The following is a 72,089-nucleotide window of genomic DNA, read 5'->3' as shown; positions in this document are numbered from 1 at the left end:
CACCTCTCGCTGCTCCCGCGCGGGTAATTATTTCTGCCTCCCCTCCCCTCCCCCCCCTCTCCCCACACCACTTACTTGCATCGCAGCGCCGACCTTTGTGTTCTGGTGTGAGTTTCTCAAACGAAGTGAATGCTGAGACTGCAGTTAGATAACGAATCGAATATTTTCAAAATAACGATGTTTTCTTGAAAATGAAATTATTTTGCATTGGTTTTGATATTCCGAGAAGGAATTTTGCTGGTGGAGCCAATGCATACACAGTTTTCTTGAACACATTTATTAGAAATTACTATTTGAATGGTACAATTCAAAGCATGGTGCTGTGCAAATTCGAACATGGCACTCTTGTGTCCCAATCATATGTTATTCGACACTTTCATTGAGTTACCATGGCTGTACACGCCTGGTTGGTTAGGAAGGAGTTGAAGTTTGTGGTATGTAACACATATGACAAGACCTCATTTTCTGTAACGCTGATACGTGTTGAGTGTGCTGTTCACTTATGTTTTGTACTTTTTTGAAGCAGATGTCTGAAGATGGGTGTAATCCCGAAACGCGTTCCATGTTCTAATAAAAGAGTCAATTGAGCATCTCATGACTTTATTGCGATTGTACAGCATTGGTTGCCAATTATGGCACTCTTCACCAAAAACACTTGATTCTCTTCTTTTTTTCTCGTTGGCTTCCTTTTTGCTGCATCACACTCGGCATTTTCGTGTCGACGCCTGCCTGTTAGCAGAAGATCGAAAGTGTTTCGGAAAATGTCGTCCCACCAAACGTGTTAGGGATGATATCTGACAAGCACGTCCAGATTTTCTATGCTGAGATGAGGATGAACTGAAATCTACAACGTATTTTTCTAGCAAACATTCTGTGAAATTAATTTGAAAGTTAAGACTCTCGAGTTTTCCACCAAGTTTCTTGTCAACAGGTACGAATTCAGAGCTGCTACATCTGTGAAATGGTGACATCGTTGTAGACAATATTTTCCTTTCCTTGTAGCCAAATAACTGGTCACGTGTTGGGCAGCTAAGTTAATGCCACCCACACTGTCATTGAACGCTTTCCAATGAATAGCAGTGTGATACAGCAACCATTGGTAAAAACATGAAAACTGGATTTTTTATTTTATTTGTCCTCCAATGACGCCTTATATAAGGCATTTTCAGTTTGGTCTAAATCTTTCATACAAATGACACAATCTCGATATAGCAAAACTACACTAGCAAGAAAAAGTAAAGGAAATTACTGGCAAAATATACGAGGTGTGATAATAAAGTAATGAGACTGATTTTCTTTGCAAGAAGTGGCAACCGGGCAGGCTTGCGTAGGTGCAATATCTTTGACCTTGGTCTATAAACTGCTTCTAGTCCAAGCAGCACATCGATGTAACTGGTCAGTTGCGAGTTGTGCTGTAATAAGTTGACACGTGTTTGTGTCTCTCGTCACGGAAATGGAACCGCATAATATTGGGCAGCGGTATGCTATTTCTTTTTGCGATAAATTGGATGAAAATGCGACAACTTACGGTAAGCTTCAGAAGGCTTTTGTAGAGGAGGTTATGTCACGAGCTCAAGTTTTTAGTTGGCATAAAATGTTTAGTGAAGGCAGAACGAATGTTGAAGATGATGACCGCAGTGTACGACCATCAACCTCATGGACGGATATCAACTTGGCCAGGGTCTGTGAACTCGTACTATCTGATGAAAGATTATCTGTGAAAATGATTGCAGAAGAACTGAACATCAATCGAGAAACGGTTCGTCTAATAATAACTGAAGATCTTGGTATGAGAAAGATTTGTGCAAAAATGGTCCCCAACAATCTCACACCACAACAGCGAGAAACACGGAAAAATGTGTCAGCCGATCTGTTAGAGCAAACGATCCAGAGACAAAACGCCAAAGTTCGCAATGGTGCACACAGGGATCATCCAGACCAAAAAATGCTCGCATGTCAAAGTCAAAAGTGACATGCATGCTTGTGTGCTTCTATGTTTCCAAGGGAATTGTTCATAAAGAGTGGGTGCCTCTGGGCAAACAGTTAATCAGTATTACTATAATGAAATTTTTGAAAGACTTCGTAAAAGTGTGTCCGTGCCAACATTGCTGATAATTACATTCTGCATCACGATAATGCGCCATCCCATACTGCTCTGTCAGTACAGCAGTTTTTAACCTCACTACCACAGCCACCTTATACACCAGATATCGCTCCTTGCGACTTCTTTTTCTAAGTGTAAAAACGTCGGTCAAAGGACACCATTTTCAAACAATACAAGATGTCCAAAATGCTGTGACGAGGGTCTTGGAGGATATTACAGAAGATGTTTTCCATAAATGCTGCCATTAGTGGCAGAAGCGCTGGAAAAAGGGTGTGCAATCAGAAGGGAACTACTTTGAAGGAGACAACACTAAACTTGACTTAAACGGTAATAAACGTTTTTTCACATCAGTCTAATTTATTTACTGTCGCACCTCGTAGTGTTAAGCACATAGGATTCCGAAAATAAGAAATATCCCAGCAGTCAACCGCCATGGTCAGAGTTTCAAAAATCGTTGTACGCTGCCCTATAAGGAAAGAGTAAAATATATCGGAATATGAGCGATAAAATGTTCAGAAGCCAGTGAAGACTCTGATGGACTAAAATCCCCAAGCACGCTAAATTAAAATTTGAATATGTATAGAAAATATAACTTACTGAGTAGAAGCTATTAAATACAAGGCAAATAGAGCCTAAACTACACGAAAGCCCCCACGGGGCTCCCTTGTCTCCCTTGTCAAGCTCTTTTACAAAGGCCTCGCGCGATATCGATATAAAACACATCACCTCGAGAATAGCCAACAAGTATTCAGAAGAAAATAACCGGCTTCGTCTCACAAGGAGTAAGTATAACTGCATAAGTAGGCAGCAAGTTACTTTGTCAGCCAGCAAAACGGGATCAAGCCTACATAGAGATACCACAGAGTAAGTTCCTCGTGCTCCCGGCTATGCACATCCTACGGGGCATAGAAACATACAAGTAGTATGCGGGTAGCATACGCAGTCCTCAGCAGATGGCGCTAGTAGATTTGCTGCAGGTCGCCACCGTAATCACTGGAAAGGGTGTAGTCTTACTTCTCTCGCCATAGCTTTTCCATCGATATCCCTCTATAACACGTCTTAATAATACATTTATCGAGTTTTGCCTCCTTCAGAGCTGTTGGACTTTCTTTCTTGTTAATCATAACCGTTCCAATGCAGCGAGTCCTTTTAGGAACGAGAAAATCGAACAGCTGAAGACTGCTTTTAGTGCATCAGACTCTTTAGTGCTGGGATGTTTGTTACATGCGGCATTCTATATGCGTAACACTGTATTTAGACAGTAATTTGTTTACTTTTTCTTGATAGTTATGTTTTGTTAAATTGAAGTCGTGCTATTTATATGAAAGGTTATAACTTTTTCTCGTAGACCAACCTGTACATGCCTTATATAAGGCGAAACGCGTCATTGGAGGATAAATAAAATTTAAAAAAATCCATTTTGCTACCAAGACTGTGGGTAAATACTGTATATCCCTCGTTAAAATATCCATTAAGGAAGACAAAGCCATTTTAGACGCTAGGGGATATTCACTACATTGAGGCTCAAATGTAGTGTCTTTTCCAGTTGTTGTCGTCCTTGTTGTTGTTGTGATCTTCAGTCCAGAGACTGGTTTGATGCAGCTCTCCATGCTACTCTATCCTGTGCAATCTTCTTCATCTCCCAGTACCCACTGCAACTTACATCCTTCTGAATCTCCTTAGTGTATTCATCTCTTAGTCTCTCTCTACGATTTTTACCCTTCACGCTGCCCTCCAGTACTAAATTGGTGATCCCTTGATGCCTCAGAACATGTCCTACCAACCGATCCCTATGAATTGCTTGACAGACAGGCGACCTTTCCACGTTAACAGTGATTAATCAATGGATAATTCACGGTCAGGAGTATAAGCCTCTTCAAACTTTTTCTGTAGATAATCAATGACAGATTTTAATTTATAGAATCAGCGGGAATACCACAATGTTATGAATAAGCACCGCTGTCTTTAAAATGAAGGAACTTCAAGAGAAGACTGCTTTCCGACATAACTTTCAGGGAAGTCGGTGTTTCAAGGACTTCTTTTTTCGAATAACACATTTCAAAGTCCGGTTTTTGAATAATTCCTCGGAGGAATAACGTGGCGAATAAAGAATACAATTTTCCATTGTTTGTTTCTACCTATTTGTGTATAGGTGATTGCTGTTTCAATTTGACAGCACGTTATGAGCTGTTCAGCATATTTTTTCTTCTCATTCACTATCCTTGTTAGCCAAATATCTTACAAGGAAGTGAAAATATTATTTGGATATGGAGAACCTCCAAAAGAAATTTTTTTACACGTGGAGTTCCTGTGAAAGGGAAACGACTCATATGTACACTACAATTACCAGATCATGCTCTTGTAGAACCAGAACCATCGTCAGCAATCTTCCCTTCTTGTTTGACGTCCATTTGCCCCATTGAGTCACTGTCATTATAATAACCATCATCGCGGTCTTCACCGCTACTCGAAACACTGCTGCTAGACCTCTCATTGTGAGTTCAGTTTAATAATTTTAGTGTCGTTATCAGACGAAGATGGGGTTTATTCACGCTTAAGCAGTGAAAGGGAAGCAATGGTTGGGAAGGGAGTGTGACAGGGTTGTAGCCTTTCCCCAATGTTGTTCAATCTGTATGTTGTTCAATCTGTATGTTGTTCAATCTGTATGTTGTTCAATCTGTATGTTGAGCAAGCAGTAAAGGAAAAAAAAAGAAAAATATGGAGTAGGTATTAAAATCCATGGAGAAGAAATAAAAGGTTTGAGGTTCGCCGATGAGATTGTAATTCTGTCAGAAACAGCAAAGGACCTGGAAGAGCAGCTGAAAGGAATGGACATGGTCTTGAAAGGAGGGTATAAGATGAACATCAACAAAAGCAAAACGAGTGTAATGGAATGTAGTCGAGTTAACTCAGGTGATACTGAGGGAATTAGATAGGAAATGAGCTGCTTAAAGTAGTAAATGAGTTTTGCTATTTGGAGAGAAAAATAACTGATGATGGTCGAAGTAGAAACTGGCAATGGCAAGGAAAGCGTTTCTGAAGAAGAGAAAGTTGTTAACATCGAGTATAGATTTAAGTCTCACGAAGTCGTTTCTGAAAGTATTGGCATGGAGTGTAGCCATGTATGGAAGTGAAACATGGACGATTAATAGTTTAGACAAGAAGATAATAGAAGCTTTCGAAATGTGGTGCTACAGAAGAATGCTGAAGACTAGATGGATAGATCACGTAACTAATGAGTAGGTATTGAATAGAATTGGAGAGAAGAGAAATTTGTGGCACAACTTGACTAGAAGAAGGGATCGGTTAGTAGGGCATATTCTGAGGCATCAAGGGATCACCAATTTAGTACTGGAGGGCAGCGTGGAGAGTAAAAATCGCAGAGGGAGACCAAGAGATGAATACACTAAACAGATTCAGAAGGATGTAGGTTGCAGTAGACTCTGGGAGATGAAGAACCTTGCACAGGATAGAGTAGCATGGAGAGCTGCATCAAACCAGTCTCTGGACTGAAGACCACACCAACAACAAGAAGCATGTTTACACTTGTTTCTTCTACAGTCTAACGAAATAGTTTTTCCACACAACAGAATACCAGCAACATCTGTTTGGAGACCTTTAAAGTAGGCATGTCGACACTTGCGACTGATATAGGCGTCGAAATACATTTTGTAGATACGATACTGCAGTGCGTATATTGTTAAGAATAACTATGTAATGTTCCTTCGGACCTGCATGTATGTTCTATGGAACATTGCAACTTTGTTCTTAAAAACACAGACATTGTAGTACCGTATGTATCCTACAATACGGGGAAGCGAATTTCAGTTAAAAATAACTTCCACTGTACGGGAATTACACAATGCGTACGAGTACAGGTTGTGAGGCGAGAATGACGACATATGAAGTTTGGATCTGGCTGTTAGTGTGCTCGGATAGCCGAAGCGATTGAGGCGACCGCTCGCTTAAAGCGGGAAATCACGGTTCGCTTCTCGTTCCGGCACAAATTTTCATTATCATTCCCTCATACTGCCGATGGTTGTTAGTATTTGCAACTACGAATGCGTTTCACACATTCCGTAGAGCCTGCCGAATGTGGCGGACTATGCAACCGAGCGCTGCTCATCCAACACGTAGCACAGAGCAGCCAGGAGGGCCGAATCCAGTTTTATGTGCATGCACTAAAAAAAATTGACGGCCCTTTCATAGGATTTATCGACCTAGGAAAGGCGTTCAATGATGTAAAATGGTGCAAGATGTTCAAAACACTGAGAAAAATAGCTTAAAATGGTTATGAGCACAATGGGACTTAATATCTGAAGTCACCAGTCACCTGAAACTTACAACTACTTAAACCTAACTAACCTGGCATCACACACATCCATGTCCCAGGCAGGCTTCGGACCTACGACCGTAGTGGTCGCGCGGTTCCAGACTGAAGCGCATAGAACCGCTCGGCCACAGCGGCAGGCAGAAAAATAGGGGTATGCTCTAGGGAGAATGGGTAATATAGAACAAGAACCAAAGGGAATAATAAGAGTGTAAGCCCAAGAACGAAGTGGTAGGATTAAAACGGATGTTAGACACGAATGTAATCTCTCCCCCCTGCTGTGCAGTCTATACACAGGAAGAGCAATGACGAAAATAAAAGGAACGTTCAACTGTGGAATTAAAATGCAAGGTGAACTGACATGAATGATACGATTGGCTAATGTCCTTGGTATCTTCAGTGAAAGTAAAGAAGAATTACATGATAAGCTGAATGAAATGAACAGTCTAATGAGCGCAGAATATGGACTGAGAGTAAATCGAAGAAACATGAAAGTAATCAGAAGTAGCAGAAATGAGAACAGCGAGAAAATATCAGGATTGATGGTCACGAAGTACTTGAAAGAATTCTGCTACCTAGGCAGCAAAATAACCCGTGACGGACGGTGCAAGAAGAACATCAAAAGCATATGAGAATTCAGATTTTCTCGGCGAATCTCGATGATAAAATCTTCTCGGTTTGAAAGCCGAGTCAATGTGTTGTGCTCCAGCAACGTTTCAGCAAGTTTCTTACCTGCCATCTTCAGGCGAAGACCTCGTCTGAAGATAGCAAGTAAGAAACTTCCTGAAACGTTGCAGGGAAACAACACGTTGACCCGGCTGTCAAACCGAGAAGATTTTATCAACATCGAAAGCAGACTAGCACTGGCAGTAAGGACGTTTCTGGCCAAGAGAAGTCTACTGGTATCAAACATAGTCCTTAATTTGAGGAAGAAATTTTTGAGAATGTTCCTTTGGGGCGTAGCATTGCATGGTAGTGAAACATGGTCTGTTAGAAAACAGGAACAAGAGAGAATCGAAGCGTTTAAGATGTGGTGCTACAGTCAAATGTCGAAAATTAGGTGGAGTGATAAGGTAATGAATGAGGAGGTTCTTTGCAGACTTGTAGTGGAAAGGAATATATGGAAAACACTGACAAGTAGAAGGGACAAGTGGTAGGACATCCGTTAAGACACCGGGGAATCACTTCTATGGTACAAGAGGGCGCTCCAGGCGGTACAATCTTCTGCACAAGAACAAAGACTGAAATACATCCAGCAAATAACTGAGGACGGCCGCGTCTTATCAGACGAAAAAAAAAAAGTGGGGGGGGGGGTGAGGAGGGGGGGTGCACGCACAATGAGGCAACAGGCTTCCCCACCGTCGCCCTTCATACTGGCTAGCAAACAGAGCACAACTGTTTAGAAAAGTATGAGAACTCTTATTTAATGTTTCAGACGTTGCAGCGTTTAGAGCGTTGGCTGCATCGCACAGACAGCGAGAAAATGAAATCAGTTGAAGGCTCAACTGTTCAATAATATACACGTAAATTTTTATTGGCACTGGAAAGGTGTCTCTCCAGGGGATCAATAAGGAGATACATTAGGGGCTTTTTCCAACGTGTGCATCTTTCTCACGACACAAAGTTCAGCTTGTCACCCAGTACATTATGAAGCGTTTCCAGAGTTCATAAATCTGAACTGCCGGAAGCGGAAGTTTCGCAGGAGGTGAACCCAGACGTTCCGCCCGCAGGGCAAGCAGTACGACAGGTCGGCCCCGGAGAATACGACCGCCCTCCGCTCCCGAGTTCGCCGACCTCAATTTGTGCGACGTCAGAGGTTGAGGCGCCGCCTCAAGGAGTACCACGCTCGAAAGTCAGGGACGCAGTAGCAGAACGCCGGCACATTTATCTAGCAAGCTTCGCTATTCGGTCGCAGAGAAACTGAAGAGGAAGGGTAATTGCAGTTCTCGTCTACGGAGGAGTAATTGCGTTTGTTTCGCGTAGTTCACCTGCTACGGATTCTTTAAAATTTTTATTGGTCTTGGACCTATTACAGACATACATTCCACGTACAAAGCACGATACTTCAGACATTCTACTATGTATTTCATTAATTACATCGTAGTACTTCAGAGTTCATGCGCAATGGCTTGAACGCAACGAAGAATATAAATTGACGGAAACTGACACTACATCATGAAGAACCAGTCCGATATTAGTGAAAGTTTGTGGAGATGTTAATCAGGTAAGAGGTATTATACTACTGGCCATTAAAATTGCTACACCACGAAGATGACGTGCTACAGACACGAAATTTAATCGACAGGAAGAAGATGCTGTGAAAAGCAAATGATAAGCTTTTGACAGCATTCACAAGAGGTTTGCGCCGGTGGCAACACCTACAACCAGCTGACATGAGGAAAGTTTCCAACCGATTTCTCATATACAAACAGCAGTTGACCGGCGTTGCCTGGTGAAACGTTGTTGTGGTGCCTCGTGTAAGGAGGAGAAATGCATACCATCATGTTTCCGACTTTGATAAAGGTCAGATTGAAGCCTATCACGATTGTGGTTTATCGTATTGAGATCCAATGACTGTTAGCAGAATATGGAATCGGTGGGTTCAGGAGGGTAATACGGAACGCCGTGCTGGATCCCAATGGCCTCATATCACTAGCAGTCGAGATGACAGGCATCTTACCCGCATGGCTGTAACGGATCGTGCAGCCACGTCTCGATCCCTGAGTCAACAGATGGGCACGTTTGCAAGACAACAACCGTCTGCACGAACAGTTCGACGACGTTTGCAGCAGCATGGACTATCAGCTCGGAGACCATGGCTGCGGTTACCTTAGACGCTGAAACACAGACAGGAACGCCTGCGATGGTGTACTCAGCTGCGAACCTGGGTGCATGAATGGCAAAACGTCATTTTATCGGATGAATCCAGGTTCTGTTTACAGCATCGTGATGGTCGCATCCGTGTTTGGCGACATCGCGGTGAACGCATAATGGAAACGTGTATTCGTCATCGCCATACTGGCGTATCACCCGGCGTGATGGTATGGGGTGCCATTGGTTACACGCCTCGGTCACCTCTTGTTGTCATTGACGGCACTTTGAACAGTGGACGTTACATTTCAGATGTGTTACGACCCGTGGCTCTACCCTTTATTCGACGCCTGTGAAACCCTACATTTCAGCAGGATAATGCACGACCGCGTGTTGCAGGTCCAGTGCGGGCCTTTCTGAATACAGAAAATGTTTCACTGCGGCCCTGGCCAGCACATTCTGCACATTCTCCAGATCTCTCACCAAATCTCTCACCAATAGAAAACGTCTAGTCAATGGTGGCCGAGCAACTGGCTCGTCACAATACGCCAGTCACTACTCTTGATGAACTGTGGTATCGTGTTGAAGCTGCATGGGCAGCTGTGCCTGAACACGCCATCAATGCTCAGGCGTATCAAGGCCGTTATTACGGCCAGAGGTGGTTGTTCAGGGTACTGATTTCTCAGGTCTATGCACCCATATTAGGTGAAAATGTAATCGCATGTCAGTTCTAGTATAATATGTCTGTCCAATGAATACCCGTTTATCATCTGCATTTCTTCTTGGTGTAGCAATTTTAATGCCCAGTAGCGTAAAATATTGAACTCGTACTGTGGTCCTGACAAAAGTACGAGGGAAATTCCATAAGTAATGCAACACATTTTTTTCTCTCCGCTTTCGGCTGAAAAAGTACATAATCTGTCGTGGGACATCTTGGCATATTCCCGCTGCAGCCACTAAGTCTTAAGAAGTTCGGGTAGGTGGCGGCGCTACGCGTATCCTTCAGAATAGCGCCTGTAACGGAGACGTATTCCAAGCAGACAGCTGTCACTGAGTTTCTTTTTACGGAAAACCAGAGCATCATAGATATTCACAGGGACTTGCAGAACGCCCACGGATTCCTGGCAGTGAACAAAAAGCCGATGAGCCGTTCGCCAAGGCGTCTGTCAGCATCGTAAAAAGGTCACGCAAGCCCGTCCGATACCACGGGTACCGAACAGGCGCACACAGCTGTCACTCCTGTAATGTTGAAATGTGCAGACTCTCCTACTCGAGGTGATGAACGGATCAGAATCAAACACCTCGCCGCACAACTGGACGTCTCCGTTGGTAGTGCTGACAAACTCGTCTACCAATAAAGTACTGTGTAATGTGCTGCCTCGCTGGGGCCCTCGCCGCCTAGAGAGACCATAAAGAGCAACTGTGCTGAGTTGCTTGCACTCCGCAGGAAGCAGTGCATGGATCATAGGGAGGTTACTGACGCAGCAAGGCGTTGGCTGCGACGGTGACCAGTAGAGGGGTACCATGCGAGTACACAGGCCCTTCCAGTAAGGTGGCGTAAGGCCGCCGCGTTTAAGGGGCAGTATGTTGAAAAAATTCGGTATTGTAGCCACATTTGTGGGTGATAATGTGAGTATTGGAATTCTGAGTAGAACCAACCTGCTCTACATCTATATCTACATCCATACTCCGCAAGCCACCTGACGGTGTATGGCGGGGGGTACCTTGAGTACCTCTATCGGTTCTCCCTTCTATTCCAGTCTCGTATTGTTCGTGGAAAGAAAGATTGTCGGTAGGCCTCTGTGTGGGTTCTAATCTCTCTGATTTTATCCTCATGGTCTCTTCGCGAGATATACGTATGAGGGAGCAATATACTGCTTGACTCCTCGGTGAAGGTATGTTCTCGAAACTTCAACAAAAGCCCGTAACGAGCTACTGAGCGTCTCTCCTGCAGAGTCTTCCACTGGAGTTTATCTATCATCTCCGTAACTCTTTCGCGATTACTAAATGATCCTGTAACGAAGCACGGTGCTATTCGTTGGATCTTCTCTATCCCCTCTATCAACCCCACCTGGTACGGATCCCACACTGGTGAGCAATATTCAAGTAGTGGTCGAACAAGTGTACTGTAACCTACTTCCTTTGTTTTCGGACTTCATTTCCTTAGGATTCTTCCAGTGAATCTGTCTGCCATCTCCTTTACCGACGATCAACTTTATATGATCATTCCATTTTAAATCACTCCTAATGCCTACTCCCAGATAATTTATGGAATTAACAGCTTCCAGTTGCTGACCTGCTATATTGTAGCTAAATGATAAAGGATCTTTCTTTCTATGTATTCGCAGCACATTACACTTGCCTACATTGAGATTCAATTACCATTCCCTGCACCATGCGTCAATTCGCTGCAGATCCTCCTGCATTTCAGTACAATTTTCCATTGTTCCACCCTCTCGATATACTACAGCATCATCCGCAAAAAGCCTCAGTGAACTTCCGATGTTATCCACAAGGTCATTTATGTATATAAGGAAAAAAAAAGAAGCGCGCGTTGTCTTATTTACTGAATCCCCCTCTTAGTAGGAAACTTCGCCGACATAGATTACAGCTGTATCTATTAAGCACCGACTACTGATAATACTGATTGGAATACCATGAAAGACAGTATACAAAAAGCAACACTTGAAGCAGTCGGAAGACGGAAAAAAGTAAGAAATATGGGGCTGAAGATATGAAACTCAAACGCAGAGGAAGGAGAATAAAAAAAAACTATAAATTATGAACTTCTAGAAATGCACGACAAGATTCATGGGTCAAACTGATTACAAACTTTGAACATGACAACCATGAAAGACAGGACGTAGCCTAATGAAAAGTAATATACGTAAGTCAATCGGAAAGACACAACGCTAGAATTAATGAAATAAAGAACAATTAATAAAACATTACAAGAAAACCTATCATGTAACGAAACCCTTGCAACAAACAGGGAACACATAACGTACCAGTACAATTAGACAACTGAGTCAATAACATTACACGAGCTCCAACAGGTTTTCAAAGCCTAGAAGATCGTAAAGCGTTGGACCCGTTGGAATAAACATTGAACTTACTATGGAAGGGCAGTATGTAAGTTAAACATCTTAAATTTATACAAGTTATGCTGGCGGAGCTATGAAGTTGTTCTCACTGGAAATCCGTTGACGTAATTTCTATTTCTAAAAATGATTAGGAAATGGATATAACAGTTACAGAAGTATGTCTTTCAAATGAGGTTTTTAACATTTACTGAAAAATATTAAATAATTGCTTGTGAGTAATAGGAAATGTTTTCCCGGGATACTAACGAAGTAAAGTTAGGGACGGATGTTTTTTCTTTAAGAGAATTCCAGAAAAACGAAACGAAATCGGTCTAGAAACAAATATTGCTTAGACTTCGAGACATCTTTTGGCTCACTCATTACAGAGAGACTGTGAACAATAATGGAAGGAAGATGATATCCGATACATCTTATATAGCCAACCAAAAGCTTTTATAAAAATTCCGAAAACCATAAACACAGGCAGCTCAAAAACAGAAGAGAGAATAATAAATTAAGGGAAGGACGTAGATTGTCACCGACGCTCTTTGACATCTCTATTGACGATCTCATAAGAAAAGGGAACAATGAAGTATATGAAGATATACAACTCATAAGAAACCAAAGTCTTAACGCTACAGAATGAGGAAGCAAACTGACAACGTTCAGTCTATTGAGCATATAAACTAGGAAGATATTGCTACAATCTGAAAATACCTACCGCTAAAACCAAGGTTGGCGCTCGCTGTGGGAAACACCTAGTCCGATGAAACAGTTACTGAAGACAAGGCACTGAAACCAGTCTCCAGTTTTATATATTCATGGTGTGATATCAGCTTGAACAACCATAATGATCGGAATAAAATCAACAAGTGTCAGCACATATATGGTACTATAAATAAGAACAGGTTTAGTGAAAACATAAAGTGTTACAAAAAATGGCTGTGACTGTCTTGCTTTATGGCAGTGAACTTTGGACCGAGAAAAAGCAAGATTCTTCGAAGCACCTGTAAAATATTCCTCTACCGTTTCACTCGCTAACAGTGTGTGTGAAAAGTGAACACTTGTCTTTCTCTACAAGCTCTGAATTCTCTTAGTTACGATGATCGTTTCTTCCTACGTAGTTTGACGTCAATAAAATATTTTCACATTTAGACGAGAAAGTTGGTGATTGAAATTTCGTGACAAGATACGCCCACAACGAAAATCACCTTTGTTTTAACGACTGCCATCTCGTAACTCGCTCATTATATTCTTGACACACCATCAAATACTTCGCGTTAATACAAAAGCAGCTACCCTTCTCTAAACACCTTTGTTTTAACGATTGCCACCTCATAACTCCCTTTTTACATCCTTGACACACTGTAAAATATTTCGCGATAGTACAAAAGGAGCTGCCCTTCTCTGAACGTTTTCGATGTCCTCCACCAATGCACAACGTCAGGTAAAAGGGAGGCTGACAATACATTAAGGGGGTATCTCACGACTTTCGTCAACCCAGTGTAATCTTTTTACTGTAATTTCTAAAATAACACGTGGGATGACATATGAGGTATGATTTTCGATCCTCGAAATCGATAATTTAGCATAATGAACATAATACACCAATGATTAATACGCCAGCAGCTTACTTAATGTTATCGACCATCGACAGATAGAATTATCATTCCATAATGGCTCTGCCTATGCTATGTTTTCTGCTTGTGACGACTAATGGACATAATCATGTACACTATTGTATTATTTTTGTGCCATATATGCACAAAAATAGGATGTCTCCCCGCCCATGTGTACTAGCAATGTATTAGAATGAGAAATTAAGTGTGAAACATAAAATATATGTCACTCTGGTTATAAAATATGTGCATATGCAAGAGCTTGCAGCCAACAGATGCATAAACAAATGTAACTATTATTGAACGTATTACAGATGCTTGGAAACGACCCACAGTTAAAGTTGGCCGATTGTATGGATGATAAGCAGATTACAGCCTATTTGGACCATGTTTTAATTCTCAAGACCCGTTAAAGCTATAAACTCCCACAAAAGTAAAATAAAAAAAAGGTTGTTAAATCTGAAAGACGTTATAAACTGTGACTTAGATATATACAAACCAGGTAATGTAATAAAAGATACCAAATACTCACCTTGGTTTATGGCACCTGTCGGAGAATGTTGAGAAGACAGAGACTGCTGCCCTCTCACTACAAAACAGTCAGTGAATTAAAATGATGAAAAAGATATAGTTTTTATTACTTTCCGACAGCGAGGTTTTAGGTAATGTAAATCAAGCAGTACTGTGTTGTCAGTAGGTTGACCGAATAAGGAGACATTTCATAAGCCGCCTACCGGCGAAGACAGCGAGAAGGGCAATTTAAATGTTTAAAGTGTCTTGCGTATTAAAATGGACCTGAAATAAGTAAACTAAATAGTAAGTTAGCGAGGGACTTCTTCTTCTTCTTCTTCTTCTTCTTAGGTTTTCAACTATTAGGTTGGTTGACAGCAGCTCCCAGTGCTTCTGTTTTCAGTCTTCCTCTTGAGAGTGGTATACCTGGTGCAGCTGATATTCTCCATGCCCAGAGTGTTGACGCGTAACCCTTGAGTTTATTAACTAATTCACAGTAATTAACTTCAATTCGCAGGAATTCTTGCTTATGTGAAACAGTTTCATCTACTAGAACTGATAGTGGTGGGTGTGGGTATGGGTGTGGTGTTTCTGTCGAACTTTTCCATATAACAGAGGTAGAAGGATAATTGCCTGTATGGGTAGAATACTAAAGAAACATGATAATTGTAGTAATTAAGAGGAAATGGTATTAACTGTTGTAGGATCTTTGAAAACTTGTAGGATCTTTGGAAAAATTTCAGAACTATGAATTGGGGCAGAAAGTGCCGTATGCACACATCATAAAACAATGGCCTTTTTGAAAACTTTTAGACTACTGCTTTGTCGCTTCGGCAGATCGTCGTCATTTCACCAACAGTGTAAGTTAATAGCGAAGTTTATTCTGGGAAAACAAATTCATCTATCTGAAACTCTGCATAGATTGTCCATTAATATAGAAGGTAGGTGACCTATTGAGCGCAGTGAAGATTTTTTAAAAGTGTTCTGTACTGATGTGGTGGGGAAGAAAAAGATAGAAGCCTGTAAGAATCTAAGACAGAAAAAAATGACAAGACACAGAAATACATAAAGACCGAACTGTGTAATAAAAGGAAGGTGAAACCAAGAACTCTATAAAATTGAAAATTCAGTTTTGTTCCGAAGGAGGGCCAAAAAATCTGAACATTACTTAGAATGTTGACCTAAAATTATGTTGAAGATTTTAACACATGGGATGCAGTTACGGTATGAGTATGCTGGGACGAAAAGTGTGATGCTTAGTTACGTAAAAATGTAGATTGTGAGATTACGAAAAGGTATGTTCATGGGTTGGTAAGATATTGCAACAAATGCTAATTCAAATCGAATAATGTGATAAATACACTCCCTGTGCACAGTGTAAACCACATGGACGTAACAGAAATCATACCTGCTGACCTTTATACTCAATTACCAAAATCACAGGGTAATTTCTGCCATATTTTCGTTGTTTCGGAAGTGATTTTGGAATTTATCTGACTGTTTCCACTGAAAAAGCGAATAAATATGTAGTGTTTAATAAGTTGGAAAAGGAGTCCCTAAATACGTGAAGCCTTCAATTATTCTGTCTGATGGTTCGTCTCTATTTCACGAGGGTGGAGAGGATGGAGTGCAAAAATGTACAAGTAATACACATATATCACACACTCATCCTGACACTAATACTGCTGCACAATCTATAAGTGGAGATCGCAAAATATATAGAATATTCTGTAGTTTTGAAAATGGAACTTGGGGGAATTTTGTAACTAAGATGGAAGATAAGCTAAATAATGCTAGGCTACACTTTTGCACCCCAATAAATATTGACGGGAGTGAGGAACCCTAATTTAATACAAAAACTAATGGCTCTTTTAGCCAGGAAGAAGTCAACCATGATGAGTAAAAAATTCTGGTAAAGAAAAAACTGAGGAGAATAAAAGGATACAAAAGGAATTATATGACCAAAGAATAAAGTAAATTTCCTACAAAGTGTTGACTTGGTTCTGGTAAGGATACACGAGAAATCAGAGATATCAAAATTAAATTTATGTGCATCAGGGACATTACGCATCAGATTCTATTCCTCAACAAAATGTCTATTTTTTGGTTTATCCTAAGTCCAAGAATGTGGTTGTGAATCGGTGTATAATGGAGCTGAAAATACATAATTAAAGGACAAAGTAGAAAACGGCTCAGAGAGTTCATCACATGAGTGAAAACATGTAAGTAGATATAGCTTCCGAAGCTATCTGCAGTTTTAGTTCATTTTAGTTTTTAGAACTGCCATCAATTATCTCTAGCACTGCTTTATAAATCATCTCATGACATTTTACTGTAGAATGTATCCCAGAAATTGACAGTAACCAGGAAAAGAGTAAGAACCGAAATTGAGTGGGACATCAATGAGGAAGGAAAGTACAAAGGGGATGGTTTGAGTAGAGGATAATAAGTCAACAATATATGGCCTAGAGAGAGAGAATTATGTGTGACAGTAATGGTAATATATTGATAAGAAAAGGGAATGCTACTGAAATCTGTTATGGAAAGCTAAGTGGGGAACTTTATTAATAAAAATTATTTTAAAAGAAAATAAAGGTGGAAAACGAAGGTTACCATCAGTTTTAGATGAGATAGGTATGCTGTCGGAAATGTCAGATGTACTTTTGTAGTAAAGATGTAGTAATTAAGTGAAAAAGGAAGTTATAGAGACGAGTAAGGGCGAAAAGTAACATAGAAGGACTGATGAATAGAGGAAGTTTGATGTACTGAAAAGAACTAAAAGACATACAATAAAGTATAAAAGAGAAATGATGTCGTGTGACTACGGCCTCCCGTCGGGTAGACCGTTCGCTAGGTACAAGTCTTTCGATTTGACGCAGCTTCAGCGACTTGCACATCGAAAGAGAAATGATGTAATATTAGCAATGATATAATTCCTGAGCATGTTAGACCATAATCAAACGGAAGTGATGTGCAGAGCTTAAATAAAGAGTAAAGGAACAATGCAGGTTCCACAAGGGAAAAGAAAGAAAGGGTGACAATGAATACCATTCACGCTACAGGTACAACAACAGTAACAAAACTGGGTTCCACAGAAGTGAAAATTATGGGAAACAGTCACTGAAGAGGCAGCCACTAATAAAAATTGATGGAAGTAGATGTTAGCACAAATAATGGGATGGTCGTACTAAAAGTAGGGTGTACTAAACCGAAGAACCACTTAAAAATACATGTATGGATTGAAAAATGACCGTGAAGGGACGAATATTTGAAGTAGGAGTGCAAAAAACCATTGCGTTAAGTAATGCGTCCACAGAAAAGAGTAGTGAGGAGAAGAGTAGTGATTTACGACTAACCCAAAGTGCAGTCTGGGGTCATCACAAGCTCAGTTCGCAGCAAGCATACAAAGTTTTGACAAAACAAGGACTGGAATATTAACTTTTCGTCTGAATAAAGATTGAAGTGAAGATACTTTTATGATGAATATTAGTTAGTAACCATTGCTTCATGTGAATATTATGGCCAATAAAAGGATCACCATGATTCTGATTTACTCAGAATGGTGGTTCATGAATATAACTGCTCAATGTCAACGTTGTACAGTCCAAGTGATGTTTCACGTGCTCTGAACTAGAGATTGTAGGTTGTTGGGAAAGTACAACTTCGACAAAATATTGTTAATAGAAGCAGTACTAGACATTACAGAGTTTCCTGAATTTAATCATTAATTAAGGGCTTGTCTCTAACGACACTGACAAGGGAACCTCCCCATCGCACCCCCCTCAGATTTAGTTATAAGTTGGCACAGTGGATAGGCCTGGAAAAACTGAACACAGATCAGTTGAGAAAACAGGAAGAAGTTGCGTGGAACTACGAAAAAAATAAGCAAAATATACAAACTGAGTAGACCATGTGCAAGATAGGCAACATCAAAGACAGTGTCACCTCAAGAGCGCCGTGGTCCCGTGGTTAGCGTGAGCAGCTGCGGAACGAGAGGACCTCGGTTCAAGTCTTCCTTCGAGTAAAAATTTTCTGTCTTTATTTTCGCAAAGTTATGATCTGTCCGTTCGTTCATTGACGTCTCTGTTCACTGTAATAAGTTTTGTGTATGTGTTTTGCGACCGCACTGCAAAACCGTGTGATTAGTAGACGAAAGGATGTGCCTCTCCAATGGGAACCGAAAACATTTGATCGCAAGGTCATAGGTCAACCGATTCCTCCACAGGAAAACACGTCTGATATATTTTATACGACATTCGTGACGGCACGTGCGTCACATGACAGGAAAATGTTGTCGACCCACCTAACTTGTACACTTGGCGAATGGGTAAAAAGATTCTTCTACCTTGCCCGATTTAGGTTTTTTTGTGGATGTGATAATCACTCCCAAAAAAGCGGATGAAAACATAAGAGTTTGTCACATAAACTGGAAATTAAAGTTTTCACCCGAGGGAAGACTTGAACCAAGGACCTCTCGTTCCGCAGCTGCTCACGCTAACCGCGGGAGCACGGCGCTGCTAATCTCAAATTATCGTTGACGTTGGCTATCATGCACATGGACTACTCAGTTTGTATATTTTACTTATTTTTTCATAGTTCCACGCAACTTCCTGTTTTCTCGATTGATCTGTGTTCAGTTTTTCAACGCCTATCCACTGTGCCAACTTATAACTAAATCTGAGGGGGGTGTTATGGTGAGGTTCCCTTGTGAGTAGAGAGGGACTGTGCCTCAATTATTCTTGTGGCTGCACCAGACTGTCGAGCTAAGACACTCCACACTAGATAACTTTACAAAGCCAAAGGAGTCGTTCATCTTTACTGTGCCCAAAACCTGGATTCTTACTAACGACAACTGAATTGTCTATTGGAGTGTGTCAGAACATGATAATAATATTAACAAGGAAGCACTTTCTAAAGTTCTGCAAAATTATATTTATTTGGTCAAGAACTGGATGTCGGCTGCTTAAGCGATCTTCAGGTGACAACTCAATGTTGTAAACACAGAAAAATACTGTGGGACTACATAGACATTATTTGTACATATTCGATCACATACAGAGTGTTTACGCCAGAAAGTATTACACTTTTCGTCATGTATAAATAGTTATATTAACTAAAAAAGGAAATCTTTTTTATGTAAAGATTCATTTAACAACTGATGGAAACATTGTTTTGGATTTACAATTTCAATTTATTATTTGTAGCGAAAACTTATTTTAACAGAGGGAAACAGAGTTTGACTACTTAATATTAAGCTGTGATTCTGTGACATTATATTTTTTGACTTTCAGTAGTTGTGGTGGATTAATCTTATTGCTTTCTTTCACAGAATGTACAGCTTTACATAATATGAATTGTTTTCTGCTAAAAGATAATCAGCCAAGGCTGAACCGATCTTTGGGGAGTCGTACCATCCCACCTTGACGAGATGTATTGCTCTACAGTCACTTTGAAATGACAGAAAATGTTATGCGTACAATTTTTGATGTAAATTTTCACAATTTTATTTTCTTGAATTTTAAGTATCAGAGTAAAGGCTGCTATTGTACATGTACAAAATTACAGTACTATCTATATTACGTAGTAAATACTTCATAGGTGTAGATTTGGAAGTTTCTGAGAAAAAACAGGCATTTACACTGAAAATTGTCACTTTCTTCAGTTTTAAAGAAAAAAATTACAACATGCCAACTGCTGCATATAAATATGTTTGAGTCTTTCTGGCTGGTAGTCTTCATCTGTTTCTCCTTCTTCCTCACGCAGTCCTGCCGTTCTTTCTTTGGCTCTGGCTTCTTTTGAAACATTATTTGCTGCAGTCTCTTCCTTCGTGATTCGCTGTTGGTCCATCACAGTTTTAGTGGTGTTTTAAGTACTTACACCACTCAGTGGAACACAGGTTGGGGACTGGTTCAACATCTGTAGATAGTTGGTGCAAATAAATTGCCCAAACAGCTTTCCCAGCTTATCCCAGTGATTTATAGCCATACCATAATACTGTGTAATCTGATCAATTTGCTTATCAGTCAGTCGACGTCTTATACTTAGGCTATCTGATAACTTAATACTTCCCAGTTGCTGTTTTAATCTACGCAGTAATTGCATGTAAAGCTGCAGAGACATCACTATTACTCACACAGAAATACACTTCACCCCTGAAACCGAAACAGACAAAAAAGTAAATTTTCTAGACATCACAAGAGAAATCCAAGCTCACAAACACTGGTTCTCAGTATACAATTCTTGACGACAGCAAACCATCCAACAGCCCACAAATCGGCTGGCCTCAGCTAGTTCCTACGTAGACTAAACAGAACTCCGGTGGGCAATGATAGCCACGCAAAAGAACTGAACATAATCACACAGACTGCCGCAGGAAATGTTTAGAAAATAAACCCTGTTGACAAACTGAGCCATTAAACAAAAACACAATGACACTGAACACTCACAACAAAAATGCCCCAATGTCTTAGCATGGTTATCGAACATTGATCGTAATTGGTTAGTAGCAAGAATAGAAAGTGGAATTTTGTTAATAACGGGAGCTGTGACGGAAATTACGCTCGGAATTTTCGATGCCACCAACACACCAAGAATATTTCGCCACAGCGGAGGAATAAAAATCGAAAACTGACGATTATGTAAAGTGTATCTTGCAAATGATGTGAACAGCGTTCTGATGATGAACTTGCCAGACCGAAACCGGTTACGGCGCCATTTACTTAAATAAATAGCAGTATTAATAGTGGCCGGATGCTGTCTTCTTCTTTGTAAGAATCAACCTACATTAACTGTACACAGCCACGGTCTCACTATGTCAGTTTTAGACAAAATAGCACTATGTATTTCTGTCAGCAATATGTTTAACCTCGATTTATATACTGATTGCATCTATAAATACTTGAAAATTACCTCAAGGTCTAAACTGCAGTAGTGGATATTGCAATTAATGTACAGTCATGGCGATGATGAAGTCTTTTCAAGGATTCTATGAGACTGCTAGCCCACAAAATATTCAGTTGTGTCTTTGCTTATATTATTCACACACTATGGGAAAACTTAGTAACCAAGAGTTTTAGAAGGAACGACCAAGGCCAGCCAATGATTACAACAGGAACTGAAGAGCAATATTTACGGTATTCGATTGAAAGAAAAATAGTGGCGAACCTCTCCCAGCCACTAAAAACTTAACTACCGTAGCTGTCACTAGTGGGAGCAGATCAGGTTTAAAGTGGAGTAGAGGACACTGGATCCACCCAGCGTGACTCGTCGGTCACGTTTCGGAAACTGCAGAGCCGGCTGCGTGATCTGTACAGTGTAGGTCAATATTTTTATGACGCGTTATCACCGGCCTTGACTCTTGTGGAGCTTATTTCAGCAAAGACAGCCCGCTTTCATCATCTCGTTTCGAGAGAAGACGTTCTACTCACTTCCCGTTAAAGACTGATTGACACAATAGTCCGCATACTACTGCGATGTCTCTCCAGTAGCTATGATATATCGATTTCGATCTCTTCAGTTCGATCAATAGGTAGCCCATCAGTGTGAAGTGAATGACGAGATTTTTTATGGCACACTACTTAATGCTGTTTGTATTTGAACCACGGATGGAGGAGGATGGAAAACTAACACAATTTTCTGCTAATTTTAAATCGCGAGAGAATTCAGCAGTACAAAATTTGAACTATTACGTGGTATTCAATCAGATCTTGCAACAAAGAGACTGCGATAACAAAGATAACCGAAAAGGAAACACTTTATCGATGTTTTGATACTATTATCTCCTTACTGACAAACTTGTTTTCGTATTCTTGCGCCATCGTCAGGTGACAATTATTGTGATCTCATTATGGCCTAGCTAGCCAATCATTAGTTTGTAGGTAAAGAAATTATACCTGTTGTTTTTGACATGTTTCGTCTAACATTGTAAGAAACTTCATTTAATCTTACGAGATGTGTAGCTGTCCGACTTCACGTCCAAAGGATCGGTATTACATCAGCTGTTGGTCCTAGGATTGTCGCTTATTCCACCCCCAACTGCAGTTTGGAAAACATAAACTTAATCACCTCTCACGGATTAGGCCTTAGACCTTTTCCAACAAGTCGAGTGTTGCCTAAAAGTCAGTAAGAGCAAGCTATATATGATGTTGAGGCACGTGATGAGAATGTCGTAAACCCATGGAGCCGTTTTAGCCAGTAGATGAATCTTGATGACGGCGCTGTTTTTTTTTTTTATGTGAGCGGCTCCTCATTTAGCTCATTGGGTTTAACATACCTTGTTACAGACCTCCATACGTCTAAAAAAAGAAATCACTCTTTTCTGTTTATTTTCTTTTTTGTACCTCCAATCTCCCCTTTTATCCCACCCATTCCTTCTCGTTCTTTTCTTTCTACGGCGAGCTTCGTTTTAAATTTTTGTGTCTCTTTACATTGTAAGACGTATTCCTTGTGAAACTCTTCCTTTATTAAAACAAAGACATGATGTCTACTGTTAAAAAGTGTTCTTGAAATTAAAATTCGTTTCGTATGAACTGCCAGTGTGAATCAGCTCTTCAGCAACGAAAATAAAAATGAAATTCTTTTTTCTCGGGGACAACAAAAATTCATAAAAAAATTTATTTAAAAGGAGGAGAATTTGAAGTCCGTAAAACGCATTACGTTAATAGAAATTTAGTTTCTTTGGAAACTAAAAGATTGTACCCTAGGAAACAAAGATTATATTCGCTATCTCAGGAACTGTGGTTCTCCACTGTTAGGTAATACCAGCAATCCTCGGGACTAAATTCGGTTTTCTTGCTAACTGAGTAGTAGTAGGCGGTGTAACTGGCTATAAGATAGAGGAACGCATCGTTTTTCCTTCTAGGAAAAAAAGGACTTGCCCTGAATAGAATGCCTTCTAAATTGTATGTGGATTGTGAAGAACGAGTACGCTTTATGACTACAAGTTCTTGTCACGTCCATTGCGAAGTTTCAGCCTACTCTCAGCATATCGTACAATTTACGTTGCAGCGAGTGCACGTTGGCGAGGGTATAAGCCGAATGTTATGTAGTTTGCGGTTTGTGGGAATCTTTTCGTGGATAAGTCTTCGTCACAGAGATCGTGCATTTGAACTGTTCAGTGGGTTCTAGATGTTTGCTCATATCCTTTCCCAGTGCTTGCTGTTATTTTCCATTTAAGCTTTGGCCGTATACTGTTGACATATTGTACTGCGTACCTTCCTGGGTGTTGGATTTTTCTGCAACTGATTCTGCTATATAAGTATACAAAGTTTGGTATCGTCCAAAGATTGTGGTGCCACACCACTATGGGCAACATGCAACGATATCACAGACATTCGCAACGTCTCACCGCAATCCGCAACGACCAGTGGGAGAGACTAAAGAAGATAGGCCGACTCTCTCACGCAGCAGTCCCTTCGCATGAAGTTCAATATAGAGCAGAGCGTGGAAACGTTCTGACAACTTCGCAACCTCAGGTGAAGCAGTCAGCATCATCGGGTATGCTTAAAGAGTTATTCAACTTTCAGATGTGAACATATTTTTGTAATTTTGAATTTCTGCTTCAAGAGAAGAGTTTGTCACTTAGAGCATCAACTGGCGTTTTAATAGTCAGTGATAGTGGTAAATTATCAAGCACTCGTGTAGCAAAGGGATTTATCAAGTTAAGTAAATCTTTTGATCACTCATGCAACGAAGTGACAAATATTTCATGCGTTGTAGTTTCAATGAGCGATCTCCCAGAGCAATCAAAGTGCGCACTGTTATGGCTGGACGATTGTAGTTTCGCTTCGTCATAACACAAAGAATGTCAAAGGTAGGACTGATGCAGATTACATCAGCTGGCGGTTCTCTACTTTTCAACTCTATCTCGTTGATGTTACAAAAATGGTTCAAATGGCTCTGAGCACTATGGGACTCAACTTCTGAGGTCATTAGTCCCCTAGAACTTATAAATAGTTAAACCTAACTAACCTAAGGACATCACAAACATCCATGCCCGAGGCAGGATTCGAACCTGCGACCGTAGCGGTCTTGCGGTTCCAGACTGCAGCGCCTTTAACAGCACGGCCACTTCGGCCGGCCGTTGATGTTACAACTTATAAGGCTGGTCTGAAGGTGTTTGCATTATACTACGCGGAATTTTATGTGTTTCGCCGTTCTGCACAAACCAGCTGACAGTGACTTCCATTCAACGTACTATTCCCGCTGTAACTGGAAATACCGGGTTATCAAAAAGTCAGTATAAATTTGAAAACTTAATAAACCACGGAATAATGTAGATAGAGAGGTACAAATTGACACACATGCTTGGAATGACATGGGGTTTTATTAGAACAAAAAAAAACCAAAGTATTGCTAGACGCGTGAAAGATCTCTTGCGCGCGTCGTTTGGTGATGATCGTGTGCTCAACCCCCACTTTCGTCATGCTTGGCGCCCCAGGTCCCCACACCTCAGTCCGTGCGATTATTGGCTTTGGGGTTACCTGAAGTCGCAAGTTTATCGTGATCGACCGACATCTCTAGGGATGCTGAAAGACAAAATCCAACGCCAATGCCTCACCATCACTCCGGACATGCTTTACAGTGCTGTTCGTAACATTATTCCTCGACTACAGCTATTGTTCAGGAAAGATGGTGGACATGTTGAGCATTTCCTGTAAAGAACATCATCTTTGCTTTATCTTACTTTGTTTTGCTAATTATTGCTATTCTGATCAGATGAAGCCCCATCTGTCGGACATTTTTTGAACGTTTGTATTTTTTTGGTTCTAATAAAACCCGATGTCATTCCAAGCATGTGTGTCAATTTGTACCTCTCTATCTACATTATTCCGTGATTTATTCAGTTTTTAAATTTATAATGACTTTTTGATTACTCGGTATGTGTGCCAAATATCATAATTTGCAGAGCACTACTTTATTTATGCACTGTATTATTTTTTTCATAGTATTAAGTTCTCCTTGGGAGTATCGATGCAGCCGCCCTCGTAGAGGTCAGAGCCCCATTCTCCAGTTGACTGCGCTAGATCGCTGTAGGTGTTTCGTGAAACGTGGGAACAATATTTTCACAGTGTGAGAGGCTTCTGTCCAGTCAGAACGCAATATGCGGTGGGCCCTGTGTTTATAATTCTAGATTTTCGTGTGTTAGTTGTCGCATTAGAGGCTTTGCAGTAGCTGCCAACTTGCTCCCAGATCTTTGCTTTATCTTTCTTCTGTGTAGCTAATAGGTTGATGTCATCAGCGAAAGTACATACTGTTAACTTTTCTTCTTGATATTACAGCCCAGTAGATTCTCACTGAGTTGCTGCAGGTAATGCTTATAACGCGCAAGCAAACAATAACGTGAACAACGATTGAGCTGGGTAAGTCAGTTTACGACACTATTTACCTGAATTCTTGACGAGGCGTCACGTATTACCGTGTGGATTACTCTGTAAAATTCTTGTCGTGAACCCATTTTTCCTTAGAGTTTTCTTTAGGTAATTATGGTTCACGTGATCAAATGCTTTGCGAAAATGAAGCGATAGAATTGCCAATTTAACGCCAGCAGCGCGCAATACTGTTTTCGCATCTCTGACGTTGGTTAGGGTGTGAAAGATAGATCGTCTTTTCTCAACACAGATCTGATATGTCCCGACAAGTTTGTTTGTTACGGGTTTTGCTCTTCCCGCAATTATTCGAGTAAATATCTCACAGTAAGCATTAAGTAGAGTTAACCGTATATATTTTTCAAAGTTTTATTTTTCAGTCTGTTTAGGAATCGTCACAATCAGCCCTTCTCGAATTTTAGGAGGAGCACGACTCGTTTGTAACATCTTGTTACTCATTATCATGATTTGATTTTTCAGCAGTTCCCAGTATTCCACATAAAAATGTGTGGCCAGGTCACCAGGGCCTTGTGTACTGTTCTTGGAACTCGTTTTTAATGACGTCGAACGCTTCTTGATCCCTTATTTTATCCATCAAGGACGCATTTTCGTCTTCGCTCCCGTTTTCTTGAAGAAAGTTTACAAATTTTTCGCCTTTATTTATGTATTTCTATTCTTACGTGTATAGTTTGGACAGATAATCTGCCGTTGTCACCAGTAATTGTCGCTGGATCTTGATACTGCTTCCATCAGATATTTCATTTCGGATACTAATTTTCTGTTCGCGGTCTGCCTTTCTTAGTTTAGGTGATAAGTGGAAGAAGTTTCGGCTTGTTTCATGGAATTCTCTCTGGCTCTCACCTGGTATCCAGATAGTTGCTTCCTATTGAGTCTGACTATTTTCGCTATCTTTCGAGTATTTAGTGATATCGTTTTTCTTATTTAAGTGGCTTAGGGCGTGGAACAGGAATTCTCTAGTGCTATTTTACCGTTCACGTAATGTTTTAGCCGGATGCATTAAGATTTTTCTGATTTTTAGCTTGACATATTTTATTCACCATTGTGGCATATTTCCATAAATATTCATTTGTCCTCTGCGTTATTACTAGTTGCTGCATACCTCTTCGTTTACGTGTTTTTTTCTTAAGACTGATGTGCTTAGATTCCACAAGTTTCAACCCCACAGATATTCTCAAGATGGAGATTTAGTTAACAGTGGTAAGCTCTGTGCACCAAAAAGTGCACTAAAGCACTCCGTCTTCGGGCAACAAGTGGCCCATCGGGACCGTCCGACCGCCGTGTGATCCACAGCTGAGGATGCGTACAGGAGGGGCGTGTGGTCAGCACACCGATCTCCTGGTCATTATGATAGTTTTCTGTAACTGAAGCCGCTACTATTCAGTCGAGTAGCTCCTCAATTCGCATCACGAGGCTTAGTGCATTCTGAAAAATGGCAGCAGCGCACGGCGGAAAAAAATGCATAATGTCGAAATTTCTTTTCCAGTTAGTTTAGACAGCACGTCCAGGTATATGTGGTCTAATCTGTTTGCTGATTAGTCTGTTACGGATGTGTACCCTATATAAAACATACCTCCAAGGTATCCCTCATATATCATATAGTGAAATTACGTGCATATGGAATATCTTCTCAGTTGTGTGACTGGATATGTGATTTCCAGTCAGATTGGTCACAGTTCGTAGTAACTGGCGGAAAGTCATCTAGTAAAACAAGTGATTTCTGGCGTTCCCCATGGTAGTGTTATAGGCCCTTTGCTGTTCCTTATCTGTATAAACGATTTGGGAGACAATCTGAGCAGCCGTCTTAGGTTGTTTGCAGATGACGCTGTCGTTTATCGACTAATAAAATCATCAGAAGATCAAAATAAATTTCAAAACGATTTAGAAAATATATCTGAATGGTGCGAAAATTGGCAGTTGACCCTAAATAACGAAAAGTGTGATGTCATCCACATGAGTGCTAAAAGGAATTCGTTAAACTCCGGTTACACGATAAATCAGTCAAATCTAAAGGAATTACATTTACAAACAACTTAAATTGGAAGGAACACATAGAAAATGTTGTAAGGAAGGCTAACCAAAGACTGCATTTTATTGGCAGGACACTTAGAAAATGTAACAGATTTACTAAGTAGACTGCCCACGCTATGCTTGTCCGTCCTCTTTTGGAATACTGCTGTGCGGTGTTGGATCCTTACCATATAGGACTGATGGAGTACATCATAAAAGTTCAAAGAAGGGCAGCACGTTTTGCATTGTCACGAAATATGGGAGACAGTGTCAGTGAAATGATACGGGATTTGGGCTAAACATCATTTCAAAGAAAGGCCTTTTTCATTGCGACAGAATCTTCTTACGAAATTCCAAACACCAACTTTCTCCTCCATATGCGAATATATTTAGCTGACACCGACTTTCCCTGGGAGAAACGATCACTACGTTAAAACAAGGGAAATCAGAGCTCGTACGGAAAGATGTAGGTGTTTGTTCTTTACGAGTGCTATACGAGATTCGAATAATAGAAAATTGTGGATGTGGGCCGATGAACCCTCTGCCAGGCAGGTATTCTACATCTACATCTACATCTACATTGATACTCCGCAAGCCACCCAACGGTGTGTGGCGGAGGGCACTTTACGTGCCACTGTCATTACCTCCCTTTCCTGTTCCAGTCGCGTATGGTTCGCGGGAAGAACGACTGTCTGAAAGCCTCCGTGCGCGCTCTAATCTCTCTAATTTTACATTCGTGATCTCCTCGGGAAGTATAAGTAGGGGGAAGCAATATATTCGATACCTCATCCAGAAACGCACCCTCTCGAAACCTGGCGAGCAAACTACACCGCGATGCAGAGCGCCTCTCTTGCAGAGTCTGCCACTTGAGTTTATTAAACATCTCCGTAACGCTATCACGGTTACCAAATAACCCAGTGACGAAACGCGCCGCTCTTCTTTGGATCTTCTCTATCTCCTCCGTCAACTCGACCTGGTACGGATCCCACACTGATGAGCAATACTCAAGTATAGGTCGAACGAGTGTTTTGTAAACCACCTCCTTTGTTGATGGACTACATTTTCTAAGCACTCTCCCAATGAATCTCAACCTGGTACCCGCCTTACCAACAATTAGTTTTATATGATCATTCCACTTCAAATCGTTCCGTACGCATACTCCCAGATATTTTACAGAAGTAACTGCTACCAGTGTTTGTTCCGCTATCATATAATCATACAATAAAGGATCCTTCTTTCTATGTATTCGCAATACATTACATTTGTCTATGTTAAGGGTCAGTTGCCACTCCCTGCACCAAGTGCCTATCCGCTGCAGATCTTCCTGTATTTCGCTACAATTTTCTAATGCAGCAACTTCTCTGTATACTACAGCATCATCCGCGAAAAGCCGCATGGAACTTCCGACACTATCTACTAAGTCATTTATATATATTGTGAAAAGCAATGGTCCCATAACACTCCCCTGTGGCACGCCAGAGGTTACTTTAACGTCTGTAGACGTCTCTCCATTGATAACAACATGCTGTGTTCTGTTTGCCAAAAACTCCTCAATCCAGCCACACAGTTGGTCTGATATTCCGTAGGCTCTTACTTTGCTTATCAGGCGACAGTGCGGAACTGTATCGAACGCCTTCCGGAAGTCAAGAAAAATAGCATCTACCTGGGAGCCTGTATCTAATATTTTCTGGGTCTCATGAACAAATAAGGCGAGTTGGGTCTCACACGATCGCTGTTTCCGGAATCCATGTTGATTCCTACATAGTAGATTCTGGGTTTCCAGAAATGACATGATACGCGAGCAAAAAACATGTTCTAAAATTCTACGAGAGATCGACGTAAGAGATATAGGTCTATAGTTTTGCGCATCTGCTCGACGACCCTTCTTGAAGACTGGGACTATCTGTGCTCTTTTCCAATCATTTGGAACCTTCCGTTCCTCTAGAGACTTGCGGTACACGGCTGTTAGAAGGGGGGCAAGTTCTTTCGCGTACTCTGTGTAGAATCGAATTGGTATCCCGTCAGGTCCAGTGGACTTTCCTCTATTGAGTGATTCCAGTTGCTTTTCTATTCCTTGGACACTTATTTCGATGTCAGCCATTTTTTCGTTTGTGCTAAGGCAGAACGAGTGATTAGAAAGTTTTTTCAACATAATAATGAAAATTAACGCAGATACATTAGTTGACAGAGAATGAGAAGGCAAAGGAAGTTACTCTCTAAAGAGGTAAAACATTTGTCATTAGATCTTGTCTAAGGGCCTACAATGTCACCACCATCATATATCTGGCATAATGCTCATAAGAATAAGATAAAAGAGATTAGGCCATGTACAGAGGCACACAAGCTATCATTTTTCCACGATCAGTACTCCAGAGCGAAATAAGAAAGAAAATTGATAGTACCTCAACCATGCACTGTACAGCAGCTTGTGGAGTATGTAGTTATATATAGGTGTAGTCTGTTTTGGAGATGGAGTGGTCGCATTGAAGCAGGATATGGCCCACGTTTTGACTGGTAAACACACGCCATGTTAGCCAGCCGAAATGGCCGTGCGGTTAAACGCGCTGCAGTCTGGAACCGCAAGACCGCTACGGTCGCAGGTTCGAATCCTGCCTCGGGCATGGATGTTTGTGATGTCCTTAGGTTAGTTAGGTTTAACTAGTTCTAAGTTCTAGGCGACTAATGACCTCAGCAGTTGAGTCCCATAGTGCTCAGAGCTATTTGAACCATTTTTGAACACGCCATGTTAGTATCTGCTAGTAGACGTAAAAAATATAATCATCTGGGAAAAGCTTGTATGTATATGTTATCTGTTTTAGACAGTATAGGGTGCATAGGTTTGGATTAGTGGGAATGGAGAGGTAAATCGGTCGTGTCCTTCCCTAATGAATGAGTAGTTTTTAGCGGTTTATTTTTCTCATTGTTATGCTACTCTATATAAAGATAGTCTGGGAGTGCAAATGCTTTTCTATGAAATGAAATGGTGGTGATGCATCCCGAAAGGAATATCCAAGAATATTATGAAACATTTCAAATGCATACAGTAGCATTCATAATGCAGAGATAAGAAACCAGCCCCAAGTTCCATATATATGGATGTCAAAACAATTGTGTTCGATCTGCATACAGTGAGAAATCCTGTGCACATGTCACCTAGAGGCCTTACCTATATTCTTTCAATAGCGAGATTCTGTCCATCCTCAGAGTAAGAAGCAAGTAATGGACTTGATTATGAAGAAACAGTTTTCTACCGCCTTCAAAGTATTTCTTTTATCAAGCTGGACTACATAACATACATCAAATGAAATGACGACTACGTTGAAAAAATGACATATTCACATGCTGTCAAATAAGATTACGCTGCAATATATAAGATGGAGATGACAGCACATATCTATAACTTCATAAATTGTGTCCACCATAGAGTTTACCACTATTCACTGAGCATTCACACCGTCAGAATATGTTTTGTAATCAGACAATCCTTTTAAAGCACGTCTCTGCATTTACTGGCACCTAGTGGAAGGATATTGAACGAAGCTGTCACCATGTACATCTGGTAGCGTGCTGAAGTGCAAGCTGCCCATAGGGGATGGAGCCCACTGCAGGGACTTGTGGCACAGCGTCATGTGTCTCCAGAATTGCCTGAAGGTCCAGCTACTCTGTGCCAACGGCCCAGCACCCCTTAGAATACGAGTACTGCTAGTGGTGGTGGCTGTGGCACGCTAGTTGAGCTCACTAGTTGCCGTGATTGTTATTAATAAAGACATTGCCATTGGTCTGGTCCATCGAAACACACCTGGGGTACAGTGTGAATAGGTAAAAAAAAAAATACCTGTGGCGATTGTTAAATGTGAAACTAAGATCTATCAGTGTAGTGTAGCAATGCCTTTTGTGTGTCATATAGTGTGTTTGTTCTTTGGCAATAGCAGTTATGTGTGCCTATAGATTATGTGTGCCCGTGTGTAGGCAGCGTGGTGTTGGAATTCCAGTAGTTTCTACATTGTGTCCAGCCGTTCTTACACTGTGTCCACGATGATGATAATGCAGCAGTAAGTATTTTAGCAAACAATATTATCATGCATTTCAGATTTTCCCAACATTTTCTCAATTTTTTCGGTCAAAAATTATTTAGAAATACCTTGTGTCTGATCTTTAGCGTGTTGTTGATGTAATGTTGGTATCTACACTGAGGTGACAAACAGCTGCTAATATCATGTCAGACTTCCTTTTGCTGGAGTAGTGCAGCAAATCGACATGGCATGTACTCGAAAAGTCGTTGCACGAACCCTGCAGAAATAGTGAACCATGCTGCCTCTAAAGCCAACCATAATTGCGAAAGGATAGCCAGTGCAGGATTTGGTGCACGAACTGACTTCTCGATTATGTCCCACAAATGTTCGACGAGATTCATGTCGGGTGATCTGGTTGTCCATATCACTCACTCAAATTAACACAATGTTCTTCAAACTAATTGTAAACAACTGTTGCCCGATGACCTGGCACATTGTCATCCAAAAAAAAAAAAATAATAAAATAAAATAAAATTCAATGCTGTTTGGGTACTAGAATCAATGAATGGCTGAAAATGGTGTCCATGTAGCTCAACACAACCATTCCCAGTGAATGGCCGGTTCAATTGAACGGCATTACATATGAAGACAGTCCACACCAGTGCCTTGTTGACAACTTGAGTACATGGCTTCGTGGGGTCTGTGCCACACTCAAACTTTATCGTCAACTCTAACTGGGTAAAATAGTAGGTGAAAGATTTTTTGGTAATAAATAATTAGTAAAGAACTAAAGAACTACTAAAGGACGTTAATGCTACATTTATGACAACTGGTATTTGCGTATTTGTCTTCTCAGTTAAAAACAAAACAGTGTTTCTGGAAATTCAACCCTTAAGGGAGTGCAATAGGGGGTGAACATTTTCAAGAAAATATTTCGTCACATTAAAATAATTTTAAAGCTAAGTTTATGAAAATTGGTATTTCATTTCTCAGTTAGGTATAAGGAAATATTTGTTGGAGGATGGATGTTACTATGAAAATATGTCCACATGAACACAAAAGTAACAAAACTTAGGACTCCAGCTACCAGAATCACTATTTGGTCACAAGTAAATTCGGAAAATACCACGCTTATAAGGCCTTACTTAGCATGAAAAGCTTATAACGTGTTGCAATTTGTGAAAAACATAAAAATTCGATTAGATAAAAACAAAAAAACCTATGAAGGCTCTACAGTCTACATGACCAAAGTTGTGGGCACTAAGCTAGTAAAATATAGCAGTAACATAGATGAGGTGTCGTGGAATGTGATAGGTCATTTATATTGGTGAAATATTAGGTATGTCATCTTGGATAAATCTGCAAACTATGGAAGCTACACCAGATTTCTTGATACATAGGAACACACATTTCCGAATTTACTATCCTAATCAGCCTAGAGAAGTGGAGGACAGTAGAGAAGATCTAGGAGAGGGGAGACCTTGACATCGACACAAAACCTGAAGGAGGTGTGGAAGTAATGAAGTTTGAGGTGTAATACGCTCTGCCACATTACTAGGGGATCCTAGTAAGCTGAGTATTTAAGTTTTATGAAGTGGTTTCCGAGCTTCCCTATTTTGATTACCTAATAGTGCTTATTCATTAACGATCCCTGTTCCCACTGTTATAAAAGTTATACCACTACCTTTGTCAAGGATACTTTCTTGTGTCGTTTGAATATCCTTTTTTTTTATCATTATAGCAGTTCCAGTGACGCAGCCATTCCCGGAGTTTCCTCCAGCCTCAAATCTATATATTTTATCAAGTTGCCCTGGAATCACTTCTTCTATTAGTGCTACATCGATCCTTTGTGCATTTTATTTTATGTTCGCTTTGGTTTCTGCAGGTATTTAGCGTTGCCATGCAACCTGTTTGCTGGTAAAGATTGTTATTGCAGGATTTGTTGGCATGACTGAATTATGGTGCGCAAATTATAGCAGGGGCTACGCCGTTTTATCGGTTATCATGGTCTAGATTATCTGACTGAGAGACAGCTATACTGTTACTTAGCTACTGTTCAACTTGGTAAAAGAAACAACCCTGTTCTCATTTCTTGGTAACATTCGTTCGATGGAGTGGACGCTAATGATGCTGCGCCTCCATCATTATCTACCCAACTTAAAGGCTGTTGACTGGGAATATCGCCAGCTAAGATGCTTCTGGAGTTACCATCTAGCCCGGAATTTACCAGCCTTTGAGGCTTTCGTCTTTTAAAATTTCCTTAGGGTTTTCTCTTGTTCAAGTGGAGGTTTCTCTGTCATTTTACACCTTTCCTAGTATAGCTTTTAATTTGTTAATTTCTTCCCAGAAGTATTTCTCCCTTGTGCGTATGCCTTTAAATGCTTGAACTTTTCTGTCTGATTCACGAAGAGTTCCTGTTGGCGGACATGGGTTTGTATCAGTTTGTTCGCTTTTCCTTATTTATCTAACTTTGCAATCAGACTTGGTGGCTGGATGTGGCTCTACAGCCATTTCTGTTGCTCTTAATGATTATTTATCTTTAGAGGAGCATAGTCGTCTCTGTCCATTACCTCTACTCCTTCATGAATTTCGTGTTCACTTTCCTTAGTGTCTGGTGTTCTGCGAACAATGTTTCCACGAGTTTTGTCCGAGATGGACGTTTCCACAGGGCTACGGTCCATTACTGCTTGTTCATTGAGTATCACTGTGCAAGCACCTTTTTCTGCATGTACCGTATGTGCAAATACAGACAACCTCGTAGACGCACTCGAAGATGCAGCGGTTACTGCCCTGGTGTACCTGTTGGCGCATCCAAGGGGAAGCAGCAGAGGCTGTTTACAGAGGCTGTTATTATGTAAGTGACAACGCTATCCACAAACAGAACAGCTCTGTTACTGGACGCCTTGTGATATATTCTGAGTCTTCCTGGGATCAAGAAGGATGGTGCATGATTTTTCAAATCTGTACTGATAGTTATTACATCCGAATCTATGCAGAACTTGTTTGTTTAGGATGGTTTGTCATTTTTGATACTCATCACATTCCCATAACCACACAACGCCTGATACCATTTCCAGTGTGCTGTATAACAGCATCAATGACGCTCCCTTTATCATGTCTAAATTTCTGTTACCTTCATTTTCTGATACAATCGTTTTCTATATAGCACTACTAACCACTTTCAAAGAAAGACAGTAAAACACGAAGTACAACTCAGTTCGAAATATCTCCTATTCTTGAAATTTCAATTCCTATCATTTTCAATTTGAAGTTCAATTAAAATGTTTTAAAATTCAGCATAGTTCATCGAAATCAAACCAAACATTAAGGTAAGTAATGGCATCATTATAAATTTGTATCCTCCAGTCACGAGCCCCATTTATCAAACTTTTGGACCAAAATGCACTCTTATATTACTCCTACTTTTGTCCACGCTATGTACCAAATTATTATTTCAGTAATCATACACACTAATAAAATCATATATAGAATCTAGTACATCGTGAAATTCTCCAACTCTTCTATAGCACAAAGCCTCCTGTTTCTTCACGGGGATCATAATATTCGTCATACACGAATTAGACACTAGACACGAATTCTCCTACACAGTTCCAACATCATGCGGACGCATATATGATTATTTTAAAAAAATAACAACAGACTAACTGCCCCTTAAAGAAAAACGAGGACGAGGAAAACGAAAGAAAGTTGCAATATGAGCAGCCCAAGTATGGTAGACTATTACGGCATCAAAATCACACAGGACACAAAGCAATGGAAGAAGTTGGGAGATGCTTTTTGAAAAACAGCTGGACATTAATTTCCACTAACGAATATAACAAATAAACATAGACAGACAAACGCATACACCAGTGAATATCATTACTTAAGCTTTGGGTTCAATTCTAAGCGGCGACCTTCAGTTCCCTGTAATATTCCAGTGGTACTGAGTGTGGACTGTTGCCCACAACTGAGATGTTGCCAACGAGGTTTGTGACATATGGCAGATAAAGCATTTTGATCTATTGTTGATTCATTTGTCTTGTTGTGCTGAAAGAGTTTACAGCAATTTTCTTCGATGACTTGGCCTGTCCTCTAATGTGGACCTCGCTGCAGCTGCAAAGTATTCGGCACACGCCTGTGGTATACAGATAAAGCGAAGGGTCGAAATTTTAGCAAACTGGGAAGAAACCACAAGGGAAATCCCACAGGACTCCATTTTAGATCCACTGCTATTCCTACTATATGTGAATGACCTTCCATTTAACATTCAACAAGCATAATTTGTATAATTTGCAGAGGATACAAGTGTTATGAAGAACCCAATTAGAGAGGAAGCAACAGAAGAGATGGTAAATGATATTTTTCAAAGAATTATAAACAGTCAGAAAATGTACTTTCCCTAAGTTTTGAGAAAACAAACTGTATTCTATTCTCTACAATAAATAGACATACCAACGAATGATGTAGCATACGACCTGCAGTCAATATCGAGTGTCAATAGTGTCGTATGCTCCAAATTTTTGGTTGTACATATTGATAAAAACTTTAACTGGAAGAAGCATATTACTGAAATTTTCAAACAATTAAGTTCCGCAACTTTTTCTGCTCGCGTAATTGCCAATCTTGGAAAGAAACAAGTCTACCTCCAGCCACAGTTTGCACATTTCCACTCGTTAACGTCCCATAGAATACTTTCCACGTTAACTCATCACTTTGGAAGAAAGTACTGAATAATACATTGCGTTATCCCAGAGATAGAGATCTTAAATGCGCCGTCACGATACATATATCGCTAGTGAAATTTGTCGTACATAACTCATCAGAATTTGTGAACATCTACAACACAAGAGGGAAAAATGATCTTTACTAATTATTAAAGCTGTCAGTAGCTCAGAAAGGAGTTAAATATGCAGCAACAAATATTTTTGTTCACTTAGGGAATAAAATAAAATAAATGTCATTTTAAATATAATTAAAAATCATTGCTCGCGGACAACTGCTTCTATTCTACTGAGGAATGTCTACTTAGATACTGACAACCGGAAAACACTTTAAGTGTAGTAGGGTAAGTAGGGCTAAAATAATAATGTATTCATTAATGTTAACACTAATCTCGTATATCCATCCTGCAATGCGATTCGAACCCCAGACCCAGTAAATGCATGACTTTCAGGCAAAACTACCAGCAAATTGACACATGTTACACTTATCACTACTGTTGAATTTTTGCTTTTGTTTAAGAATTCGACATGGATATATACATGGGCACTGGACAATTAGGACAAAGAGACAATCACTGCATTTCATCACCATCGTCGTTATTAGTTAAATATGCAAAAGGACATCACGTCACACAGGCTGTATGGGATGGGAAGATGTATACTTCCATACCACACTCCAGCCAGCACTCTTCATGAACTTCCTCAAGATGAAACTCAGAGGCCCTTTGCTTGCATGACACAATCAATTCGAGAGTGTATTCATGGTGGTGGGTGTCGTATCGCATACCTCTGTTGATGACGTATTATCGTGCTCAAAAGTATCCGAACAACCTGAATTGCGTTTCGCCTGGTTTGTATGCAGCCCACCAAATGTAAGTGCCTTGCAAGTTCTATAATCTCTTGGCAGTACAGTCATCTGACTATACAAAATGGATACCACGAGAGATCACCAGAAAACACTGATCTTTAAGGTAACTATTCCCGATATAAATCAACCCACGATATTGCAAAAACTAGGAAACATGTAATAAGAGATGAGGGCTACCTTAACGCTTGCAAACTCAATCTTGCTACAGTAAGTGAAAATTCAAAATCACTACAACGTTCATTAGGATTTGACTTAATTAACTCGTCACTGAAGTCATTCCAGCAAAATTAGGACAAAATTAAATACTTTTATGAAAAAGGGATTTTGATAGAATATATGGCTTGCTAAAGTTCTAAGACAATTTGAAGTATTTTTGCTCTTTAAAACATATTCTCACACCTGTAAACGTAATTACCCATACCATATTGAACTAATCAGTTAAAATTAACGTGGTTAAAAGTGGAAGGCACTCTGTGGTAGCCTCAGAATTAACATCGTACCAACAGTAATTTGTCTGTACTCACGACTGAGAAACTATTTGTCCATATATTTGAACTTTAAACTTTTTCGTTTTGTATACGGATTGGAACCAAGCACCTGTAGACACTGAAACTAAGCAAAGGTTTCGCACGTGACCGAGACTCGAGAACAGCAACGTTGGTCATTGGTGACTAGGGATAAGGAGTCGTGAAATATCTAAGTTCTCACAAGCGACAGGTGTCACATCTGAACCTGCAAATTTCTGTACTCTGGCTGGATCCTGTGAAGACCCTTATCTCCATGTTAACTAACAACTAAAAGCGGTTTAATATACACTACAGGCCTTTAAAATTGCTACACCCGCAACATGCGGTCGTGCATTATCCTGCTGAAATGTAGGGTTTCGCAGGGATCGAATGATGGATAGAGCCACGGGTCGTAACACATCTGAAATGTAACGTCCACTGTTCAAAGTGCCGTCAATGCGAACAAGAGGTGACCGAGACGTGTAACCAATGGCACCCCATATCCTCACGAAGGGTGATACGCCAGTGTGGCGATGACGAATACACGCTTCCAATGTGCGTTCACCGTGATGTCACTAAACACGGATGTGACCATCATGATGCTGCAAACAGATGCTGGATTCATCCGAAAAAATGACGTTTTGCCATTCGCGCACCCAGGTTCGTACACCATCGCACGCGCTCCGGTCTGTGATGCAGCGTCAAGGGTAACCGCAGCCATGGTCTCCGATCTGATAGTCCATGCTGCTATGCTGCTGGAAACGTCGTCGAACTGTTCGTGCAGATGGTTGTTGTCTTGCAAACGTCCCCATCTGTTGACTCAGGAATCCAGACGTGGCTGCACGAGCCGTTACAGCCATGCGGATAAGATGCCTGTCGTCTCGACTGCCAGTGATACGAGGCCGCTGGGATCGAGCACGGCGTTCCGTATTACCCTCCTGAACCCACCGATTCCATATTCTGCTAACAGTCATTGTATCTCGACTACCGCGGGTAGCAGTGTCACGATACGATAATCTGCAATCTCTATAGGCTACAGTCCGATCTTAATCAAAGTAGGAAACGTGATGGTACGCATTTCTCCTCCTTACACGAGGCATCACAACAACGTTTAACCAGGAAACGCCGTTCAACTGCTGTTTGTGTATGAGAAATCGTATGGAAACTTTCCTCATGTCAGCACGTTGTAGGTGTCGCCACCGGCGTCAACCTTGTGGTAATGCTCTGAAAAGCTAATCATTTGCATATCACAGCATCTTCTTCCTGTCGGTTAAATTTCACGTCTGTAGCACGTCATCTTTGTGGTGTAGCAATTTTAATGGCCAGTAGCGTAATTTCAGGTAGCAAAGTTTGCAATTGTTTAAAACGAAGTTCCATGATGTAAAGTCTTGTGATGCGGACTCGAACCAAAGATGTTATAAGAGCGTTACCTAAGTAAAATCAGATGTTAGATATTGAAACTTTTCACCAGCAGCTAGAAGATTGACTTTCAAATGACGATACTTTTTTTTTCTTGACAGGGAATCGTAGTTGTTTTTCCCTGTCTGGGAATCGTAGCCGGTTTGTACTGTCGTCATTTTCTACCCACGAACTATTTGTTTTCCAGTAGTGAGAGGTGTGCATGATTCATAAGGAATAACGATACCGCCGGCCGAAGTGGCCGCGCGGTTAAAGGCGCTGCAGTCTGGAACCGCAAGACCGCTACGGTCGCAGGTTCGAATCCTGCCTCGGGCATGGATGTTTGTGATGTCCTTAGGTTAGTTAGGTTTAACTAGTTCTAAGTTCTAGGGGACTAATGACCTCAGCAGTTGAGTCCCATAGTGCTCAGAGCCATTTGAACCATTTTTTGAATAACGGTACCTATCGCTGTTGTTGACAACACATTACAGACATTAAAAATAAAAATTATTTATCACTAGCAGTTCGGTGTACATAAGCTGGGCTTGAAATGAGACCATGTATTTTTTTGTGCTGGACCAGGATTCAGAACCAGACACTTGCCTTTCATGGAAACCTAAAGGAGTTTGTAATCTTGCGGAAAATAATGAAGTGATCGATCTATATCGTTCCGTGTGGACCAGATACTACGAAATAAGAGAAGTGAATTCAAATCACAGTCCAGCACCAAATTTTTTAGCGTCTCAAGCACAAATAAAGTAAATGTCCTGTGACCTTAAAAGACCATTGGCTCGTTAAATAAAATGAAGTTTGTAGTGTAAGGAAGCTCACTGGCGACAGAGTTTCTGTTTACCGCGACTTCCACCTCTACTACAGCCCAACGTCATTCGACACTGTGCCAGTTGGTAGCGAAGGGATGTGATCTTTACAATGAGGATTCTGAATTATGATGCAACCAGACGTTCTTCACGTGGTATTACTAGAGGTGACGGAGATCTAAGAATTTTTAACATCATGAAGCCCCGTCAGCAACTGTGATAATTAAATATATAACACGTCAGCCTCAGTTGCAAATAGAAACCAATCTTTACTTATGTTTCAGCCAAAATACACTCCTGGAAATTGAAATAAGAACACCGTGAATTCATTGTCCCAGGAAGGGGAAACTTTATTGACACATTCCTGGGGTCAGATACATCACATGAACACACTGACAGAACCACAGGCACATAGACACAGGCAACAGAGCATGCACAATGTCGGCACTAGTACAGTGTATATCCGCCTTTCGCAGCAATGCAGGCTGCTATTCTCCCATGGAGACGATCGTAGAGATGCTGGATGTAGTCCTGTGGAACGGCTTGCCATGCCATTTCCACCTGGCGCCTCAGTTGGACCAGCGTTCGTGCTGGACGTGCAGACCGCGTGAGACGACGCTTCATCCAGTCACAAACATGCTCAATGGGGGACAGATCCGGAGATCTTGCTGGCCAGGGTAGTTGACTTACACCTTCTAGAGCACGTTGGGTGGCACGGGATACATGCGGACGTGCATTGTCCTGTAGGAACAGCAAGTTCCCTTGCTGGTCTAGGAATGGTAGAACGATGGGTTCGATGACGGTTTGGATGTACCGTGCACTATTCAGTGTCCCCTCGACGATCACCAGTGGTGTACGGCCAGTGTAGGAGATCGCTCCCCACACCATGATGCCGGGTGTTGGCCCTGTGTGCCTCGGTCGTATGCAGTCCTGATTGTGGCGCTCACCTGCACGGCGCCAAACACGCATACGACCATCATTGACACCAAGGCAGAAGCGACTCTCATCGCTGAAGACGACACGTCTCCATTCGTCCCTCCATTCACGCCTGTCGCGACACCACTGGAGGCGGGCTGCACGATGTTGGGGCGTGAGCGGAAGACGGCCTAACGGTGTGCGGGACCGTAGCCCAGCTTCATGGAGACGGTTGCGAATGGTCCTCGCCGATACCCCAGGAGCAACAGTGTCCCTAATTTGCTGGGAAGTGGCGGTGCGGTCCCCTACGGCACTGCGTAGGATCCTACGGTCTTGGCGTGCATCCGTGCGTCGCTGCGGTCCGGTCCCAGGTCGACGGGCACGTGCACCTTCCGCCGACCACTGGCGACAACATCGATGTACTGTGGAGACCTCACGCCCCACGTGTTGAGCAATTCGGCGGTACGTCCACCCGGCCTCCCGCATGCCCACTATACGCCCTCGCTCAAAGTCCGTCAACTGCACATACGGTTCACGTCCACGCTGTCGTGGCATGCTACCAGTGTTAAAGACTGCGATGGAGCTCCGTATGCCACGGCAAACTGGCTGACACTGACGGTGGCGGTGCACAAATGCTGCGCAGCTAGTGCCATTCGACGGCCAACACCGCGGTTCCTGGTGTGTCCGCTGTGCCGTGCGTGTGATCATTGCTTGTACAGCCCTCTCGCAGTGTACGGAGCAAGTATGGTGGGTCTGACACACCGGTGTCAATGTGTTCTTTTTTCCATTTCCAGGAGTGTAATTTGGCCTTCTTCTGAAGCTATTGACACTAAACTATTGCATGCCAAAGTATAAAACTATACAACCGTTGTATATCTACATTACTTAGCTGAAGACAAATAGCAGGCCCCAGTGCGTGGGCAAGGTCCGTAGGCTGCGAGAGCTGCGCCGGAACTATTCGCAGCGAGCAGCTATGAACCGAGCACCGCTGATCGTCATGCGCATGCTCCCGTGGAAGTATAGATGCTTAACAGTAGCTACCTTTACGTTAGGAATTGGATTAATATAAGCATTAAAACTGTCAATTACGTAATATGTAACCCAACTTACTTCTAAGGAGAACGAGAACCTTATAAACGGCCTCGGGCATGGATGTGTGTGATGTCCTTAGGTTACCTAGGTTTAAGTAGTTCTAAGTTCTAGGGGTCTGATGACCTCAGAAGTTAAGTCCCATAGTGCTCAGAGACATTTGAACCATTTTTTTGGTGAAGCATCTATATTTCCACGGGCGCATGCGCATGACCATCAGCGGTGCTCTTTACATAACTGCTCTCTGCGATTAGTTCCGGCGCAGCTCTCGCAGCCTACCAACCTTGTCCGCGCAGTGGGGCCTGCTGCTTGTCTTCAGCTAAGTAATGTAGATATACTACGGTGCTTTAGCTTTATACCTGACTTGACCAAACTTTGGCGTGCGATTGTTTAGTGTCAATAGCTTCTGAAGAAGGCCAAATTATTTTGGCTGAAACTTTGGTGAAGATTGGTTTCTTGGCCAAACTTTGGCGTGCAATATTTTAGTGTCAGTAGCTTCTGAAGAAGGCCAAATTATTTTGGCTGAAACTTTGGTAAAGATTGGTTTCTATTTGCAACTGAGACTGAGTGTTTTATGTTTGAAGGAGATCTGTTCGTTTGTGTTTAAAATACATGTCATAAGTATGAGTCGAACCGATACCTTGTAACTACAGTAAGCAACTAGAATCAATCCACCAGGCCACCGAAGTTCACATATGCTGCATTCATGTTTGTGTCCTAACTTTCGATGTGCTTAGCTTACAAATTAGTCTCGGTAGGTATATTCAGTTCACTATTAACGGGTTAATTATAGCGAGGCTTCGAACGCGGGAATTACGATAGCCTCATTGCGGCGGGATGTAAAGAAAATGGTTCAAATGGCTCTGAGCATTATGGGACTTAACTGCTGACGTCATCAGTCCCCTATAACTTAGAACTACTTAAACCTAACTAACATAAGGACATCACATACATCCATGCCCGAGGCAGGATTCGAACCTGCGACCGTAGCATTCGCACGGTTCCAGACTGTAGCGCCTAGAACCGCTCGGCCACTGCAGAAGGCGGATGTAAAGACCTTGAACTAAATTAACTGATGAAGACAAAGAATATTTCGTCCACAAGGGACGACATTATGAGAACTGCGACTATTGGTCAATACAAATATAACAGTTTCTGCGTCAGACACTTGATTATTTTGCCACTACGCATTTCGGTGGTTCACACCATCATCTTCGGTGGAGAGTACAGATGTCTTTTCTTTATAAGGGAGGTTACTGCAGATTTGTGTGGTGTGTTGTATCGCAAGCCGTTGACGTATTCTGTGAATCTGGAGTGGAGTTACGACCTATTTTATTTAACCTATTTACAGAGCCGGACATTTACAACACATGATTTTATATATTCCAGAGAATAAAAATTTATCTTGACTGCTTTTTGAGTTATTAGGAAGTCTTTGCATATATTTTATATATAACAAATTAATATAATAATTCAAGAAAGCACATACACTACTGTCCGTTAAAATGATACAGCACGAAGATGACGTGCTACAGACGCGAAATTTAACCAACAGGAAGAAGATGCTGTGATATGCAAATGATTAGCTTTCAGAGCATTACCACAAGGTTGACGCCGGTGGCGACACCTACAACGTGCTGACATGAGGAAAGTTTCCAAACGATTTCTCATACACAAACAACAGTTGACCGGCGTTGCCTGGTGAAACGTTGTTGTGATGGCTCGTGTAAGGAGGAGAAATGCGTACCATCACGTTTCCGACTTTGATAAAGGTCGGATTGTAGCCTACCGTGATTGCGGTTTATCGTATCGCGACATTGCTGCTCGCGTTGGTCGAGATACAATGACTGTTAGCAGAATATGGAATCGGTGGGTTCAAGAGGGTAATACGAAACGCCGTGCTGGATCCCAGCGGCCTCGTATCATTAGCAGCCGAGTTAACAGGCATTTTATCCGCATGGTTGTAACGGGTAGTGCAGTCACGTCTCGATATCTGAGTCAACAGATGGGGACGTTTGCAAGACAACAACCATCTGCACGAACAATTCGATGACGTTTTCAGCAGCAGGGACTATCAGCTCAGAGACCATGGCTGCAGTTACCCTTGACGTTGCGTCACAGACAGGAGCGCCTGCGATGGTGTACTCAACGACGAACCTGGGTGCACGAATGGCAAAACTTCATTTTTCCGGATTAATCTAGGTTCTGTTTACAGCATCATGATGGTCGCATCCATGTTTGGCGACATCACGGTGAACGCACATTGGAAGCGTGTATTCGTCATCACCATACTGGCGTATCACCCGGAGTAGTGGTATGGGGTGCCATTGGTTACACGTCTCGGTCACCTCTTGTTAGTATTGACGCACTTTGAACAGTGGACGTTACATTTCAGATATGTTACGACCCGTGGCTCTACCCTTCATTCGATCCCTGCCAAACCATGCATTTCAACAGTATAATGCAAGACCGCATGTTGCAGGTCCTGTACGGGCCTTTCTGGATACAGAAAATGTTCGACTGCTGCCCTGGCCAGCACATTCTCCAGATCTCTCACCAATTGAAAACGTCTGGTCAACGGTGGCCGAGAAACTGGCTCCTCACAATACGCCAGTCACTACTCTCGATGAACTGTGGTATCGTGTTGAAGCTACATGGGTAGCTGTACCTGTACACTCCATCCAAGCTCTGTTTGACTTAATGCCGAGGCGTATCAAGGCCGTTATTACGGTCGTAGGTGGTTGTTATGGGTACTGATTTCTAAGGATCTATGCACCCAAATTGCGTGAAAATGTCATGACATGTCGGTTCTAGTATAATATATTTGTCCAATGAATACCAGTTTATCATCTACATTTCTTCTTGGTGTAGCAATTTTAATGGCCAGTAGTGTATTTATATTTTTAAAACAAAAGAAACACATATTTATGTGCATATCTATTTAATTATTATTTCTGTATACAATGCAGCAGCACATTCACATAGAAAAATTACAAAAAATGTATATATAGCTACCTAATGTAATAACTAAGTTGTGTACATATCAGTATTCTGATGGTGCCATTCATATACTTAAAAATGAAAACATATTTTTGTAGAATCCATTTAATCCTCTATCTCTGTATGCAAAGTAACCAAACATATCTGTAACATGTGTAACTTCTTTGAAAGAACAGTGTAAATATAATGTCCGCTTGAAACATAAATGTCTTTCAGATCGCTATTTCCTTAGGCTGATGGGGAGGCAGTGTGTGCGCGGTTCAGCATGTGACTCGATCGCTGCGCCGTCAGTAAAGGCTCATCGATTCATCTGCGCGAGCACACTGTAGTGACTAATTTTTTTAGCCAGTGAGCTTACGTTGGATAGGTTTGAGGCTCTACAAATCAGACGAATAACTGCATATTTTTTCCCAATACAAGAAACAAATGTGGAAAAAACGAAGCTAAGCTGAATCATTTCAGCTAGTTCTGTAAATGAATTGTTAGTTTTTGGCAGTGACGCGAATGTAAAGCAGTGGAATTTCAAATGTGACGTGTTGTTCTTCTTAATTGTCACATAGGTTTGGGAGACCCTATGTGTTCATTACATTCCTCCACAAGTAATTTTCATTCTTCTTTTCGTTATCCATTCTCCTTTTCCCAGGGCCAGTACCACCGTATCCCAGCAAATCTTTTTTTAAATACAGTAACAGCAGTTTCTGGTAAACAAAGAAAAAGCCTCGTATAATTTGGGTTATCTGTATTCTTCGTCTATCCCTGCTGTCTACGGTCTGCATTCACCCAGATAATCTGGAGGTTTCCGAAGTGCGACTTACATAGAATGTAATTTGTATACTAAATTGTTTTCTATATTCATGTATACTATAAGAGGTTAGCTATATGAATGACTTTTGGAAACCAACAGAAGTGCAATGGACGTCATACTAGGAAAAGGTACAGCACGGAGGTCAGCTTTTGGACGTAGCACTTTCCTTTGCTTTTCTGTCTCATTATGGAGTCAAGAATATTTCGCTTGGCAACACTTAGATTTGATTGAACCACCCCTAAAATTATGTTACACTGATAATATACATAACATGGCCACAATGAAAATGTTGAACTTGACTTTGAATAGGCTGCGCTTCTTTCTAGTATTCTCTTGTTACGTCCTTTGCTTTTCTGTCTCATTATGGAGTCAAGAATATTTCGCTTGGCAACACTTAGATTTGATTGAACCACCCCTAAAATTATGTTACACTGATAATATACAGTAACATGACCACAATGAAAATGTTGAACTTGACTTTGAATAGGCTGCGCTTCTTTCTAGTATTCTCCTGTTACGATTGTGGGTGGATTCGCTACGTTTTAGGTTCTACGTGACACTGCTACAGAGCCATGGATGCTTTCAGCATACCTTTCGTCTTCCCCCCTGTAGCAATGTCAACATGCCATTTTGTGTGTAAACCGAGCAGACACGTCTGCGTCGAAAGGATGCTGCGATGTATCAGGAATCGTGGTTCGTCGGAGTGATCTGCAGACTGAGAAGAATGGATCAATTATAGGGACCTGTTAACCCTGACAGACGAAGACTGGTGATACACGTAGCGATAATTCACTACGATATTAGCTTATTAGCTACAAAAATTCCCAGGAATATGAGAAGTTCTTAGCAGAGTGGTCGCAGCTCGATCTTGATGAAACAGTGTCTGAAATACATCCCGTCTCTATCAGATGGAATGCCAGCTCTGAAGTTCGTCAAGATATGTTGTGACTCACATGAGACTGGGTGCACGATGGAACGTGGGAAACGCATGGCAAAGTACCTCAGCTCAACTTAGATTTGTGTGGTTCATAAGTTTCAAGCAGTGCTACAGCTCGACAATGTTTATCGCGTGACTGTCACGTAGTTTGGACTGGAAACTTCAGTGTGGAACCGCGCGACCGTTACGTTCGCAGGTTCGAATCCTGCCTCATGCGTGGATGTGTGTGATGTTCTTAGGTTAGTTAGGTTTAAGTAGTTCTAAGTTCTAGGGGACTGATGATCTCAGATGTTAAGTCCCATAGTGCTCAGAGCCATTTGAACCATTTGCACGGGAAACGATCATCGGAACAGACCGCTTATGGTATTGTACGACACCTATCACTGTGACTACATGAAAGGCAATTTAATAGAGACATCTGAAGCTTTTTGTAAAGGATATGAATACACAAACGTTGGAACTTTAATAGTGGCAACTATTGATGTACAACTTACATATAACTGAGACATCTCAAAATTACTACAAGTTAAAGGATTCAGATCGGTAATGGAAGGAGCCAGACCCACAGATATGAACATGCAATATCTTTTTAAGAAGATTATTTTATCTAATAACTAATTAAAACGAGCAGGTTAAAAAGAATAAAAACTATAACAAAGTCTCCCAAAGCAGACAACTCTTTTCCTTTAAGAGGGTTTTCTGGTATAGAAGATTCAAAGAATCGATTTTTAAATTGCATATTTCGAAGCCTTACATTATGGAGAATATGCGGGTAAAACCATTTTGCCCACTATTGCATGTAGTCGAAATATACGAACATCGTACCGGCAGTCCCACATCGTCGAGTGGTTGCGGACGGCTCTCCAAGGCAATCACACCTGTACACGAAGACCTATCGAATGACATTTTACTGGAAAGACGTACCCTCAAAACTCTAATGAGTCTATAAGTTTTCTAATTTGGACGCTTTCCCCAAAACACATATATTCCGGTAAAGACGTAGTCGAAATTGCAAACAGTTTTACTACAGTTATCCTTAACGACGGCTTCAGGGCACTCGCACAGACAATGAATGTCGTGGGCATTCGATCTGGCAACACGGCGTTCGAATTTTGCAGAAACCTCAACGCGGACCGCCTTACACGCTCAGAACACCGTGCGTCTACGGCCAGAAAGAAGCCAGATCTACGGCCCGGGTGTAAGCGGTGCACGTCATCGAGATTTATGAGATCAGAGCATCGCAGACTGATCTTAAATCCCGGAACACTGACGAAAACCCTTTCCAAAGCTTTAAACGCGATTTCCTGAAAGTCAAATGTTTTTGCTGGATGATTGGATTGCCGAAAAACTACTCGACCGACTTTGATGCCCCCTTAGCTATTTTTGTAGAGAATTGTCTATGGTCGGAACCTCTAAAAGTTAAACAATTTTCAAAATATCAATCATTTATGTATGTCTGAATGCCCAAAAAAGTCGATTTTTCTTACTTTTTCAAACAGCCGCCAGTTTGTGAAAGGGCGACACTTTTAAGAGGTTCTGGCCATAGCTGCTCTCACATATTCGAGTATTAATAATTCTTTGATCTGTTCTGTTTCAGACCACCCGGTTACCCGAACCAGGTCCACCCGCCTACCAGTGCAGGGCGTGTATTACGATTCTTGGTGCCATTTTGTTTAATAATCGCTTAATATTTTTGGACAAAATTCTTTAATGCAGGTAAAAGGGTGTAAGAATTATTTGACTTAACTTTTGATTTCGCCTACAAAAAAGATGTTGAGGAGGAGGTAGCAATCGGACCTCTAGACCAGAAAACCCCTTTAAGCCATGTACAATGTCAACATTAAACTACACACAACTGCTTTGTGGAAGCCAACTGATCATAACGCCTCCAAAGTAACCACCGGATCCAGTCTCCCAAATGCAATGGGCTGTCTCAAACAGGTTAGTTACTATGCATAGCAATCACGCTCTTCAGTAACTTACAACATACGTAAGATACATTTATATACACAAATTTTCGACACGTGTCTCAAAATGAAACAAGCCTAAAGGAAGGAGAGCCCTCCCTTTGTTAATGTGATCTGAAAACAAAGTTTATTTGGAGTTACCAGATAGTGACTGATTTGATGCAGTCCTTCAGGAATTCCTCTCTCGTGCCAACCTTGACATCTCAAAACATAACTTGCAATCTACGTCCTCAGTTATTTGCTGCATGTATTCCAATCCATTTCTCTAGAGATTTTTCCCTCTACAGTACTCTCTAATACCGTGGAAGTCATTCTCTGATGTCTTAGCTGATGTCCGATCGTCCTGTCCCTTCTCCTTGTCAGTGTCTCCAGGTAACGGAACTAAAATAAGTTTTAAATCGGAGGTCCTATTAAATAAAATATTTTTCTAACTATGACTTAAATAATAAGATTTTACCAATTCTTGGAGAAATATAAGGCATTAAATGAATTAGATCAACTTTGCCGTAATGTGAATTCAAAATCACCTTGCTTGACATGAATCACAGTTTAGCCAAAATCTCGTCTCTCTTCCCCCTCCCTCTGCCTCTCTTCTCTTCTCCCTCTCCTCTCTCTCTCTCTCTCACTCTCTCTCTCTCTCTCTCTCTATGTGTGCGTGTGAGTCTCTCTTCGTCTCTGTCTAAGGGCAACATTTCACTAATCTTAACAAAGAGCAGAGTTATACAATATATTTACTTTAAAACAATTCAAACGAGAAAGAGGAGGAGAAAGATAGTGTTCTGCAATAAATTTTAACTTGTGACCACGGATACTCTGTTTAAGAATCAGAAGGGGAGGAGATATACTTGTAAAAGGCCGGGTAATACGATAAGATTTCAGTTAGAACACACCATGGCCAGATCCCAAAATCAGATACTGTATTATAACGTGTATCTAGGAGCATATACAGACTCAAATTACAATTTAGTAGTAATGAAGAAATGGCTGAAGTTTAAGAGACTAGTCAGGATGAATTAATAAGCAAGGATGTGGGATACGGATGTACTAAGGAATGAAGAGATATGCTTGAAGTTCTCTAAGGTTTTAGACACTGCGATTAGGAATATTTCAGTAAACAGTTCGGTTGAAGAGGAATACACACGCACACACACACGTATATATATATATATATATATATATATATATATATATATATATATATATATAACATAGGTACAAGGAAGGCAACTGCGATGAAACGATGTCTAACAGAAGAAATATTTGCGTTGACCGATTAAAGGATTTACAAAAATGTTCAGGGAAATTCAGGAATAGAGAAATACATATCACTTATGCATGAAATAAATGGGAAGTTCACGGAAGCTAAAGCGATAAGAATGCTTGAAAAATGTGAAGAAATAGAAAAAGATATGACTGTCGGAGGTACTGACGCAGCTTACAGAAAGACAAAACAATCTTCGGTGAAATTAAAAGCAAGATTGTTAACGTTAAGAGTGCAATGTAAATTCCACTGTTAAATACAAAGGAGAGCGTGTATAGGTGGCAAGAGCACCTTGAAAGCATCGAGAGGGAGAAGATTTGTCTGATTTCATAAAAGAAACAGGAGTCGCTACAGAAGAGATAGCGAATCCACTGGTTGAATCAAAATTTCAATGAGCTTTGGGAGACTTAGGATCAAATAAGGCAGAAAGTATACACAACACTCTTTCAGAATATCTAAAATATTTGGACGAACAGGCAACAAAACAACTGTTCATTTTGGCCTGTAGAATGTATTGGTCTGGCGATATACTATCTGGATTTCGGAAAAATATCCACACAATTCCGGAGACTGTAAGAGCTGACAAGTGCGAGAATTATCTCACAGTTAGCTTAATAGCTCATGCATGTAGGTTGCTTACAAGAATAATAAACAGAAGAATGGAAAAAAAATTGAGGATGTGCTAGATGACGGTCAGTTAGTCTTTACCTCCAGGGAGGTATTTCTGACTTTGTGGTTGATAATGGAAGCAAGACTAAAGAAAAATCAAGACACATTTATAGGATTCGTTGACCTGTAAAAAGCATTTAACATTGTAAAATGGTGCAAGATGTTCGAAGTTATGAGAAAAAGCCGGCCTTTATGGCCGAACGGTTCTAGGCGCTTCAGTACGGAACCGCGCTGCTGCTGCTATCGCAGTTTCGAATCCTGTCTCGGGCATGGATGTGTGTGATGTCCTTAGGTTACTTAGGTTTAAGTAGTTTCTAAGTCTAAGGGACTGATGACCTCAGGTGTTACGTCCCATAGTGCTTAGAGCCATTTGAACCATCTGAGAACAGCAAGAAAATTAACAACAGAATTGATGGACACAAAGTAGATGAAATTATAGAATTCTGCTACCTAGGCAAAAAATTAACCCATAATGGATGAAGGAGGACATCAAAAGCAGATTAACACTTTCAAAAAAGTCATTCCTGGCCGCGGGAAGTCTACCAGTATCTAAGATAGATCTTAATTTGAGGAAGAAATTCATGAGAATGTACGTTTGGAGCACAGCATTGCATGGCAGTGAAACATGGACTATGGGAAAACTGGAAAAGAGGAGCGTTGAACCATGGTGCTACAGACAAATGTTGAAAATTAGGTGGACTGATAAGGTAAGGAATGAGGAGGCTCTTCGCTGATTCAGAAAGGGAAGGAGTATATGGAAAACTATGATAACAAGAAGGGACAGGATGATAGGACATCTGTTAAGACATCATGGAATAACTTCCATGGCACTAGAGGGAGCTGTAGAGGATAAAATCGAGTAAGGCATAGACTGGAATACATCCAGAAAAGTAGGTTGGAATTGCTACTGTGAGATGAGAAAGTGGGCACAGGAGAGGAATTCGTGGCGGGTCGCATCAAATCAGTCAGAAGACAGATGACTCATATAAGTGTATTTTTTACAATGACTGCCCCAATAAACATCAACATTAGTGCACAAAACTTTGTGGTATTCGAGTGGCCGAGCGGTTCTAGGCGCTACAGTCTGGAAACGTGCGACCGCTTCGGTCGCAGGTTCGAATCCTGCCTGGAACATGGATGTGTGTGATGTCCTTAGGTTAGTTAGGTTTAAGTAGTTCTAAGTTCTAGGGGACTGATAACCTCAGATGTTAGGTCCCATAGTGCTCAGAGCCATTTGAACCAGCCTTTGTGGTATTCGGCCGAAACCGAAATGCAAAAATCGGGCTACCGTCTGGGCGTATAATGAGTCACTCACAATATATACTTGAATACAATACTCCCAAACACCGTGAGACTCTTGAACAAGTTTAATCGCCCAAAGCTGGCAAGTGTTTGCGTGTCGAATTGTAATGCTAACCGTTTTTTCATTGCCGCTGTCGTTTCCTTGCCACGATGAAAATCAGCAGGCAGTATGCTGACATTCTGACAATTTATCAGACGACACGGGCATCCCTCGTTACGTTTGCTGTCCTTTAAATGAAACAGCATCCCATTCAAGCACACACACACACACACACACAGTGACCTCTACGATGAAGTAGCCGGGCCGCAAGCATAACAGCTTCCTGCCAATGCTCAGTTTCCACTCCAAGTATAGCCTGAACTCCACTTCACAGATGAGGACTGCAGCAACTCCTATAAAAACTGACACCAAACCCTCCCACCACATCAGCTCCACATGGAAACTGCTCCCCCGCTGTTCCACAAGACTCAATCGCTCCGGCATTCGCCAGAGGTGACAATACCGTAATCCGCTACGCGTACAGCGCTTTGAAACCTCATCGCTCGATCCCGGCCTCGCCTATCGGGACGCCGATAAAAGCGTTACCAATATATGCGGCTCCGATATCTTTGAATATCATTAGCAGACTGGCTCAAAAGTATATTCGTTTCAAAGCTTTACTGTCCTTCAAAAGAGACACCAGCAGTGTGTATAACCTACTGCCAGCGATGTGGAAGTCATAAAATACCCTTAGCAGCTCTACTTCTGTTGATAGTTGAACAGCCTACTGTCCGACGAATCTTTGTAACAGTTGTGAAGCTAATGCAGTAAAGTGCTTCCTTCAATTTAGGAATCTAGTTGAAGTCACAAGGGCTTACGTCTGGCTCTGTCGATCGAACAGTCAGAACTTGTGTCATATGTGCCCCAATATTGCCCTGCAAAATAATGGGCGGGTCCTGCAGAAAGCGTCACCGCTTCTTTCTATGTATGTCGCAGGCTGTGATCCAAGTAATTTAAAAAATTATACCCCAAAAGCAAATAACTCAAGGACATAAATAGGTCATTCCTTCTAGAGAGAATCCATGCAAAGTGCTTGATTGTGCTGTCTGTGTCAGGTCAAAACTATACAAATGAGTAAGTGATCAAATATAAATCGATCTAGAATGATTTTCTCTCTGCAGTTGAGTCTGCATTGATATGATACTTCCTGGCCGGACCGAGACACGAAGTCGTCCCGAGTTCGAATCTCGGTTCGGCACACAGTTTTTATCTGCCAGGAAGTTTTATAAATGGATCTGTCAGTGATAATAAGTGTCCACACTAGTTTATCTACAAGCCCAGAAACTTGAATTTTTGATACATTTTTGGTTGCTTCTACATACTTTTACTGAATTCCACTCCTGACCCACACAATGATTTGTACTGCACGTGGCCACAGCTTCCTGAATTTTCGTTAAGTATGCGGAAAATTACAACACAATACTGTGCTTTTTCTTTTGCAGGAGTTCATAGTGGAGATAGAATTGCATAATAAGTTAAAGTTGTAAGAATGCTGAAGGTCTAACATACGGTTAAGATTACATCTGGCAACAGATAGTGAGGTGTTACTATGATTTCACGAAAATAAATTGGGGCTAAAATTAATTTGCACATATCGATTTATTTAAACAAGAAGTCACAAACGCAAGCAGCTAAGGTGTCCCGCCAACCAGCAGATTACACATGGATGCGCTGAGCAAAATTTGCAATGTACAAAATTCAGTTTCTCAAAACAAACGCTAAGTAAAAGCATTAAAAGATTTACGTTATCGATATCATTCTATTAACACTTCCAAACACATGTATGGGGTGGTATACAAAATGAAACAAATTTGCAATCCAAAAGATCTATGATCATACCCAAAAAAAAAAAAAAAAAAAAAAAAGGATCTCACAAAGCACCCTGTCACAAAATCTACAAGTAATACAAACAAAATAAGTGTTGAGACTTCTAACGTTTGTGGATAGTGGCAGTAAATTACTTATTTTGAGAACACTGATGAAAGTATTAATGCACGATTTATTGAGCCACTTCAGGTTCAAACAGACTGGCTCATTATACTGCACTGAGTGTTACATGACATAATGTGCAAGGAACATAAGATGATACATTATAACACGATACAATAACGGGTACACACTCGCAAGTACATGGACACTCAACTGGACATATAGAGAGTCTGAGCAAACCTCTGGCACGTAAAAGCAAAGACATACAATGAACATAGCTCACACAAGTCCACAGACGTTGATTTGAATGCTTTTCACTAAATTGAGCTCCCAAGTTTTAAAACATTCAAATTAATACTTTTGCCAGTAAGTCTGATGGCGTGTCTCTGTCTTTACAACTTCGTTAGAAGCAACTTCCCTTATATAATGATATCTAACATCAATATGCATTGACCTTTTATGATCTGAATGATCACAAGGCATATCTAATAGACTCTAATTACCGTTAAATAAAGTTACACACTTGTTGCAGCCCATCACTTCGTACAGTTAACTTCTTAAATAAACGACCTCGTGACAGGACTTAGAAAGAGCCATCCACTCAACCTTTGTGCTGGAAAGTGCAACAGTCTCCTGCTTAGGATTTTGGCATGATACCATAGAGCCACATAATTTCAAAATAAAACCAGTATATGAATTCCTGTCTAAGGAAAAATTTGGCCAGTCTGCATCTACATAACCACAATATTCTAAGTCTCTTTTTCTAAAGTTAAGACTGTAACCGTTATTTGACTTCAAATAACTCAAAAATCCTTAACACATTTCCAATGCTTGTTAGACTAGGAACTATCAAATTAGCTACAACAGCTCACACAGAAAGAAATATCTGGTCTTGTAAGTACAGAAAAATACATTAAGTTCCCTATTAGGGCTTGATAAGGAACATCATTAACCTTCTTTTCATTTCTAGTTAGAGGGTTGGGTTGGGTTGTTTGGAGGAAGAGACCAAACATCGAGGTCATCGGTCTCATCGGATTAGGGAAGGACGGGGAAGGAAATCGGCCGTGCCCATTCAGAGGAACCATCCCGGCATTTGCCTGGAGCGATTTAGGGAAATCACGGAAAACCTAAATCAGAATGGCCAGACGCAGGATTGAACCATCGTCCTCCCAAATGCGAGTCCACACGCTAACCACTGCGCCACCTCACTGGGTTTCCAGTTAGAAAATCAAACTTAGTTTCGAAAGGAATTTTCACAGTTCTAGTCTGTCATATTGAATCTTTACAACAACTGGTCGATATATTTCTCTCGACTTAAAGCAACGTTATATTAAACTCGTCATATTTGATTTCAGTTTCTAAAAATATTTTATCTATTCCTAAATCATTTACTTTAAAGTCCAGACTTATGTATCAAGAATTCAGTCTGACATGTGTCATTTGAGAAAATGTAGATATCCACAACATACAAATTTATCATAGTAAATAAGTATTTGTACTTTTGTTTTCAAAACAAACAAGGTTCTAGTCTAAATACGAGCTTCTAGACTAGATCTATACAGTTACTGTTTGATTCCATACTTTTGATTGTTCTTACCCATACATAACTTTTTTAATTTTAAAACTTTTCCCTTGACATTACAAAGACTAAAAACTTCAGGTTGCTTTATAAAAAGTTCCTCCTTGAGAATACCATCTAGAGAAGCTGCCTTCACATCAAGATGTGTGAGGTATAAATCTGGTTCAACATATAAAACCTTTATGAGTCTAAGTGTAGAATTCTGCACCACAGGTGACAAGGTTTCATCATAACCAGTTCCACGTTTTCGAGTGGATTCTCCTGTCACAAGTCTGGGACGTTGCTACGCGTCTTCATTAATGATTCTTTTATACACCCATTACCGTGAACAACACTAGCACATTGTGGAATATCTACCTCTTCCCAAGCATCATTGCTTTGTAAAGCTTATATCTCTTCATTGATAGCATGTCTCCATTCTTCTCCATCCGTTCTGGAAAGGTCCTATTCCTCAGTTATTGGGTGCTCCATTTGATCTGAAATTCCTGCAGAAAAATGTTTCGTAATCATCATATTCCTATTTGGTTTGAACTGCTACTATGATCTTGTAGTGTTCTTCACTCCCTCTTCTGGAACAATTTGTTCCTCTTACTTGACTGAATTTTCTGAAGCAGCATGTTAGTCTGCTCTTGAAGTAGAATAAGAATTATTTTGTTCTTCATATTCCCTCAGTAAACTCATGATTTCTTTGTGATTCTTTACTTCAACTTCTACATTGTTGACATTCTCCATTATAGTCACATCTCTAATTATTTGCTTCAGGATCATAAAGCCTATAGCCTTACGTAGTGTTGCCATAGTGTAATAAGATCATTTCTTTTGCCTTTTTATCCCATTGTTCTGTCACCTTTAGGGATATGTGTCATGACCTTGCTTCCAGTTATCCTAAGGTGACTAATGTTTGGTTTCTTGGCAGTTCACGTTTCACAGGGTGTTTTATTCCTTAAATTAGAACTTACTGACCTATTACGTAAATATACTGCACTATTAACAGCTTCAACTCAAAACAGTTAATCAAGTTTACTATCAAATAGTATATATCTTGTCTTTCACAAGTAATACACTTTTTCAGAAAATATGCAGATTCCATTCGGCTATAATCATCTTCCAAAATGAGAAAATACTTCGCACGACCTAATAACACAACTTCGACTGCTCCACAGAAACCGGCATGTACAACCTCAAGTGGCTTAGTAGCTCTACTACCTTCATTTGGAGAAGCCTGTATTCTTTGTTTGCCTTCATTACCTACAAGTCTGCTTACTAATATTGATCTTAACATCTTCACACAGCATTTCTTCAACAGCACCATCTCCGATTTTTATAAGATCCTTTGCATTTAAATGTCTTAAGTTTCTATGCCAACTAGATGCAGTAACTATACCCAATAAATTAATTCTCCTGTCAATGTTCAGCTTATGAACTCCATTAATAATATCTGCAGTTGCAACTAATCCATGATTCTTGCTAAAAAATATTACAGTGATTATTACTAAATTCAACCGAGTTTCCTTGTTCAGTCAACCTGCTCAATACAATAAATTTGTCGTCACCTGTGAGGCACACACAACGTTTATCAATATGAAGTATTTCCAACTACGCTTGTTCAGTCAACTTCTCCAGCCCATAATGATGGAGTTTCAGTCTGATACGCTGCTACAGTGTCATGCTTCCTAACATACTTCACTGTATCTTTCATCCAATATTCACTTGTAGTGAGATGCACACCAGCGTCCGAACCACCCAGCCACTTAAAAGAACTACTGACTAACTTCACGCTGAAGACTTACAAGAGTCTATTACGCCCAATATTGTTATCACCACTGTTAGGTCACATAATTTTAAAATGTCCTGCCATTTTACACTTGTAGCAAACAACTTTTTCTTGCCAAAGCTGACGAACAATAATGTCAATTCTTGCAACTGTCGTTTTTGCTTCTTTTGAATCCTCTTACAAAGACGGATCAACAATTATTTTCGCCTTGACCTCGGCATCTTCGGATACAACTACTTCTGAGATAGATTTAGCAAGTCCTTAGGGAATAAGCACATTCTTGATTGCAAAAGCCCAATCTCCGTTGTTTTCGCGTACTTTCAGCTTCGGCAGATTAACCAGGTAATTCGTCGCCATGTTTGTTGAATATAATAATTCTTCCATTGATAGCAGTATCTTGGCTTGGGCCCCTAACCTGGTGAGATTGCTTGGGCCCCTAACCTGGTGAGAGTTCTAATGCGAGTGAATACTGTCAGTAAACTTTCTATTGATAACATAGATAAACGTACCTTGTATTATCGTACACTTTATTGGACGACTTCGGGTAAAAGCAAACTCACATATTGTACTCCACTCAGTGGTACTGATATACTGTAAGAGGAATATAACATGGTACACTACAACACATGACACAATAACAGGTACACACGGACAAGTAGACAGACAGACAGTCAGGTGGGAACGCTCTGAGACTGAACAAATAAAAGACACTGGTACGTAAAGGAAGGGGTAACACTCATTACACAAGACTTCATGCCTACGTAATGTCATTTAGACATCGCACCCTGAACCGCAGACGGTATGAGCAGTCTATCGACTTTCATGGTCGTACAGTTCACAGCGAGGCCTACGAGAAAGACAGGCCGCCGCGCGTACGTCACGAAAGACGGCCTGAGCTAGGTCACTCGCTCAGGTCAGCAGACAAAATGCGTTTCCAATCGTGTTAACTCGTAACGGGGTATTTACATATTAACGAGAATTGCATATTCTACTGGAATCTACTTTTATAGAGTGTTACTGATTAAAAATACTACAATAAAATACACAGCTGTGCAAGAGCTATAATTTAAGATCTATGCTCTGCATAAATGGTATAACAGCTCGTTTGTAGTATTTAGTCTCTACTGCTTAACCGTCCTCAATGGTATGGCGCCTCATCCAATCGATAAAGTTTTATTGTACACAGTACAGTCGTAACAAATTATTAGTAGGCATATGAACTTTCGATCGTTGTAAGACTAATAAATAATAAGACTCCATAACGGCGGATTCTAGTAGAAGATTCTATTATCATTTGTACTTAAACACGCAGTTACGAGTTAACAGGAAGCTGAACAATGTTGAATACATACCGTACGTTAAATGGATTCAGCTTATTTTTTACTGTCTTTCTTATGGGCTTCGGTTCATAGCACGTGAGGCAAGCATGACGTTCACGGCAGCAACTCTCGCCTCAGTCAGAAAAACTGGAGGTTATGATTTTTCTTTGCTGCAGAGTGAGGTAACATCTCGGTTGTGGATAAGAGAGATTACAGTGTTTCCAAGAATTAACTGTGAAACTTAATGAAAAAGCATTTTACAAGAATTAAAATATGTTCTTACGTCACTTGAAATCATGGAACTAAGCTATGCTACTATATGAGCTCGAGACTGCCTCTGAAAGGTAATTTATTGCTGTTTTACTTTTATTACAACATCCTTGTTTTTGTAAGAGGTGTATGAATGAGCAAATTTTTTTCTTTCTTGGCGCATGTATAGTTTAAATTCAGCTACAGATTCGCCTCCATTCTTGGGACGTAGTTTATGTGGGAATACATAAGGCAAGTGATTCTTCTCGTCTTTGAAGCCAGGAACGTTTTGAAACAGTTAAGTGTTTAGCGCGAGTGTCTGGTGGTGTCGCCGTGACGCCGTCGCGAAAGATCGTTTAAGAATTTTGAAGTGACCGAGCTCAGCGTTGAAGTAATGGTCGCATCCGAAACGTTAAACAAAACTTCCTTCCGGTTAAGATCTCTGCGTTTAATCTGGCTGAGGAATGTATCTACAGCCTCCTTCGGTAGCTGTCTCACATTATTTTTCGTAATAAAGTTCTTTGCATTTAGGAATTTTTCTAGAATTCCCACTGTGACTAAGAGTGCGAGTAATTGTACGTGAGTGTCCGTCGTTGAGTTCTATTTATTGTGGTAATTCGTCATGCGGAATGCAATAAATCCGACTGACCTGTTGATTTTTTTCAAGGATTTTACAAAGTTTTTAACCAAGGGCGCTGTGATTTTTTGATTACTATCTGTTAAGCCTAATCCACCTTAATTTGACGGTTTCGTTAGCTGGTCATTTCTTACACGGAGTAGCACCCCTTTTCATATGAATAGTTCATTACCTTTCTTTATTTGAGCTATATATTTTCACTGTGTGGCTATTGTTTGAGCTGTATGAAACATTTTTGGAAGTCCGAACATAGTGACGTATGGTATTCTTTGAGTAATTTTTAAGTTCCTGGGGTTATTCACTATTACGGCGCCTCTTACTTTCACCACCACTGATTTTGAATTATTATCGACCAATTTGTTCGTGTCATTCTCTGGTTTAACACCGGGAGTTTTCATTTCGTCGATTTTGTGAAAGGACGTGGCGTGAGTTGTGAAATTTCGTTCAACCACTGGAGCTGTCTTTTGTTGTTGTTTATTGTTGCTGCTGCTACTCTCTTATAAGTATTCATTATTTATAACGTCTTCACTGTGTGTTGATGCTGGGTGATTACAACTGTTATATCGTCGGCGTAGGAAATTATAAATAATATCATGGAAAGGGGCATTCCTGCATGACTGAGAGCTGAGCTCAGAATTCTCCCTTTAAAAGGCCGTTTATTTGCAATTTGGAGACAATTGGACTCCTGTCTGCTAGTAGTAGATGTATTTGTGGGAAGTTATATTGTTCCAACACATCCGTTAGATGCTGGTGACTGACTTTGTCAGGTCAATTTCTATGTGGCCGTTCAGTAACCCTACCGTTCGGTTTTGGTAAATACATGAGAGGATGGTAGTGTCTCTCAGAGAGATAAGTCCATCTACTATGACTTGCCTGTTGGGAACGCTGCAGTTTGGGCTGTTATGATTATATATTGCAAGAATCTTTTTTAATCCTCTATTATGCGCACCATTGTTGGCCTGTATTCAGGTATTCTTCATGGAACGAAGTTTAGGGTAGAAGGGCCATTATTCCTGTTTCATTTTCTCAATATGTTTGAGCCACTCTTCGTATCTCTTTCACTGGCTCCGTTAACACTGTTTTGATGATTGACTAGACGAGTGTAAAATTCATTCGGAATGCCGCCAATGTGCGACTACTATTTCGTAGTACGTGGTTTATACTATCTCAAATTTATTCTTCGAATATGGGCTCTATCAACCTAGTGGCATTTGCGCTGGTGAGGTAACTCATGCAGTTTCGAAGTAAACGTGTTGTCTTGGAAGGATCTGAAGATTGTTCTCTGAACAGTCTCGAGGAATAATCCTTAACATCTTCAATATTACCGGACTCGTTCCCGTCAAAAGGGCGCCCTCCGCCACGCACCGTACGGCGGATAGCGGAGTATCTTTGTAGACGTAGGTGTAGATGTAGAAAGACGCTAGATTTCCGATAAATCTCTGCATGTACCATTTACGTTCTCTACTGAGGTGGTAGTTGCCCCATTTTTCGTCTGAAGTGCATACATTATATTTGCAAGTGACCATTTTGGCACCAGTTCTCTTTCCTGTAGTTCTAGGATTTTCAATTTGAATTTATTCAATTCGCGAGATCGGTCTTCTCCGTTATCCACTTTTTCTTGGAGTTCTCGAACTATCATATGACATTTTCGCTGTTTTTACTTCTAGTGTCACTGATCCTATAAGCTAAGTTTCTAATTAGTTTACGAATTCCGGGTTTCATCTGTTTATCCCACCATTCAAGAACTCTACTAAAGAACCGCTTCCAATGAACTCATGTTCGATAACATTCGCAGAATTCCGTTTTCATCCACTCAATGTTGAGTACGTTGCAGTTTAACTTCCAGAATGCTTTCTTTATGTTGGACCGAGATAAACCCGTTATGTAAGGGTGCATATGCTGTGCTGGGGGCGATCGGTACGGTTGGAAATGAAGAAAAGACTTCATTTGCCGCGATCGCAGTGTAGACACTTTTATTGTTCCAAGATGACGGGATTAAACAGTTTATGCTGCCATCATCTGCTCTAAGGGGAAAACATGAAGATAATACGAGAGGGGCAGGGAACCTATAATTATTTTCAACCATTATATAAAACTCAAAATTACAAGTTCCTTATTGAATTTATTGTAAAAATGCAATCTTACATCACACGAAGTCAAGGCATAAAAGGTGATCCACATGTATAAATATCTTGATAAAAACCGAGCTGCGTTGATAAAATGCACACAACTGTTAAGAGCCTCGTTCCATCGATACATACTGGCGGCGACCATGACTCTCTCTCCTGCACAGCACTCCTCTCTCATTATTTTTATATTTCCCCTGAGGTCAGACGATGGTAGCATGAGACTGTTGAAACCTGTCGTCTTGGAGTAACAAAAGTGCTTACACTGCGATCGCGGCTTAAAAAAGAGTGTTCCTTATTTCTGTATTTCTTACGTCAACTTTGCGTGGTATGAGAAGCTGACAGGGATTACGTCATATTCCTGTACATCTATTCCTGGGGTGGTATAAAATGTGTCTAGCGTCAAGGCTGACAGGGGAGATACGTACATGAGTCACATGATGGTTAGTTGGTCTATGACGTCTGTCAGTTTTGGTACTCCAATCATATTATGTAACGGGCCACAATCTGGGGATAGTACTTTTGAGTCGACCGATCTTAAAACACAATGAAAATCCCCCTCCCCCAAATATTATATCACCCTTTGCGTGTCTTATCCAGAACGGGATGTTTACATCAAAAAACTTGTATCTGCTAGTTCTGTTATTTGATTCTGATGGAGAATAAAGGTTTAATATAGTTATCTTGTTTAGTTTCGCTTTGATAACGCGTCCATCAAGTTGAGTTTGTCAGTTTTCTAATTCCACAACCATTCTGGTTAAAATAAAGCAACTGCTACTGTAATAGAACATTAGAAAACAAAATCCATAGCTTGCCGAGACCTGAAATGAAGTACGAGTTACAGCGTCTGTGAAACGTTTGCGCTACGTTTTTTCCTAAAAAAAGGCCAATTCTCGCTGAGTTTTTTGTACCAGTTACTGGCCGTCCTCTCTCCTGCCTGAGTGGAAAATTTACTGTGGCACTCTTGTTGCTACGTTTTCCCTTTCCTTACGCTCTACTTTCTTATGTCGCATTTTTCTTCTGTACCTGCTTTCCTTCCGTGTGTGTTTCAGTTTTATTAGGTCTGTCCACATTCGTTCCCTTTAATGCGTGTCAGGGCGCTGATGACCTCGACGTTGAGCTCCCATAATCCCCGACACACACACACACTAAAAGGTGAACTCATCATTCGATGTACAAGTTACATTAATTACATATCAAAATTCAAAGCTTACTTTATATTCTAACTACTACTAATGTGTCCTGTCCCAGTCTTGTTTTTGAATATGCTTTCCAGGCTTGTAATCCAGGAACGTAAACGACGTTGGTTTTACTGGAAGCTTTCTGTAAAATATGGTCTACATATAATAAAGCTGAATACATTAATTTCGAACACTTTCTCCTCATGTGACTTGTACACTGGTATCATATTCTACTGCTGAGCAATACTGACCATTGGTTGCCACTGTGTTGGGCATGCTAACGGTGCCATGAAATAAAACTTTAAACTTCATGAAATGATAATATTGAAATAAAAAATTAATTGAATTAAATGTCATAAGAAATTAAGTGCTCAATGAAAACTATGTAACCGAGCTAGGTGGCGCAGTGGTTAGACAATGGACTCGCATTCGGGAGGACGACGGTTCAATCCCGCGTCCGGCCATCCTGATTTAGGTTTTCCGTGATTTCCCTAAATCGCTCCAGGCAAATGCCGGGATGGTTCCTTTCAAAGGGCATGGCCGACTTCCTTCCCCGTCCTTCCCTAATCCGATGAGACCGATGACCTCGCTGTCTGGTCTCCTTCCCCAAACCAACCAACCAACCAACCAACCAAAACTATGTAACAAAGACTCAGTAACGAAGTGCATTATAAACGGTGCATAATATGAAATGCAGCATCAGTCTTGATATGCCTACAAAAGACGAATTACTGCTCTATTCGGATAAAATAATTCTTCGAAATTATCAACACTGTTCACTGAAAGCCAACACGACACCTGACATTCCCTGAGCACACACTGTTTGTGTGTCCTGCAGACACTTACTTCAAGAGCTAGTGATCTTCACTGTAGCCTCACAACATATATATATATATATATATATATATATATATATATATATATATATATATATATATATGTATATTCACTTATGAAATTTGTTATTAACAATCCGAACGAATTCAAAAGTAATAGCAGTGTACATGGCTACAACACTAGGAGAAAGGATGATCTTCACTACTCAATGTTAAATCTAACTTTGGCTCAGAAGGGGGTAAATTATGCTGCCACAAAAGTCGTTGGTCACTTACCTAATAGCATCAAAAGTCTGACAGGTAGCCATATAGCATTTAAAAGGAAATTAAAAGAATTTCTGAAAGGTAACTCCTTGTACTCATTAGATGAATTTTTTGAATATAGTAAGTGGGTAATTTCCCCCTCCCCCCCACCCAAAAAAATATTAAGTGTCATGTAATATTTTGTGTAATGTAATATCTTGTACTGACACCTTTTGTTAACCTGACACGTTTCACATCATTACGAAGTGTCATATTCATGATCTATGGAACAAGTACGAATCTAATCTAATCTAATCATTATAAACGAAAGACGAGATTTTCCTTGAAATAACAGTTACTTACATCGTGCTCAGCATGTAGTTTTTCTGTCTGGAGTAGTGATGTTCTCGCAACCAAATACAAATCAGCAGATGCTGTAGCTAAAGATAAATAATCTACTCTAAATTTCTTTGTCAGAAGCAATCTGTTGCTGTGTGTGCCGTAGCACACATGACAGAATCTTCACAACTTTACTATGAATGATGGAGGTGGGTTTTACTTTAAAGAAAATCATTTTTTGAGAAATCAGACTCTGATTATTGACAAAGAGACTATACAATATAAGAAGACTCTAACTATTACAACATTTTATCTTTACAAAGAAACTACGAACATACCTTTAAAATTCCTCCCAAATCTTCTCCATCATTGTAAAGAACAAGAAAGTATTATAAATGAGTTTTCATCTCGATAATAAAGTATTCGAGATAGTTTCTTCCAGATTCACAAATAACAGATCTCTTTCTGTGAAAAAACTCGACTCAACTAATCCCTACTGTGCCTCAAATGACGAATGTCACAGAGCTGCACAACAGACTGACTAGCAAGTTTACCACACATAAAACTAAACAGAGTGTCAAAGGTCTTATTATTCACTTACGCAGTGCGCTCTTTGTCTCGATACTGTAAAGCTGAATTATTTTACGACAGCAGAAAACATGTGAGGACCTTACATTAACCTCTGCCCCAGCCTCCAGAAAAAATTCTTACGTATTGCCTTGGCTGTGGCAAGCAAGGACAGCTAAAATTTTGCAAAAAAGTTAGAAAAATTTAAGTACAATAAGTTGCAATTATAAGTAATTTTACAAATATTAGGATTTACGTTACAAAATGAACAAAACAATGCTCTGACTTGAGTTTCACATATGAAGGTTGTCTATGCACAGATACAGAGCACACACATTATTTGCTGAGTTCTGTCGATTGTGTGTAATTGTCGCATCACTTATAAATACCGAAGATTTGTTCTAATGGCTAGTGCCGTTAATCTCGGGGCCAATATGGGTGTACAATTGGAGCTAAAACGTTGAATTACTAAGCACCAAAGAAGATTCTGTTAATGCCTATTGACATTGATCTTGTGGTATATAAAAGGAATGCAGTTAGCACAGTATTGATACATTTTTTGAAATACGCCCACAGATGAAGTAGCTGACCGTGTAGTACAGAAACTAAAGGTGACCAACGCCGATTAGTATGAAGAACGTAACATTCAGGCTTAGGGCACCCAATATGGCAACTGAATGACCACTACTGACAACACTCTGAAGATTGACATTAAATGTTGAATCAAATAGGATCAGACTCAGGGAATTAGTTTTCCATGGGCAAATCATATGTCCAGTTAAATTCTCATACATAAACTCAGTACTACTATCTCCTTTAAGTGTGTGCAAAAATTAGTTAAGTCCCTGGCAACTTCATCGAATCTGTGTTTTTTACAATATCTCACAAAAATCTGAGCTACACATGTCATATTGTCTCTCTAAGAAATGATCTTATACCTAGAAATGAAATAGAAAGAAAGCATTGCATGAAAATGTAAGATAAAGATTACGTGCAAAACATTAATATTTGTTGATTACAGTAGTCATTGTGATCAGAAAACATCTACATACAGAAAGACCTAGCACAGGATAGAGTAGCATGGAGAGCTGCATCAAACCAGTCTCTGGACTGAAGACCACAACAACAACAACAGAAAGAATTATGCAGCAATATTACGTGGCAGATACAAAGTAAAGTTAACAAAAGAGGTAACTGACAAAGCATCATTACCTTCTAATGCTGACAAATGAACATTAAAATGTATAAGAAAATCTAGTGTGCACACAATAACAGATATGTAACAGAAAATATTCACTTACTCAGAACTGACAACTAACATGCAAAATATAGGGACAGTGGTAATAAGAATATATACTAGATAAATATACACTGAATGCAAGAGGAAGAAGGTAAATAGACCAAAAATAACAAACGTATCATGGTTTATGCAAAGCAAAAGGAAAGGGAATTAAGTGTACTTCAAATTCAAAGCCTCAAACAGTGTGTGTGATATTTTGTACTGGTGCCTCGTACTACTACAATGTCCTGATCAGCTTTATAACTTTTGTGCTGTATGAAGACTATACTTTCACCGAAACCCTGAATTTTTCTCACGAGAACTCTTACCTCAATGTACTTTGCCAAAAATATAATATTTACACAATAATACATTTAATGTCAATAACCTGCCAAAAACATCGTGCCAGTTTGGCGACTTTTCATTATTGCCTCATCACAACCACATGGTATAATCATTATTGAACATGCACATATATTTCCACATAACAATCAAAATCATATTTCTTCAACCATAACATATACGCAGTTTTATTTCACCTTCCTGTTCACACATTTTACTATTCGTGTTTTATATCATGTCTCTCTCATTTCTAACTGCACCTGCTACATTCTCGAATTAATGTCTTCCAATACCCATTTTCATAATTCTGATACATCATGGCATTTGCCTAATTTGTAGCCTGTTACAGTAAATATTTATCCTAACTGAACCCTCATAAAACTATCAGCACTACGATATACAAATACACACAAAAATAGTTTGTCAGAGAAGCAGTACTGCCAAATTCATTATCATACACTTGTAAACATGACAAATATTTCACCAGAAAGCCAATTCAACAAAATATCTCATCCTGGACATATGCAGCAAAAGATCATTTTGGTAAATCAGTAAACAAAATGAAGAACACAATCGAAGGCTAAGACAAGTTGGTTGGTTGGTTGTTTGGGGAAGGAAATCAGACAGCGTGGTCATCGGTCTCATTGGATTAGGAAGGGTGGGGAAGGAAGTCGGCCTTGCCCTTTCAGAGGAACCATCCCGGCATTTGCCCGGAGTGATTTTGGGAAATCACAGAAAACCTAAATCTGGATAGCCGGACGCGGGATTGAACCGTCGTTCTCCCGAATGCGAGTCCAGTGTCTAACCACTGCGCACCTCGCTCGGTATGATAAGACAAGTCATATACAAAAGTTTAATCATAAAAGTAATGTGGTAGCTAAACCCATGTACGTGATCACATAAATGGAAGTTACCAGTGTCATCACAAAAGCCAATATGAAGTCAGTGTCGAAAGGTATGTCGCTGCAACAGTAATTGTGTGATGGATGATTTCACAAGCTGCAATATCGTAGTATGCAACACAATTACGTGCTTTTCAAAACATTAACCTAAGTCACGCCAAGTAAATTAATTAACCAATGATAAATCCAAAAAGAATTAAAACAGTATGGATTAGTTCATTAAAGTAATAGTTTTAGCAGAAAATACATCTGTACTTTGATTAATGGTCTTCTCCTTCACCTTATCCATCTATGCCTAGTTTCATCCTAAAAACTTAGTCATTTAACAGTGCATCCTATGTGCAACTATGTCTCATATCTCTGGAATATTCATTGACATATATATGTATATCATCATGTCTGTTATAATCTGACCTGAAGATGAAATGTAGACAGATAGTTACAAAAGAAAAAGGTACATAGTTCAACAAAATAATGCAGCAAATGAAAATGTGATCATAAATCATATAATATATATATGTTCAAAACATATGCCATGCCAGTTGTATCTGTTGCTCAAAAAAACTTCCCACATAAAAGTAATTGTGTTGCTTCTCACGATATTGATGTTACATACGATTTCAAATCTTTGTTGAAGTACTAACCATGTTACTGTTCATCACCTTCCTTTTTCTAGATGCAAGCAAATGAAATATATTCATGCAAAGAAAAATCAGCTGTGACAAAACGGGACCTCTAACATATGCCCTAACTTTACATACTCATTCCCCATAATACATCGCAATTCCTAACCATTGCATCTTACTATCATAATATGTCATTATCCTCATAATCGTAATCATCAGTAATCACTCACCCCTTCAGCCTATTTATCTACACTCCTGGAAATGGAAAAAAGAACACATTGACACCGGTGTGTCAGACCCACCATACTTGCTCCGGACACTGCGAGAGGGCTGTACAAGCAATGATCACACGCACGGCACAGCGGACACACCAGGAACCGCGGTGTTGGCCGTCGAATGGCGCTAGCTGCGCAGCATTTGTGCACCGCCGCCGTCAGTGTCAGCCAGTTTGCCGTCGCATACGGAGCTCCATCGCAGTCTTTAACACTGGTAGCATTCCGCGACAGCGTGGACGTGAACCGTATGTGCAGTTGACGGACTTTGAGCGAGGGCGTATAGTGGGCATGCGGGAGGCCGGGTGGACGTACCGCCGAATTGCTCAACACGTGGGGCGTGAGGTCTCCACAGTACATCGATGTTGTCGCCAGTGGTCGGCGGAAGGTGCACGTGGCCGTCGACCTGGGACCGGACCGCAGCGACGCACGGATGCACGCCAAGACCGTAGGATCCTACGCAGTGCCGTAGGGGACCGCACCGCCACTTCCCAGCAAATTAGGGACGCTGTTGCTCCTGGGGTATCGGCGAGGACCATTCGCAACCGTCTCCATGAAGCTGGGCTACGGTCCCGCACACCGTTAGGCCGTCTTCCGCTCACGCCCCAACATCGTGCAGCCCGCCTCCAGTGGTGTCGCGACAGGCGTGAATGGAGGGACGAATGGAGACGTGTCGTCTTCAGCGATGAGAGTCGCTTCTGCCTTGGTGCCAATGATGGTCGTATGCGTGTTTGGCGCCGTGCAGGTGAGCGCCACAATCAGGACTGCATACGACCGAGGCACACAGGGCCAACACCCGGCATCATGGTGTGGGGAGCGATCTCCTACACTGGCCGTACACCACTGGTGATCGTCGAGGGGACACTGAATAGTGCACGGTACATCCAAACCGTCATCGAACCCATCGTTCTACCATTCCTAGACCGGCAAGGGAACTTGCTGTTCCAACAGGACAATGCACGTCCGCATGTATTCCGTGCCACTCAACGTGTTCTAGAAGGTGTAAGTCAACTACCCTGGCCAGCAAGATCTCCGGACCTGTCCCCCATTGAGCATGTTTGGGACTGGATGAAGCGTCGTCTCACGCGGTCTGCACGTCCAGCACGAACGCTGGTCCAACTGAGGCGCCAGGTGGAAATGGCATGGCAAGCCGTTCCACAGGACTACATCCAGCATCTCTACGATCGTCTCCATGGGAGAATAGCAGCCTGCATTGCTGCGAAAGGTGGGTATACACTGTACTAGTGCCGACATTGTGCATGCTCTGTTGCCTGTGTCTATGTGCCTGTGGTTCTGTCAGTGTGATCATGTGATGTATCTGACCCCAGGAATGTGTCAATAAAGTTTCCCCTTCCTGGGACAATGAATTCACGGTGTTCTTATTTCAATTTCCAGGAGTGTATGTTGTATCCTCATTATAATAACCTTATATCTCATAACGTCTTCATATCTTGTACATAACCACTAGTAAATACTCCCTGCTCTGTTTCGTTCATCAGTCCTTGACGAGAAGTGCTCTACAGTCACACTTCACAAATAACAATAATGAGCAAACAAACCTTCATTGCTGCACGACTGATCAAGAAAAGAAATGATCCACAAAAATACATATTACAGGGGACGCTGATAAAGTTCTTCAGACAACACAATCTTAGCTTTATCAACCTGTAATTATTCCTTGAACTCGTAGAAAATCCTTCATGTACTTGCAATTCATCACTACCACTAGTATTAGCAAAACTGACTTTCCATTTGCACAACGCAATTACTGTCTCAATAATCTGTATAGATCATCAGAACTGGTACTAAGTTAATACGTGTTTCATTTCCTAAAATCTCGTATTGGAAATGCTTACTGAGAGCATAATTTCTATTTCTATTTCTTATGGTGTGCTGTTTAACGTAGTGCCTAGGAGGACCAGTAACATGTTCCAGATAAGCATGTTCCAGATAAGTGAATACAGTTTAGAGGTGTAAGAGCGTGTATTTTTTAAAATATGTGATATCGTGAGAGACAAGTGTGTTGTCAGAGAAACACTTTGGTTTTGCTACTGCAGAGACGGTATCTTCACAAACCACAGAAAATAAATTGAAAACAATGATATCTTTTAATTATAAGAACAATTATTATGATCACTGATTTTTCGTTGCATTCTTTCCTCTTTAACCTGACTCCTATGATAAGGTCAGGTATTATTACTATTATGTAAACTACCTATTGTAAATTATTGGAGAAAAATAGACAATAATGTTATTTAAGTTTATCTCATATTTTTTGTAAGGATATTACTAGTCTTGAGTATCTATACTCCATCTTTGCTGCCAATCCGCCATTAGCGGTGATATATTTATATGATTTTATTGGCAAGAGTTATAGTTTTATTTCAAACTGAAAATACTGAGAACAATTATTTAATGCTGATTAACCTTCTTTTTTCAAATCGAGTTCAGTCAGCTATTTTCATGTAATCGGAACAGATCGATTCTGTAATACACCGATATTCATTTATCTGCCGCCATTTCATGAAAGCTTTACGCGGCGTGTTTAAATTGCCGAATAATTCAGACATATATATTTGTCATTGTAAAAAGAATCCACGTAAAGGTAACTTGATTGTATACCAAAATCCATGCCACGAGAAACTATTTTTTCTACCATTATTTGCTGGTGTCGGAGCGTAAGACTTTCTCGGCTATAGCCCAGATATATTTTCAGTAAAATTCGCCGATTCTAGTGTTGTGTGTCTCCGTGTTATAAAAGTGAAGTGATATTCAAGAGTGAATTAAGTTTGTATGAAAGTAGTCAACGGACTTAATGTACTTCTTTACAGACAACATATGAAAACGATCGTGTGTTTCAGTTTGGTTCACATTCATGCTCATGTCCCATTCTAGCCGGGTCATGCAGTAATTGAACGACAATTTAGAACTGCAGACATATTTACATATTTTGGTTGGATTCTGCTAAATTTACGCATTCACAACACGGTTTAAAATACAGCACAAGCTGTATATTTTGTGTGAGATGACTCATTGTTTACAGTCGAAATTGTAAGTGGCTATTCTATAATGCGTTCCTTTTACGTACTGTTACGTATGCGCAGCTTTTATTCTTTACCTCTATTCATAACGGATTTAATTGTTAATAAAATGTGAGTAATTTTTATTTTAACATTTTTTTAACCAACTCAAATTTTGTTAATGTCACGAAATGCATGTTTTCAATTTGACAGTATCGGAATGTACTAAGTAGCCAATATGACGCATTCTTAATCATAGCTCACAAGTAACCAAAATTATTTTCAACGTATTTACATTATGATAATAGAGGAAAATTCCTTGTACTTAACCTTACAGAGGATAGGAGGAGACAAGTGTATTAAGGACATGAATAATAGTTAAAATCCAGTTCGAGGAGGCATCGTTCACCAGTCGATGTTTCCAAAAAGGTGTAATGGATCATGGAATCCAAGTTTGATGCTAGAAAAATGCATGGAATTCAATTTGTCACTTATTTCAGTATTTCTTTTGCCCAAAGCTCAGTACAGAAGCGCGCGGCTGTTCTCTGTCTGATGTGTAAGTGCATTTTTGTATAAGAAAATAATGGCATAAGTTGACTATATGAAAGTATTGGTAATCGTAATTGCAATCTTTCTGCCCCTGCAAAACTTCATTGCTATGCCCCTAAGGCTGTCTGCTCAATGAAAACTGTAACTAAAATTCAGC

Source organism: Schistocerca americana, chromosome 8 (assembly GCF_021461395.2).
Source record: "Schistocerca americana isolate TAMUIC-IGC-003095 chromosome 8, iqSchAmer2.1, whole genome shotgun sequence".
NCBI lineage: Eukaryota > Metazoa > Arthropoda > Insecta > Orthoptera > Acrididae > Schistocerca > Schistocerca americana.
Note: the sequence above shows the minus strand (reverse complement) of the source record.